Source organism: Schistocerca cancellata, chromosome 7 (assembly GCF_023864275.1).
Source record: "Schistocerca cancellata isolate TAMUIC-IGC-003103 chromosome 7, iqSchCanc2.1, whole genome shotgun sequence".
Classification (NCBI taxonomy): domain Eukaryota; kingdom Metazoa; phylum Arthropoda; class Insecta; order Orthoptera; family Acrididae; genus Schistocerca; species Schistocerca cancellata.
Genome location: NC_064632.1, coordinates 388,271,673 through 388,343,761, shown reverse-complemented (window position 1 = coordinate 388,343,761; position 72,089 = coordinate 388,271,673). Strand labels below are relative to the sequence as shown.

At 39.4% G+C, this 72,089-nt stretch overlaps 1 protein-coding gene across 1 annotated transcript; it reads left to right on the top strand.

Annotated features, from left to right (window-relative positions):
• Window positions 1-32,064: 32,064 nt before the first annotated feature.
• Window positions 32,065-62,177, top strand: LOC126092494 (eukaryotic translation initiation factor 3 subunit K). Its single transcript, XM_049908111.1, has 4 exons — window positions 32,065-32,219; window positions 32,769-32,988; window positions 55,253-55,472; window positions 61,966-62,177. The coding sequence occupies exons 1-4, from the start codon at window positions 32,167-32,169 to the stop codon at window positions 62,121-62,123; spliced, it is 651 nt and encodes a 216-aa protein (XP_049764068.1). The 5' UTR covers window positions 32,065-32,166; the 3' UTR covers window positions 62,124-62,177.
• The last annotated feature ends 9,912 nt before the right edge of the window (window positions 62,178-72,089 follow it).

The following is a 72,089-nucleotide window of genomic DNA, read 5'->3' as shown; positions in this document are numbered from 1 at the left end:
CTTCTAGATTTGTTACCGGTAGGTTAAAACAACATGTAAGTGTTACAGGGATGCTTCGGGAACTCAAATGGGAAAGCCTAGTGGGAAGGTGACGTTATTTTCGAGAAACATTCTTGAAAAAATTTAGAAAACCGGTATTTCAAGCTGACCACCAAACAATTCTACTGCAGCCAGCATACACTGCGCGTAAGGACCGTGAAAATAAGATACGAGAATATAGGGCTCATGAGGAAGCATACAGAGAGTTGTTTTTCCCTCTCTCTATTTGCGAGTGGAACATGAAAGGAAATGATTAGTAGTGGTACAAGGTGCCCTCAGCCACGCACTGAATGGTGACTTGTGGAGTATCTATGAAGATGAAAATGTAAATTCTGTCGTAATCAGCGCTCGTCGCTCGTAACAGAAACTGCAACGTCTAACGTCACCACGCAATTTTGACACTACAGCTGCTAGGTCCTGACGTTTGCAGAAATTAGAAACAGGTAAGTCGACATAAGTATTCCGGACAAATTCGATATGTGACGAAATCTTACGACGGACACACTGGACACCTTTTTTGTGCCACTTACAAGCAGTTACCACTGTTAGCAAAGCACTTATCGCCAAGTGTAAACGTGCATCGTTATCCCTTCAGTTCTTGCTCTATGGGGGATAAGCAGGCTCCTAGTTTGTTGATGTACAGAATATCTAATAATAAATCGATACGTAAATATACAGCTCTAAAACCACATTATATTTCCAATGTGAAGCCAGAACGTCGATATTTTTTCCGTCAGTATAGCGGTACATCGATAATTTCTTTTGACATATGAAGGGCGGATAATGATACTTTTTAAATTTTCGATGTATCAGATTCTCAATATTTTTAAAAATATTAAGTTCTAGTTCTGGACATTCTACTGCATATGGCCCCAAGATGTTGATGACTGAACAACACAATTATTCTCAACCCGAAAAGGTGACTTTGGCCACTGTGTACACAGTCCAGAATTTCTATATTTTCCTGACGGGTAACAAATTTCATCTCATTACTGATCATAAATCACCTGTGGCACCCTTCAGCCCTCGTTTGTTCCTTCCAAACAGGACTGCACTCCGACTCTAGCGTTTCACTTTGTTTTTAGGTGCAGATCACTATGGGATTCACTACAGATCGATAGAGCAGCGTGCAGGTGTGGCATGTTGTCGCACTTGCTCATGGAATCCGACTTGGCTTTCGACAAAGCTGAAATTGTCTGTTTTCAGATCGATGATCGTTTGCAGCAAGCAATAGATCCACTTCCAGTAACGGCTCATCCCACAGCCCAGGCTACACGTAAGGAACCTTCACTCCATCGGGTGGTCAAGTTCGTGTGCAATAGTTGACCAGAGGGTTTGCCTGGTAAATGTCTGGTCCTCTCCACAACTATTTCCTCCTCCATCATCAGCTAATAGTCGGTGGCAGTCAGTTAATAGTCATCGGCGGCGCACTCTTCCCTAGTACAAATACCAACAACCCACACGTCGTTGTCCCTCCGATTCTGCAAGCTCTTGTACACCATGGCCACTGGGGCATGACACACATGAAGATCCTTGCAGAGCAGCTTGTTTACTGACTTGGCAATGGCATAATAGTTGAGAAGATCATCTATGAATGCAAATAGTGCACCAAGCAGCATGCGGCACCACCATGGACTTACACTCCAGGGGCCATGCCCAGTGTGCCATCAGACAATGTCCAAATCGACAATGTCAAATGGTTCAAATAGCTCTGAGCACTATGGGATTAAACTTCTGAGGTCATCAGTCCCCTAGAATTTAGAACTACTTAAACCTAACTAACCTAAGGACACCACAAACATCCATGCCCGAGGCAGGATTGGAACCTGCGATCGTAGCGGTCGCGCGGTTCCAAACTGACGCGCCTAGAACCACTTGGCCACACCGGCCAGCTCGACAATGTGCACATCGACTTTGTCGGCGTGTTCTGTAATTCCATGTGGTTGATAGTAGCTGATGCACTGCTCAACAATCTGTATGTTACGCACATATGCTCCACCAAGGTGGCTGCATGGATGCCACCCTCCCACAGGAGCCCTGGGTGGCTCCTTTCCACCATCACAGTCTCTGCCTGTCACTATTGGTGGCACATCGTCGTTGTATGCAAGTTCATTACTATGCCCAGCTTGCCAATATCCACACCATTTCTACCCACACACTCTTCTAGGCCACAGACATATGACCATGTAGCCTCTTGATGACGACGCCACTTGGGTGCAGATGCATAGATGGTGACTATCACCATCTATCTCCAGCTGCTGTTGACACACAGTCATGGCCGTTGGGCAGCTGGACAGACCCCGTGCCCTCCTCGGTCATGCCAGCCCATTGCTGGTGGCCTGGGACAGTCAGTTCTCTGCCTTCTTTCACCAACATCTACCATGCCGGCCCCATGGAGGAGGGGGGATGTGGCAACGCTGTCACTTACGCAGCCACTACGACCACAACAATCGTAATTGACACTGTCCATGAGTAGCCAATACAGGAGCACCTGCTTCACTCGATAGCAGTACCACTGCCACATAAGTGTTTTCGATGACATGCTACCAGTGCAGCCTCGTTCTCTTGTGCATCAACTGTGTTAAATAATGTTCTTCCATTCCTGAGTAATTCTGGTGCTCGGCTCAGCACCATTGTACGTTTTATGTTGTTCTTGTCAATAAAGAACTGTAGGTAGAGCAAATACGGAGACTTACAAGCAGTCGTTCTTCCCACGCACAATTCGTGAATGGAACAGGGAAGGGGGGATCAGATAGTGGTACAATAAGTACCCTCCGCCACACACCGTAAGGTGGCTCGCGGAGTATAGATGTAGATGTAGATGTAGGTACTACAACCGACCGATGTGGCCGAGCGGTTCTAGGCGCTTCAGTCCGGAACCGCGCTACTGCTACGGTCGCAGGTTCGACTCCTGCCTCGCGTATAGATGTGTGTGATATCCTTAGGTTAGTTAGATTTAAGTAGTTCTAAGTTCTAGGAGACTGATGACCTCAGATGTTAAGTCCAATAGTGCTCAGAGCCATTTGAACCATTTTTTGTAGGTACTCACTCTTTAAAGTGTCAGTGAAGAATTCCATTAATTTTATTTCTGTTTCTTCATCGTATAATAGTAACATAATATGTCTTAATATTTTATATGTAATTTATCTTCCACTACTTGAAGTGTGCACCACACTGATCAGTTGGCAGCCATGAAGATGCATCATAGCACCTGTGTCTATGTCACACTAAAGGAAACAAAAGTTTTGTATCCCACCTGGATAGGCGGTGCGTGAGTCTGCTCCTGTGAACTGTTTCTGTAATATAGGCCGAGAGTAAAGGAAGCGAGTAGGAGCAGGAGAGGTGAAGCACTTCGGTACTGCATGAAACTAACGCTTTTTTAGTAGAGTCAAAAAACACAAGTAACTAACAAAGGCTTACATAAATTTGGCTAGGATGATCGCATAGGTGTCAAGCAGTAGTCCATGTCGGATCAAAGTTTCAATAGCAAGCTAGCCCACTCGATAGTCGAAGTGATGTTTGCAGGTCGTCTGCTCTTGATGAAATGGGCAGAAATCAAGACGGCACACGCTGAGTTCCACAGGGTCCTCCAGAGAGCGCTGTGGTCGGCGTAGTTACTCTCCCGTAGTGCCAACTTCCGAGAGCGTGCACCTACGTTCTGGCATCTTAACTATCAACACCACACCCTTACCTCCATGAAACGGAGCACCGTCGTGGAATTGGGCTTGCAACGACTGGGAGAGGGGCCCAGGGGCGGGGCCATTCAGGGGGCGGACAGCTGCACTGCTGGGACATGCTGCCCACGGGCGTCCCCAGATTGCTCGCGAGGGGTCGAGGAAAACGCCCCTTGCAAAACCTGCCCGGGACGCTCACCGCCGCTGGGTATGCTCAGACGCAGAGCAACAACCTCCATGGGCCACGGCGGCGGCGTGACGTCAGCCTCAGCGTCCAGCGGCTTCAGCACCAGAGGAACACGACTGCGACGGCAGCCGGAGGTTGGACCGTGGCGGCGACGCCGGGCGCCCGCCGGCGCAGCAGACCGGACTGGCGGCGCAGGCGCGAGAGGCGGAGGTGCCGTCGGCGGAAACCGCGAAGCCTCCAATTCTGCCAGAAAAGAACCAGCGGCAGAAAACCGTGGACGGCACGAACGGATCTGGTTCCGGTGTTGCTTGACAGTGCCGGAGGGACCAGAAATTACAAAAAAGTCGCGGCCAAGCTGGCGAAGAATGTGTCCCTCTTCACAGCGCTGCCTGCCAGAGAAAACACGATAGAAAACCAACTCATGCGGCGCCAAGCCAGAACGAGACGAAGCAGCGGGAGCGCGCAGCAGTGGGCGCAAGAGCTGCAATAGCGACCGATGTGCGCGGCGATGTAGCAGTTCCACTGGGGAAAAGGCGCCACGCGGCTGGGAGCGATATGAAGCAAGGAAAGTCCATAGCACGCGCTTGCAAGAGTGCATGGTGTGCAACTTGTTCATCTGCGACTTAAACGTATGCACAAAGCGTTCAGCCTCGCCGTTCGACTGGGGGTGGAATGAGGCTGAGTTCAGATGGCGAATGCCATTAGCAGCACAGAATGCTTCAGACTCTGAGGACACAAACTGGAGACCATTGTCTGAGACAATGACTACAGGAAGGCCCTCAATGCACAAAATAGACGTCAAGGTCCGAATAGTACTGGCAGATGTGGTAGAAGACATAGGAACAACAAAAGGAAAGTTTCTGTAAGTATCAATGACTATCAACCAGCGGGTGTCCCAGAAAGGACCCACAAAAATCAATATGAACGCGCTGTCAAGGCACAGTAGGAGTCGGCCACACAAAGAAGCGCTGGCGGGGAGCAGATTGGTGCCCCGAGCAAGAGCGACAATTAGCAAGCAAATTCTCAATTTGGTTATCAAATCGACCAAAGTGCAGTGACGCCGCGTTAATTTCTTCGTCCACACTATACCCCAATGACCAGCGCGCCGTAAGAGGAGGATTTTCGACTGCAATGAACGAGGTACAACCACGTGAGGCTGATAATTGTCAGTTCATAACCAAATAGCACCGTAGTGTACAGACAAGTTGTGACGTTGTGCTAAGTAACGTCGAACAAGGGGATCACTATATAATGAGCGTAGCAGACGGAGGCCATTGAGTACGAATATACTGCAAAACAATCTGCAAAGAAACATCGGCGGCTGTCGAGGAAGCAATGTGACGAAAATCCACTGGAAAACCATCAGCGAAATCCTTATCTTGCGAATCAATGAACATGCATGTCAATTCGGAAGAATCAATCACTTCGTCAGGACCGATAGGTAGACGAGACAAAGCATTGGCATTGCCTTGCTGGGCCATAGGCCGAAACAATATTTCATAGTTATAATAAGACAAAAACAAAGACCGATGTTGCAACTTTTGTGCAGTACGGGCTGGAACTGGCTTAGACGGGTGAAAGAACGACTTCAAAGGCTTATGGTCGTTGACCAAATAGAACTAGCGACCATACAAAAAAATCATGAAACTTAGTCACTCCATATACAATAGCAAAAGCCTCTTTCTCGATTTGAGAATAGTTTTGGTGGGCAGAATTGAGCAATTTAGACGCAGAAGCGATCGGGCGATCGACAGAAGTAATACGATGCGAGAGAACCGCTCCGATGCCGTGAGAAGAAGCATCGACAGACAAAACTGGTCCGGAGGGATCGAACAGAATCGAAAATCGATCACTCAACAAAGCAAATTTGAGCTTGTCGAAAGCAGCATCACATTCCGAAGACCAAACAAAAGGAACGTTCTTACGCCGAAGGCGATGCAAAGGCACTGCAATGTGCACTGCGTCTGGTATAAACCGAACATAATATGTAATTTTGCCTAACACAGACTGAAGTTCTTTCAAGTTCCTGGGTGCTGGCAAGTCTCTAATCGCACGGAGATGTGACGGTGAGGGGTACACACATCATAGGCGAAGCCCATTGCGAAGCAGAAACAGATTCAATGACACGACTGTCTTGCAAATTCTGAAGTTCAGCAGCCACGGCGTCGTGCTGTGCATGCGGTACCAGGTGTGCGCGCCGGAAAATAGGCATGGCATTGTCTTTAACTACAACATGCGCTGCAGAGTCTGTGACACAGCCAAGGCCCTCAGAAAAGAGTTCAGCAAAATCACATAGTGCGGCCACACTGTCTGCATTGTCACAAGCTTTGACGCGAAGTACATCGTCCTGATTTGCGAGGCCAAAGAGTTCAAATGCGTCCATGCCAAAAATGTTTGGAGCATTACTAGAGTGGAGCACATGAAAAAGACACAGTTTTCGTCGTTCCACTATACATGGCTTGCAAACTAAACACGCCTAGCATTGAGATTTCCTGTCCAGTAAATGCAGTCAGCGTGGAATGTGAACGACGAAGCGGGGGCGAACCAAGCAAGTCACACGTTTATCTGTTGAGTAAAGAAACAGACGCACCAGTGTCCAGCTGCAAGTGAAAAGAACGTCCACAAATGTTCAAAGTCACAAAAAGTTTATTCGCATCACGCTGAATGCGAAAGGAAGCGTCTGGCAAAACTTGTTCATGCACACTACGAGCTGTAGAAGCACGTGAAGCAGAAGGCTTTGAAAAAATGGCATTAATGGGCATAGGCTGATGATTGGAACTATGATCACGACGATTTCCGTTACGGTGACGTCTCCGCGATTCACGTGAACGTGAAACAGTCTGAGAATTAGTGTATCTCTTACTACACACAGCTTGCACATGTCCTTTCTTATTGCAAAAATAGCACTGTGCTTGACGGGATGGGCAACTGTCCCGTCTGTGGGTACAAAAGCAGTTTGGATAAGATTTCATTTTCTTAGTGGGTGCCTGGTTGGAAAATTGTTTACGTGCGCGCGAGCGGCGCGGCGTGGCTCCCCGTTCCGGGACAGGTCGGGAGGGCATGTGTTGTGCCTCGCTAACAGTACACACACCAGAGGTAACGTCGAACATGGACGTAGCCATATCTAACGTATCTTGTCTGTCTAGCAAGTCTACTACTTCCTGCAAAGACGGGTTTTTAAATCTTAGGATTTGCTCGCGGATGCAGTGATCTGCCACATTCTGCGCTATAGCGTCCAGAAGCATGATATCCGCATAGGAGAGTCCACAGGAGCAATTAAAAATGCAATCAGATGTTAGTACCTGAAGGTCAGGTAACTATGATTTATGTGACTGAGTAAGACCACGCAGGAGATGGAAAAATTTGTAGCGTGCAGCTACCACATTTACACTATCTCTGAAGTGGGAGTTTAAAGCTTCTATCACTTCGGCGTAAGTTTTAGTTTCGGGGGGGGGGGGGGGACAATTTTAGAAGCAAACGATATAACACCGGCGTTGGCGATGAAAAAGGCGAGCCGCTCTGTACCTGGTATGTTGTATGCGGGGAGGTGGGCCTCGAGCTGGGCGATGTATGCTGGCCAGCGTTCAGAGTCCAGATTGAAGGCACGGAATAGCGGCGACGTAGGCATCGTCTGCGGAACAGGCAGGGGCGTTGTAGGCGCCAAGGCAGCTGCAGTTTGTAGTGTGACAAGCGCAATCACAGCAGCAAGCAGCTGCTTCATTTGCTGAGCCTGAAACCATACAATATCAGACAGCAAAACCTGTTCCTGTTGCGAAGCCATCACTGACACAAAATGATTTCTTAGAGCGAAGGGTGGGAGCGCACATTCACTCAGTCACACAGGGACAGAACAAAAAAGATAAAGCAGTACCGAGAAAAAAAAAACATAGGTAAGAGGAGAAAAAAAATCATTCCATCTTCATCGCCACTTCTTTGAATCCTGCCTTGATAGGCGGGGTGTGGGTCTGCTCCTGTGAACTGCTTCTGTAATATAGGCCGAGAGTGAAGGGAGCGAGTAGGAGCAGGAGACGTGAAGCACTTCGGTACTGCAGGTAACTAACACTTTTTTACTAGAGTCAAAAAACACAAGTAAATAACAAAGGCTTAAGTAACTTTGGTTAGGAATAGCATTTAGGTGTTAAGCTGTAGTCCATGTCAGATCAAAGTCTCAATAGCTAGCTGGCCCACTCAATAGTCGAAGTGATGTTTCCAGGCCGTCTGCTCTTGATGAAATGGGCAGAAATCGAGACGGCACTCGCTGAGCTCCACAGCGTCCGCCAGAGGGCGCTGTGATCGGTGTAGTTAATCTTCTCTCCTAGTGTCAACTTATGAGAGCGTGCACCTACATTGTGGCATCGTAACTATCGAGGCCACTCTAACAGTATGGAAATACATACGAATATGTAATCAAAATATGTATAAATTCTTATAAACATGGATTAAATGCTCTGTGCTTACAAATAAAGTACATACTCATCAGAACTAATGTGTATTTTGAGAAAGTATGTTTTCAGAGTTATTTTTTTAATTCACTAGAACATTTTGCTATTAAAAAACACACTGAAGCATCACTGAAAAATCCTTCAAATTCTCCAGTTAGTGCTAATTTTGGGTTACTGAATTCTGTGTTACCAATTAAATGACAATGAGCACTGAATATTTTCTTAGTGGCATAGTTTCAGTACTTTCAGCTTGTGCATCATTGCACTACGGTACCAGTACCATCATTAATGTTATTCCACATCATTAATGTTATTCCACAATTGTATTTGTATGTCTAGATCTTGCAATTCATTTCATGCCTGTATATTTTAATCCACTCTCTCTTCATGTGTATTCACTTACAATTTCAAAATATTTATTTTCATCTAAGAAGGAGCCTTCCAGACTAGAGGTGAATATGAAGTCATTTTAATATATTCCATGCCTAACCACAATAAAATTCAAAAGTGATAAATATGTGTCCTGAAAATGAATAAAAATATAGTTTGTAAGGGAACAGATGTCAACATTAACTTTAACATGTTTAATTTGAATTCTTTTGCTATTTGGAAACTAATTTTCTTCTATAATTATTTGAAATCCTGCTAGTTACAACACACAAAATTCAGTTTAGTGTCTACTGCTTCCAGAACTGAATGTGCTGTTGTTCTTATTTTCTTTCCAAAGGTAAAGGAAACACAATTTACCAGAAAAACGGATATGTGCTTTTACTCATATGAAGCATTCTTTATATTGTATACAGGCCACACATATAACTTATGAAACCATAAAAGGTAGAACACTTGGTTTTATTACATATTTTTCATGATTTAGAAACACAAAACCCTCACAAAATCTCAAATAATACTGACTGTAACAGTTGTATCATTTTGACCATGTAAAATTTAATAAGATATATGTTAATGACTTCCACAGCAGAGTACCTTCATGAAATTCAAACAGTGATATTATGACAGTGGATTATTGTGTCATTATTTTCAAAAATAATTTTAGATGTGCTTCCTACAATGAAACAACAATAACAACTATAATAATAATAGTTTTGTTTTCATTAGGCTATTACAGAAACAGGCACAACACTCTCAGTACAAAACAACTGATAATTCAAAAGAGACAAAAGGCTTCTAATTAACAATACAATATTGTACACAGTTGATAAATTCCTTTATACTGTTGAATGGGTGGGTGACAAACTAGTCATGCAATGTTTGTTTGAATATTTGTTTGGGTAATTTTTGTACATATTGTGGTAGCTTATTAAATAATTTGTGCCCCATTTTTGCATAGCTGTTAACAAATTTTTAAAATCTGTCATATGGAGTATTAATGCTTCTCTTCCTTCTTGAGTTGTAACAACGTACATTTCCTCTGGATTTTGCTTCTGGTAACTTATTCCTTGTATAAACTGAACAATAGTATTTATGTAAGTTTATGACAGTCATGATTATTTGTTCACCAAACAATAGTTTATAGCATACCTTATGTGAAGAATCAGTAAGTAACATAACAGCTTTCTTCTGCAGTACTGAGATGTCATGCTCACAAGTAGAGTGTGGCAGTAAGACAATATCACATGTTATTATGCTCTGGAAGAACGAAAACTAGAGTGTTCTGACATATATTTCTGTTATGTAATCCACAGGTGGCCTTAACAAAGGAATTACTCTTGACAATGTGCAATTAATATATTGTATATGTTGACTTCAAGATAATTTATCATTTAAATATACCATGGAAAACTTAACTTGGCATCTCATGGAGGATTGATTTTTAGAGTAAAAACCACCTGCAGAATTTTGTTTCCATACGGCAAGAATCCATTTGCTTTAAGACAATAAGATTCTTCATTTATTGTCTTCACAACACAAGTTTTAAGGCAACTGGAATCATTACTACTATGAAGAAAAATTGTATCACCCTTTATAGTACTGTACTGTACTGAAAAAACGATGGCAGATCATTCATCATTATGAGGAACAAAATGGACCCAGTACAGAACCTTGTGGAACACCTACCTTAAGTTGTTCAGTACTCGACATTTCTTTGTCAATGCAGTCAACTTGCTTACAATTCTATAGATATGATTTTAATAGGTTCTCTAATGCCAGAGAATTCCATTTTTTATGGAAGTTGTGTATGCCCTACACAGTCAAATGTTTTGCACAGATCACTAAAATAATGTCGTGATCTACTAATTATTCCTATATTTTCAACATAAACAGGTAACTGTTGGCAAATTAGACACTCCAGTACTTTAGAAAATGCTGGGACTATGGAAATTGACAGCAACTTGAAGGTGAGTTTATATCTCCCTTTTTATATGCTGCCCACTTTGTCACCAAACAAATATCCCTGTCATGTCACATGATTCTTCTGTAGCTTTAAAACTGAAAAATATGTTATCAAGACATGCTCAGTCTCCTGTGGACCTATTTCACTATCTTAGAAGATTTTTGAACTCAGTGACACTACATTATGTGTGGTTACATCAAAATTTTCATTCAGATCTCCATCTGTTAGAATGTAATAATGCAACCATGTAACCTCTCTAAATACATCTAACAGCACGTCCAATTTTTTTTATAAGAATGTTAATGGTACTTTTAGGTAATCTATACAAGGTAGTTGTTGAAACTTACTGGCAGATTAAAACTGTGCACAGATACTTGTTTGTACAATATGTTTAGGTGTCCACAATACAATCTATCACTTTCTTTAGTATCTTGCAAGATAAATCATATATATCCATACTGTTTGATGAGTTCAACAGTTTAACTATTCATAGGATGAAACTTCATGAGCCCTCAGAAATGATAAACATACTTGTATTTGTTGATTTTTTTGAAAGTAGTTCTCAGGAGCTGATATCAGGTTTGATTGTAGCATTTCCTACTTCAACTGATAAAGTTTTTTAAAATCGTTGAATTTTTGTGTCTTGCATCTTCACCAACACTGCCAAATTACTAAGGCTTTTGTAGCCACTTGCTGACAAACTGCCTGTTAGTTTCTGTCTTGAGTTCTTTGACTGACGTATGTTTGATGATTACTATGACATTTTGCAGGCACAGGTGACTGACATTGTCAAAGTTTCACCCTCCATTGCTGGTGCAGGTTGAAGCTATGACAATGCGAGTCACTCGTTCTGGTGCAATGTCAGAAAAATCATCTAACAAATGTTGGCTGACGAACCAGAGGCAGAAGCCAACAGGCAAATTTTTTATCAACATTATTTATTAGTTACCATACAGTTTTGTCCTTATTGGCGAAATTCTGAATACTACCGAAATTTTGTGATTTTTGGCTTCTTGAGACTCATTCCTACATTTAACATATTTAATCCGCTACAGTCAGTCTTCAGACAATTACGTATATTACACAATTATATTCTGTCAAAACTGCTTTATATTATCTATTATCTTTGCTGACAAATCATTACTTAAAGGATAATGTGCATCACTGTAACATTGGTCAAACCAGTCTCTGTAAGCAAGGTACTTACAAAATTTGATAATTTTATCATCAGTGACAGGTTTGATGATCACACGTTTTGGAAAAGGCCTAGTTATAGTGCTCTTATCAGGACAGAAACTATTTATATTATTTAAAGGTACTGAAATATGATCTGAAAATGGGAATACTGTCATGTCACATGATCCTTATGTAGTTTTGAAACTGAAAAATATGTTATCAAGACATGCTCCGTCTCCTGTGGACCTATTTCACTATCTTAGAATATTTTTCAACTCAGTGACACTACATTATGTGTGGTTACATCAAAAGTTTCGTTCAGATCTCCATCTGTTAGAATGTAATAATGCAACCATGTAACCTCTCTAAATACATCTAACAGCATGTCCAATTTTTTATAAGAATGTTAATGGTACTTTCAGGTAATCTATACAAGGTAGTTGTTGAAACTTCCTGGCAGATTAAAACTGTGCATTGGACCGAGACTCGAACTCTGGACCTTTGGCTTATGCGGGCAAATACTCTACCATCTGAGCTACCCAAGCATGACTCACAACCCATCCTCACAGCTTCAGTTCTGCCAGTACCACGTCTCCTACCTCCCAAACTTCACAGAAGCTCTTCTGTGAACCAGTTTTAATCTGCCAGGAAGTTTCATGTCAGTGCACACTCTGCTGCAGAGTGAAAATCTCATTTTGCAAACATCCCCCAGGCTGTGGCTAAGTAATGTCCCCGCAATATCCTTTCTTCCAGGAGTGCTAGTTCTGCAAGGTTCGCAGAAGAGCTTCTATGAAACTTTAGACACAGTAGTGTATTGTTCCGTTAAATTTCTGAATGTAATTGATTTGAACTGTATAGTGTCTGAAAAAGCCATAAAAACTCCTTTCGTAGAAAGAAAACAGAAATCTGTTTTGCATACAGAGAAAAAACTCGATTCTCTTGACCATGAAGATTGTAAGTCCAAAGGAAAAGTAACAACAAGAAAAATTTGTGATTGGGAAGGTAGGTATAAACCTTAAACGAAAATGCATGAAAAATAAAATTGGACATATAAACATGGATCGAAGAAAAACCATAAAATACATATTGTTGCAGACAGCCATGGAAGAGGAACCACCTAAATTTTATATAATACTCGTAAAAGATCTGACAAACTCTTTACACTTGGAAAGGATGTATACAGTAATACATTTACTGTAATGAAAGTGGGTTGACAATGAGGTTTTCAAAAGATAAACTTCAAAGTAACCGACATATTAACTTTTTTGTTGCGGCTACTGATAGAAAAGTCTTGTGTTAACATGGAAATCCCAAACACTAATAAGAAACTACAAAAAAACTGCAAACCATTTCCTAACACAGCATTCATACCTGTTGACAGCTCTGTAAAGGAGCACTTTACAACATATAATCCACACAGGAATAAAATGTGTAAAGAAACCATGTGTGTCGAAATAATAAAAGCTGTTCCATGAATATCTAAAGAAAACATCCAAAATCCCCTGTCAACAATGACAGGTATAGAGGCTCGAACAATACCTGAGAAAACAGAAGGAGAACCCATAGAAACAATACCACGAACTTCAGGTGCAGCTACAAAATTCTAATGGCCAAGAATAAGGTTTATGACGGGACCAGCAGAAAAATGACATAGATGGTGGGAAATACAAAATCTGGGTATGTAATATCAGGTTTTACTATACATTATCTATTGGCTTATTTATGTTTATTACATTGATCCAGTACAAAAAGTGCACTGTAGAACCCGCTAGGAGAAAATGATAAGCAGGTAACAATCACCTAAAAATTACTAAATCACATGTATGGAAAGAGTGTTATCCCCCTACTACAGACAAAAACCTGCTGCCATCCCTGTATTAATTATAAATGTTTCTGTCTCTATTGAACTTAGGCTCACTGCACTCAATAAAAAATTATCAGCATCATTTTTGCTCACAAATGTACATTAGTATCCATCTTTCCTCAATAAATAACATTTGTGTCCATTCCAACATTTTATTTAATTTAGATTTACCATGTAGCGACTGATAATCGTATTGCTTAGTGTTTTATTTCTTTTGGATCCTCGAATTATTTGCAGGTAACTAAATATTAAAATAGTTATACTATTTTACATTTTTATATAACCTTGTAATACCTTGCACATATTTCCAACTTCTGTTATGTGCAGACTTGCGAACTACACACCTTGAGAATTTTGGTATCATTTAAGCATTACTGCATTCTTATGGCAGGTAGAAATATTACTTTGTAAGTTAACTCTCTGTTGCCACTATCTCAAAGCTTATCAGTTTTGGAAACTACTTTGCTGAATTAATATCATACAGTTTGCCTATTTTTACCTATAGAACTCTCTTGCATCAATAGAGAATTGTCTTAGGTTGGTGCCCTGTATAACACTGGAGCACATAAAAAAATAAATACTATATAACTTCATCTCTTCCACAAGTAACGACTAGACACAACATCTGCAGATCATGGTCTAGTGGCTAGCATTGCTGCCACTGGATCAAAAAAGGGTCCCGGGTTCGATTCCTGGCCAGGTTAGGGACTTTCTCTGGCTGGGGACTGGGTGTTTATGTTGCCCTCATCATTTCATTATCATCTTCATCATTATTTGTGACTGTCGCTAGTTTGGACTGTGTACAAAAATTGAACTATAAAAATTGGGACTTCGTATGGGCACTGATGACTGTGCAGTTGAGTGCCCCACAAACCAAACATCATCATCATTAGACATAACATACATTACTCTTCACTTGTAGATATATACTAAAAACAACTTCATATATTCCTAATTACAATTCCTACAGATTTGTAAATTTATTATTCACATCTTCAGAGATGATGCCAGTCTAGTGCATTCACCTCCAAAATCAAATGCTTATCTTCTAAACAGGTATTGGTCATCCTATCTTGGTGCAACTACCCTTCACATTCTGTCTTTTCAGTATGTGCATAAATATGTATACCATTGCCTCTTGGAAACAAATAACCTCTACCTTTTAGCAACTTACAAGTATTACTGCAGCCATCCATCCTCTTCTTCTTTCTCCAGCTGTAACTGAAAATTTTGGGTATGTTTTTTTGTACATGCTCCAGTTTACATCCAACGTGCTTTATCATTGACGTTTACATTTACCTACCCCAAAACTGAACGTACTTTATACGTTTATTAACTTAACAGATACCTGCAGAGGAAGCAGGTCTACTTTATATAACAGTTAATAGCTCTTTGTTGAGTGATTGCAAGTATTGTTTATGTAGGTGATATATGTTGCTAAATAAACAGCTGAATGTTGTTCCTCCTGTTATTTGCTTTTGTGTTTTCTAGGTATAACATTATTTAAACCTGTTACTAATAAACTGCAATCCGTTGTCAGTCCAGAGTTGATGTGCTTTCACTCTACACTTAAAATAATCTTATAGTCAATTTGTTATAGGAAACAAACCACATGTCCATCACCAAGAAAGGTCACATGAAAGAAAGCAAGTCTCTTAATATTTCTACAAGACCTGACGTCACCTCCACAAGGTACAGTGTGAAGAGGAACGTACAAATATTCTGCAAAAGTTATGGTAAAGGTATCTCAAACATCTTTTGGAGCATCATGGACTTCAAATTTATGTTTTAAAAGAAGTAAAACGTATAACAGTGAACTCTATGAAAACGATATGTTGTTATTATTGATGTTTCATATGATATTTACTACAGTGAATCACGCAACATGCTTTGTCAGCTGGATGTAAAACTCCAATGGTTAAGAAAGTCAAATGCAATAGTGTTGAAATTCCCAAAAAGATATAACCTCCCTGACTGGTCATCTGTAAACATGTAGACTGGAAACGTTAATACAAGGTTGTACAACCTTTGTAGGGAGTACAATAAGAATAGCTGTTATGACAGAGGTTTCTTCACCGTTCACAGTCTGCATACGAACAGAAAGAGTGAACAGAAATTTACTAACGACATTATATATTTCCTAAGCTCTAAATCAGATGCAAACATTGAAACCACTGTAACACTTCCATAGTCAGATCTGGGGAAACATGTAAAGGCCCCAAAAGAACCCATACAATTTTTGCAGAGGCAACCAGCTAATTTACAAAGTAATGACTCTACTACAAGATGTGAAATAAAATATCCAAATGCTGATCAACATAACTGTGAATGCGAACATCTCGAGAAGGTACTGTATAATGCAAAATCTAAATTCAGTTTGTCAGAGATGAATACTGAATATCTTTGTTCATTCCATATAAATATACATTCAATACGTAACACACTGGCTGAACTGGAGCATTTTTAGAAGAATCTCACAGTGACGGTCTATGTCTCAAGGAGCACTGGTTCACAAAAAATGAAAGGCAGTTGTACATTCCTGATGTTTACAAAGTAGCATTCGGTCACTTAAGATGCAGTATGAGGAAAGGAGTTTGTACACTTGTCAAAGCGTGGTAAACCTTAAGATGAGTGTAATAGATATTAAGCATCAAGAAGGGGAATTTCAAGCGGCTGCTGTTCAGTTCCCTTGAGAGGAACCCGCATGCCTTGCTCATACTGTGGCATCAAGCAGTCAGGCCTGCAAGATGAGTGGTCTGCCAAGCGAGTGGATTTATTCTTATTTATCGCAAAACATCAATGACTGATTATGAGCTCTAGTACTCACAATTAAGCTACAAATTATTGTCATGTTTGAACATTACGCCACGGAAACGGATAACGTACATCTGACTATTAAAAATTTACACAACTCTGATTGTTTGCTACGCACTGGCAATACCACATTTTCTTTCTCACCCAACGGCTTTGATCAACACGTAGCCATCGCACTGAATATGAATGGCGCACACGTTATAAGTTCTGGATATCATGACTACACACTATTTGAAGAACAAGGCCACCAATCTTTTTCTATTCACTATTTTTTTAAATCAGATTATTTCTATTATGAATCACAGATAACCTAAACACACCATTACATTTTATACTACAATTACACATGAGAAACTCCGCCCAGTGGGCATGGCTTTACATTGGCGATTATCTTATGGTCTCGTAATGATCTAACGCTATAGTGCACTTTCTGGATAGGATGGTGGATCTTTCACTATACCTCACAGTTCGACTCTCACACCCATCATCACGAAAATTTCCTCCAGACCGAGCGGTACAAAAAGGAACATGCATAACCCACTGCCTCTGAACCTATCTTACTACTCTCCCATGCAAACCACACATACTTAAATTACATGAAATACATCACACTGGCAACATACAATACACCACAAGGAATAGTCACAACGTTAGAATCACTTCACTTTCAGCTTTCCCACTTCAATTAGTATTCATCCCAGTTTCACACGACACTGCCCCACTTCGTGACTTTTCTTTCCTACTACGAACTCTGGAGGATATATGGACGTCTTCCTGTGCAATGCAAGCCAAGTGGCGTTGCTGGATAGACGGCTGACTCACCTTGCTTCACTCTCAGAGTATTAGAGTTTGAATCTAGCGTCACTTGGAAACATAACACACAAAGTAATATTTATATTATTCGTCACACACGCGAGCCCTCAACTGATACCATGGACAAGTACTTTTCTTTATCCTTTGTCTCATACACAGATTGAGACTCACACAGAATTCACCACGTGGAAGTACTCGTCTCTAATTTCAAGTCCTGCACACGCCATTTCTTAAGTATTTCCAACTTATAGTACACACCCCAGTAATTCAGCTTAATTTTAGCACTCGGAAGTATTTCAAGTTAGTACTAGCACTCACAAGTATTCCAACTTAGTACTAGCACTCGCAAGTATTTCAACTTATTGCTACATGTGGTTTCACTGTGACCGTTGGTCACTTCCGAAGATTACTACAATCCCCTTAATATTACCTGCCTGTCATTTAACTCTCCCCTCAAAAGTTCCTGAAATAGAGAAATAGTTATTCCAAACTACTCTTAAGTATTTCACATGTATACCATTTTCTCCACTCTTTTGTCTTTACAGAACACACCTAAGACAGGTCTTACCAACCCAAGATCCAGCGCCAGAGTGCTGAAACATTGCCGTTTGTCAGGACATCTCGCACCTCTGCTGAAGTGGGGGAGCACCTTGCTACCATAATGGTCAGCCACATTTTAGGCGCTCGAAGCTCAGGTAAATTTTATCTCTTCGGTTCCACCAAAGGTGACCAAAGGACCGTCTCAAAGATGATCATATATTGCACATTCACTATCTGCGGTTAGCAGACGACCATACATTCATTCATTTCACAGATCTCACCAAATTGGGTGTACGGATTTATTTTGAGGGAGTGCACATGTGATCAATTAAATAAATAAATTGTCATTCTTTCCTACACTGGTATCTGGCTTCAGTGTATTAAGTGAAATTGAGTTATTATTACAAAAAATATGTTGTTCTGACAAGAATAACGAAGAATGTTGTACCTACTTTCAATGTCGGGCAGTACTGTACCCTTTCACTCTGAATGTCTCATTATTGTGGTTTCCATATACTGCATGCCCAATCCTGACTCAAAAGTTACAATGGACCATATAAAGAAACTGTTATTATTTTTACTGACATATAAGACAAATTCTTATTTTTCGTGATTTTAATATGGATGTGAATATGTATAGATCTGAAACTAACATTCTGGTAGATATTTTGAGATTACATAATTTCTTCTATCTCAACAATAAATCTGTAAGACACAATGCACACCTGTCTCCTCAAAGAATGTTGCCTTGAATGTTGTGAAACTCATGCTATCTGACCGCAACAGCATATATCTAAATCTAACTAGACTCAGTAAAGTTCTTGGGCAAACAGAAGAAGCAGGGCAGTGAGACAGCTAAATAATGTAAATATAGCAAAATGACATATAGAGTTATAAATATAGATTGGAAGTCCTGTGTGCTGCAAACTGACTAACTTTGGCATATATATGACTGCTTCCTACATATTATCGTAAATACTTTTAAACAGTGTTGCCCACTCAAAACAAAATCGAATTGTTTGCTTACCAACAAACAGAAGAAAATTCCATCAGTTGGATACACCATATCTCCACAGCTTAAGGATCCTACTAGGTGTATATTATAAAAATCCTGCACAGATATTCACTTACGGCAAACTAATAAAGATACACAGAAAAGAGCTAATTGCTGCTAAGGGAAAGACCAAATTCTTAACACCAGCAATAAATGCTAAGCAGCTTTGAATGCAATTAAACAGAAACTAGGACCACTACAGGAAAGTTACTCTTTCCCTTAAGTGCAGATGAGCTAAATAGTTACTTAATAAGCAGTTGGGACATTTTCTACGATAGATGAAATGAAGACAAGTAATATTCACAGAAATGCAGACAGACTGCTTGTTACTTAGAAAAGTTTCAGTGGAAAACTGTCTTTCCTAAGGATGTAATAGATATAGCCCTTGATTCCCTTATAAGTCTGATTTCAAAAAAAGTATATTTTCAGATAGCTTGAAGTGAACCAACATCTTGCCTCTGTATAAAAACAATACAGGAACTCACTGGTGAAAAATAAGTCTATTGCAACAGTGTAAACAATATAAATAATTATTGAAACCATAGTAAAAAATCCTCTTTAACAAGGCCCAATATAGATTTCGAAATGGACCGTCTACAGTTGTGTTATGTACCTTACACAGCTTTGAAAATAGACTACACACCTATGCCACTCTAGTGGCTCTTATCAAGACATTTGACACTGCTTTACATAATATTTTAATAGACAAAAAGAACATTATAGAACAAAAGGCAATAAAACCTTCTGAGATCATATTTAACTAACAGAAGACAAATGGTTATCATATCTCCAAGCAAATAATCTGATTTTCTGAATGTAAGATATGGGGTTCCACAGGGGTCTGTGCTATGACCTTTACTATTATATATGTGTATGAATGGTTAGGCACGGCTTGTGCCATGTAAAACTGTGATGTAAGCATATGTCACCACTTGCATAGCATTTTGTACACATGAAAAAGTCAAGATACAAATGGATGACCTATTGATGAAAGAGGCAACTCAGTGGTTCAAGCATAATAGAGTAGAGCTAAATGATTAGAAAACAAAACACGCACTTTCTCATCCGAAATCTTGATACTGACCTGTAAAATCTCAAGGAAAAGTCAGTGAAATTGTTAGGCATCCATCATGACAATAATACCTAGACAAAAAAAGACCAATATTCTGTGACCACAGAATATGGGAGACTCCTCTTCTATTCTTTGGGCCTGGTCCAAGCACTTCATGCACTCCCAGATCATTTATCACTTTGGGTATTACTGGAAACATTTTTTAATGGGGTGGCATGACTCACAAAAATATATTACCTCTTTAACTGATCCATATTTGAATAAGTAGAACTTCAGATTCCAAAATGGCTACCACTATGTCCTTTATGTAAATAGTATGTAAGATCACTAAGGGAAAGAATTAAACTGTAAACTCAGCCAATTTTCTCCATTTTTGTCAGCTCTTCTGAGTATGATTGTATCTTTTAATAACTATTTAAATTTTTTTCTCTGTGGCATTAACCCATTTCCTTGTGACATAATCATGGAGATAAAATGTCTTTTCTTAGATCCTCCTTAATTGTTCTGTTCAACCCTCAAACTCTATTGTTATGATGGCTGACTTACATAACATTTACTTCAGATTCTGCAGTTTTACGTTTGTGCATTAGTCCTCAGGATAGCTGTCAGAGTGCATCAGTGCTTGTTTTTGCGATATCTCGATGCATGTAATTCCTTTCTGGATTTCCTGAAAAAATAGGCCTCTTCACGTAAGTTTACTATATAATAATCTGTGTTGCATTAGGAATACTAATGCCTGTTGGTCAGTGTTGTGGGATGATTTAATATCTGTGTCTTTACTGAAGGCGTTCTGATATTCTGAAGTTTTCAGACAGAAAATCATCCAATACTCACTTTGCCTTTTGTTTTAGTAAGCTAAGCAGTCGATTATCATTCATAGCCTGAACTCTTGTAAATATGCTGCACATATAAAACGTAGTAAATTCTTTTTTGATCTATTATTGTTCATATTGTAAGTTTTAGTCCCATAGCATTCTGCAGATGAAACTTCAGTGTGCTTGAAGGACGTTCATAAATCTGATGTGGCTTTGTACAGTGACTACCGGGAAAGAAAAATTCGATATTTTTGTTGTCTCATGTGCTTGAACTGTTACAGAGCACAAGGGGGCTCTGTTTGCTATCTGTAGCATGAAACCTTTTATGTTATGAGTAATATGTATCAAGATGAGCACTTATGAATGATCTACATAACAAAGACAAATTTAAGTGCAAAACATACTGAATCAGTCATGCTTCTTGTACAAATAAAGCACTCCATCATCAGGCCACGATTAGCCTACCGGGACCATCCGACCGCTGTGTCATCCTCGGTGGAGGATGCGGGTAGGAGGGGCATGGGGTCAGCACACCACTCTCCCGGTCGTACGATGGTATTCTTGACTGAAGCCGCTACTATTCGGTCGAGTAGCTCCTCAATTGGCATCACGAGGCTGAGTGCACCCCGAAAAATGGCAACAGCGCATGGCGGCCTGGATGGTCACCCATCCAAGTGCCGACCACGACCAGAGCTTACCTTCGGTGATCTCACGGGAACCAGTGTATCCACTGTGGCAAGGCCATTGCCCTTCTTGTACAAATACTAGACCAAAATTCCAGTTCAGCATCTTAGAAATATTTGTGAAAATAATTTAATAAGTGTGTATTTTTTGTGATAAATTACATTCAACATTCTGATGAATAATATATAAAAGTATGTAAATAATAATTTTTATTATTATATCACAGCGTTAAGGAACATTTTAAAACGTAAGGTGTTGCAGTTCTTAGAAACTGTTATGCTAGTTTAATGCCATTTATATATTAATGAGCATGATTTTCCTTTAAAAATGACGGTAGATTTAAATAACTGCAAGATTGGGAAATATTATCAGTAGGTATATCAAACAACTTTGTGGCTGTTGCATGTACAGCAGTATGAGATATCGAAAAGTTTATCGTGAAGGATTGTAGTAATTTCGACAAAATTAGAATAAAACATATTACTAACACAAATCAGCTTCTCGAAGTTATCATGTTATTTTTTGGAATCATATACCATATACAAAAGGCACCGATTACAAATTTGAATAGCTGTTACACAGTCTGTACTTGCAGAAATCTGGTCAGTCCAATGACGTCACAAGTTTTCATTTATTGTCACTTTTGGCCTAAAGGCCAAACAGCTATCTCTCAAGGTTTTGGAGTTTTAAGGCCTGTCCACAGGCAACGATCTGTTTGCTTATGCCTGCCATAGATCGCTGTAACTCTAAAGTTTCGTTCAAGTGAAGTTATCATAACCAAATGTAGCCATGTTCAAACTGTCTCTCATGCACATGCATGACTTTGTGACAGCTTCAACCATCAGAACCCATTGGGTTTACTCGAACGCATATTTCATATTTTTCGTTGTTCAGCCACTTTCAACGCTACTTGACACCTTTGATCTCTCCGCAGATGTGCTTAGGTGGGTACTTCCCTCTTGTGCTTAGCCCTTCTTGTGGTGTGTTCACACAACAATCTACTTCTCACCCGCCGTCGGTCGGCATAGAAAAGAAATTTCCCTGGCAAGTGAATGCACTGTCAGACAGTAACTTTAAAGTTTATTTCATTTATTCAGTAATGGAGGAAATTTTAGAATGGTTTGTGTTCACAACTTGTGTTGTGAGAAGTAGAAAGCCAGATCAAAATGATCCACACAGTGCCTGCCTAAGCGAAGATGTTTTCGCACATAAATTTGCATTATGAGTTACATGGCGAACTTGATGATTGGGAAATTTTTTGAGGATCGATTTAGAAAAGTGCGTTATATTTAGACAATCATAATTCCTGGTATATAAAACTTGTTTGAGGAGAGCGACTTCGCTGCATAACCAGCTGATGGTGAGATTAAGATTTCTGGAAACAGAAGCTGCAAGGTCCTAGAGTCTGCTACTCCAGTTTCAAAACAAGCATTGAGTCAAACAATACCCATCACGTGTGATGCTATTTTCGTTGTCCTGAAGGACGGTTTCATGAAGGCAAGTGAAGTACTGCATCTCAACTACGCCAAGTTACAGATAATATCTTTTTCAGTTTTAGACATGTTATAGAAACAGTATATTCTTATAAGTTATATACATGGTCAATGAGCTACAGTTCAGTTTGTCGAGATTTCCAATTCCCTGTCTGAAGTCTACCAGCAAATTTTGCACCAGAATATAAAATTCTATTCTGTGTAACTGGAAAGTTTTGCTTCTCTTATTCTGGTAGTAAATTCTGTAGTTCAACTATAAATCATTCTTGTTATGAACCACATATTATATTAGGAAGTAAAACAAGTTTAATAACAACTATGTTCCTGAAGGTATGGCTCCAAGATCTTCCAACATCAGCTTAACACAATAATCTGACTGTACTCTTCTTTAGAACAAATAGGACCTACTTTTTGCTACTCTCTCACAACTCACATTGAATTATGGCATAGGACACTACTGGACGAGAGTACACTAGTAGTCTCCTTGGCACTAGATCGCAAAATTCATTGCTTTGCTAAGTTTTTGTGGTAAACAGTCAGCACTGATTTTTTTTTTTTTTTTTTTTTTTGCTTTGTGCTGTTTCCCTGTTTGCTGCTGGGTCAACGTTTCATAATTTTTCTGTTAAAGAATTATAAAGAATTGTCATCTTATCCATATCGTTGTAGTCCCAGCTTTTTATTTTCCATTAACATGTATACCTCACATACACTTCGATAAATTCAGCAATGAACTCTCTAGAACATTGAGGATGGAGGAGTTGCCACATTCTTCAGAATAGCCATAAATTTAATGATATAGACATTCAGAACTTTTCCCTAGAGCAGCATATGGAAGCATGCGCAACGAAAGAGGAATTTCATAATAAATCATTCATTATAGTAGGTGTATACCGAGTACCATTAGATAATTTTAATCTGTTCATAAATCATTTTGAAGCTTTCTTGGTATATTTAATAACAAAAAAGAAAGAATTAGTAGTTGCTCGCAATCTTAATGTAAATTTTCTTGAAAAGTCTTCTGCTATGAACTTATTGCAGTCAGTAGCATCGTCTTTCACCTTAATTTGTACCGTTAACTTTCAAATTAGAATAGCTAAGGGCTCAAAGATGGCCATTGATATCTTTATACAAATGTCTATGGAACAAAATTATATTACAAAACCATTAAGAAGCATGCAGTTCCTTTTGCTAAATGTTAGTACTGATTAGGAGATAAAATCTACCAAATCTGAGTTCCAGAGGGTAGTCAGTGAGCCAAAAATTGGTTCTTTTAGGAAACTCTTCAAAAACATGAACCGCAGAGGTGTTCACTACTAATAGCACGAATGAGAAATATAACATATTTATTAACAATATCCTTCACTTATTTGAAAACTGTTTCCCCCAAAATTAATGTAGATTAAACCAAAGTCTATAACAAAGCTATGGATTACTCAAGGAATAAAGCTATCCTGTAAGACAAAAAGGAAACACTATGTAGTCAGAATAGCTCTGATGTTAATGTTAATTTGTTAGCATAAAGCATAAATGATACATGGGTAACAGATGTGTGCAGTGTTGCTGATCTTTTCACTAAGTACTTCATAAGTGTTATTGAAAAGATGGGATTGTCAAGTTTTTTAGATGATATCAAGGAATATCTCAGACCATTCACTACAAATAACTACAATAATATGAGTATCAACTCACAACATCAATAGAAGTAATGTTCACCATAAAATCCTTAAAATCAGAAAATTCTAGTGGCTATGATAACATACCAACAAAGTTGATTAAACAGTGTGCCTCTGAGTTTAGTGATTATTTGTGTAACCAGTCTTTTATCAGTGGAAAACTTCCTGAATGGTTGAAATTGGCTGAAGTTAAGCCTTTGTATAAGAAAGGAGATAAAGACATACCACCCAACTTCTGTTCAATTTCATTTTTGTCTATATTCTCAAAATTTTTAGAAAATATAGTATACAGTCGTCTTCTTAAAAATCTGATCAAAAAAAATATTATCCAAGCCACAATTCTGATTTATAAGGGTTCAGATTCTGAGAAGGTTATCTACATATACAGTGAGAATGTATTTCATCAGAAAATAAATTATAGGCTACTGATATATTTTGTGATCTGTCAAAGGCGTTTGACTCTGTGAATCACAATATCCTTTCAAGGAAATAACAATATTATGGTGTAACAGAAAATGCTACAAAATTGTTCAAGTCCTATATTTCTGACAGACAGCAAAGGGTATCAATATGAAAGAGAAATGCATTAAGCTATCAGGCATTATCCAACTGGGGAAGAATAAAAATATTCCATTTTAGGGCCCTCACTTTTTCTTGTACATATGAGTGACCTTTCATCAGTAACATTACCAGATGCCAAGTTTGTTTTGTTTGAAGATGATATAAACATTTCAATAAATAGTAAATGAAGTTTAGCCTTAGAAAGGTATGCTGATTAAATTTTCATGGACTTTAGTAAATGCTTCATAGCCAGTTGTCTGTCACTACACTTGACCAATGGTATCATAGGCTACCCATAGATATTATGTGTTTACTTTCAAGCCATAGATAATAAATGGGTTGTCTGTTGTGGATGAGTGCCATCATTGCACATTGAAAATATGAATGTGGTTTTAAATTTTGTTGTGTGCATTGATTTAAATAATTGGTTGTTTGCAATTCATTTGGTAATTAGTTTCATTCCTAGTGAGTATGAGTAATTTGGACAAATAGTTTTTTATTTTAGGAGAATTTTTAGTTTTTCATTTTCCTTTATCTGTTGCAATGACTTAAAGGAGGCTATGGGCATAGACATGATGGCGACTATTCGATTTTTACAAATATCTGATCTTGTTGCCGATTACATTCGATGTCATGAGTGCGGCGAACATATGCTCCTGCTAAGTGTGTCTGCTCGTCATACTCACAGCTTATTTGTATGGAGCAGGGATCGGTTATGGCGCTCAATTAGACGAGGAGCATGGTTTGAGAAATCTAAGCTCGCCTTGAAGGATATTATAAAAATTACATACTGCTGGTGTTTGAGGTATAATGTTTGGCTGTGTGCATGAATGTCGTGTGAGTGAGCGTACCATAGTAGACTGGTACTCTTTTTTTAGGGACGTTTGTGGGGAATATATAAAATACAATGGCCGAGGGTGGGAGGGGGGGGGGGGTGCGCGTGTTATAGTCGATCGATGAGTCGCATTTTAGCAAAAGGAAGTACAACAGGGGGGGCACCTGCAGTAGAATTATGGGTTTCGTGGACTGTAATTCCAAATCCAGAATATGACGATGTAGTTTTTAAAGTAGTTCCAAATAAAATGAAGTAAGTTTTGGTGAAATTAATTGAAGATCATATTACTGAGGGTGCCTTAGTTATTTTCGATGGTTTTTCTTCATATAGGGATTTGGAGAATAGGGGTTTTCAGCATCTTGTTGTTAATCATAATGTCGAATTCAGATCTTCATCAACTGGGGCTTGTACCAGTAGTATTGAAGGTCATTGGTCAGCCATAAAATCTGTTGTAGTGAGGGGAAACGACGGATTTTGACACTAAAGAGTCACTTAGATGTATCTTTATGGAGGCGTAGTGTATCCGATATATATTACCCTTTTACATGTTTCCTTAAACGTTTGGGCAAATGTATCATCCAAAATTTGTTAGTTAATTACAGATTGGGAGGGGGGTGAGGGTGACTGACAATTATTGAGAAGTGTGAGGTTGGTCGAGACGGTTAAAATATTGATTTGGATTTCTTGATGTTCAACTGTCATTCTTCATTTTCTTGTGTTACGTAATTTTCTTCTGTGGATTTTTTTAACTTCATTTCGTTGATATAAATGTGTATGTTTGTGTATGTGTGTTTTTTGTAATGTTGTGTGTCTTGTGTATGTGGGTATGTGATTTTTGTTGATGTCTTTCTAGGGGAGCTTCGGTTTTTTGCGGAGGAGTTTGCATGTAGTACATTTATTTTTTTATTTTTTTGTTGTACTGAATTCGTCTATTTTGATGTATTCCAATGTTCTATTACATTGTTTTGTTTTACGTATCGGTTCGTCAGCTGCAATATGTAACACAAATTTTGTAGCTGTTGCTCTTTTTCCCTTTCGCAGCACTAGTATCACTACGATTTTTTCGAGTCTATAGTAGCACTACTAAAAGCGAAAAGACCGACACACGTAAAATTTGTATCCCATACTTCAGTTGATGTATACAGGTCAACTGAAGTACGTGATACTGGTGGTAGCTGGACGAAAAGACCGATATACATAACATTGGTGTGATTTATCTATATAGGTCAACTGAAGGGCAGGATACAATTGTTCTGTATGGCCCTATTTTTCACGTTCGGAAGCACTAGTATTCTATTCTTCAGTTGACGTATACAGGTCAATTCAAGTACAACATACACACATTATAAATATTTTTATTTCTCATTGGTAGCACTAGTATTCTATTCTTCAGTTGACCTCTATAGCTCAATTAAAGACTGGGAAACAATTTTCACTGTTGTTGGTTTTCTTGACGTAGCTAGCAAGACTATCATAACTTTCAGTCAAAGCTATTAGCATCTAAGGCAAAAAAAAAGAGTATCCCATACATCAGTTGACCAAATTTTGTGTGTATTATGTTCTTCTGCCTTTGCATAGTTGAAGTGAGGTACAGGTTGCCAATGTAACGTACATCGATTTTCTCGTTTTCTTTAGCAATAGAATCCTATTCTTCAGTTGATCTATATAGGTCAACTTGTAACGGAACATATTAAAGGCTTTACTGTATCGAAGTATGCGATACCCTCCAAATTCAACCAGTTTAACGAGTATTTATGATTATAGAAAAGTTATTGTGTATGTTAACAATGATTGCATAACATGTCTGCATAAACAGTCAACCCATTAAATTATACTGAATAACTGACCCACGCAAAAGTTTATATCACTTGATCACTGATACAGCAAATGTCATCATGTAAAAACACTAAGTTCATCTTAAATAATTAATATGAAGTACGAAAAATAGTGGCCAACTTAGGTATTTTGGATCTCCTTAAATAAAAATCACCCAGTGAAACCTATTTGTTCACTAGGAGCGTTTTCACTCAGTATTCACGAAATCAATCCTATTTTAGACGAAAACCAATGTAATTCTTAATAATTCATGTTATTTACTTATTTATGCAAATTAGAGAAGTCAATTGACAAACTTCTAAAAAACGGCCTTTTTGTAACAAAGAATTATTCTGTCAAGTCAACAAATCTGTCTGTCATTTTAATAACATGTTAAATTATGTCACTCGGTGCAAATTAATAACTTTTCTGCACAAATTATGATAACAGATGTACATGTGACTTATAAACTATATCTCTTTTTAGTAGTTCTTTGACAATGTTATAAATACGAGCAGCAAGAAGGGTCGAGAAGCAGTCGGAATGTCACTTTGGTACAGTGTGTTTGTGTGTTATTGTTTAAGGTGGATAAACAATGCAAAGAACATGTAAAGGAAGTTCTGTTGTGTCATGTTCTTTGATGGACAGAGGAATTAAGATGGCCACCAGATTAATAAATATTTGAAGTTTACATATTTGTTGGTTTCGTTCGTTCTTTATCATCAAAAGCACATAAAAAACACGGGACCTCATGTTTTTAACCCTAGACAACCAGATGTAGAGCCAGCATCAGCATCGAGAGACAGCAGCGATCCAGCAAGTAGCAGCGATTACCACAATACAATGCATTTTAATGGCGCCAACCTAACATCAAGTGCTAACAAGCTCCATAAATGGGAGTGAAATAGTGCGATTATAGCAATTAGCAATATCTACGACCAGGCGACCATTACAAACTGCAGCATGGGATACAAATATCATGTATCTTTCCGCCTTCAGTAGTAATATTATCTACATAAGATCAGACTATTAGAGGTAGCGCAGGCAAAAGAAACAACACCTGTAAAATTTGTATCCCATACTTCAGTTGACCTATGTAGTTCAACTGAACAATAGAATACTAATGCTAACGAAAAGGAAGAAATCAGTGTGTGTTACATTTTTATCCCATACTGCAGTTAACCTATACAGCTCGACTGAGGTTCGAGATACAATTCATATATATGTCAAGTGATGTATTTGATGTTACCGCTATTTCTATCCCTTTTCTCCTTTCTTTTTTACAGAAGTACTAGGACTCAAACAAGTGATATCCTTAACTTTACGGTCGAAATATTACCACAGTCTAACATAACAGTCGCGACACTCACTGCTGTAAAAGTTGTTGCCGCTTGACAGATGGAGCGACACTAGCGCTCCAAGCGGCAGGTAAGGTGAACGTCAGACACGTTGTAAGCATAATGTTTGTTTACATCCATTTCCTACGTAATTTCCGAATTATTCGAGTTATTTTCTTGCCTCCAAGAGTTTGTTTAGTATCGGAAGGCATATATGTTTCTATTAAAGATTCTAAAATAAGCGCAAGTATGGACAAAAACCATGAATAGAGTGGCAAGCTACAACACATTCGGGAAGAAACACTTGTGACATTGGACAGAATTGCAGCTTACCACGTTGATATCAAAAGAATATAAACACACAGATTCACATGTAAGAAGCACAGACATGTACCTCTACATGCAAAAGCGATCGACAGCTCGTTTATCGTTCTGTAGGCCTACTGTGTGTGTCATTGTTACCTGTTGCCACAAGTACGACCTTAATCTTTATATTATTCAAAGTGGGTAAAGCAACTGCCAAACAGTGGCAGAAATATGCTGAAAACATTATAATAAGCTGATTACATTACATTTCACGAAAAAACAAATATTTGAATAATTTTCAAACAATCTGTCTGTAGGCACTTTCCTTGTCCCGTAATAGTTTCACTCGATCTGCACATTCTGACACTTCACACGCTTTTGTAAGACATGAACAGCTGCACTTAATCTAACCACTTTATCGTCAAAGCACGTCTGTGGTGACGATTTGCATGAATCTGGCACTAATACATGGAGAGCTGAACTGGCTGCTTCTGTGTCATACGACTGTTATACAGCTTTAGATTGAATGTCGAATCTTTGTGGCAGTTTCCTCTTCATCGTCAGTTGAGGTGGCTTATTTATGATGTCAAACAGTGTGGGTACTGCATTCCACACGAGTTTGTTATTGTCTGCGTTCATGAACTGGTTTTCTTCGAAATGTAGCGGACAAAACCTAATATTATTATACAGGTAAACTGGGTCTTTCTTCATAAGGTCTTCTCGTCTGCTATTAACAAGCCATTTTCTGCTCCTAAAACGATACATTCATCATTTATACACATATAGTTTGCAAGTGAACACTGACGATACAGTTTAGTAACATGATAGTATATACCTCTCAGGATCCTTAGGAAACCTAAAAAGAGACAGCTGTGGTGTCTTCTTCCTGTTGTTGCTGCAATTTATTGCGCTACAAACGCTCCCGATGGTAAAAACCATTGTATAAATCAAAATAATCAATCACTATTTGCTTTCACGATCGCGCCGAACTCACAGTTCAACCTACCAGCCGCTTGGGGCGCTGCTGGCGCTGTAGGCAACAAAATCGAGGTGAAGTGTCGCGACTGTTATGTTAGACTGTGATATTACTGGCCGTGATATATCTCTGACATCTGTTTTCTCTCCTGCATTCCTTTGTTTACGAACACTCGTCTTTGCTGTTAAATCTGTCCAACAAATGATCTCTGACAAATTCTGACCTCATTGGTCTAAGCTGACGGGTTGTATCCTGTTCTTCAGTAGCCCCAAAAAGCTAGTGTACTATGCTTACTTTCAATCCACAAGTCAACTTATTTTCTGGGATAATTTACTAAGCCGAGCTAAAGTTTTCCGAGCCCAAAAACCTGTAGTACTAATTATTTGTGGTGTGAACTCAAGGACGTCCTGCCAAGGGCTTTTTAAGGAATTAGGGATGCTAACTACTGCTTCCCAATATATTTATTCCTTAATGAAATGTATCATTAAAAATATATCTTTTTTCTTAAACAGACGGCTCAGTGCACGGCCTCAATACAAGAAATAAGACTAACTTTCTGAAAGATTTAAACCACTTACTTTTGTTCAGAAACGTCTCCGCTCTTCATCAGTACACATTTTCAATAACATGCCAACACCCACAAAAAGTAAAACTAATAGAGTGCTGTTTGAAAAGACTCCAAGTGATTTATTGGTGACCAGTTCCTTCTACTCCATTGATGAATTTCTTAGCAGAACTGACTGATGTATGTATGTCATTGATAATATCACATGAAATGAATACGCCATACAATGTGAGTTCTCTACAAATTTTGTGCGGACATGCGATCGTTGTGTATAAGTGCTATAAAATGTTTTGTATTATTTTTAATTTGATGACATGTGGTTACATCAGCCTAAGCATTATCATATGCACCTAGGTCTATGGAATATTTAATGTTTGGTGACAAATTCTGTATCTTTTGAAATGTAAACAAGCTTAAGATTTTTGTTTTTATCGATTCCACATTCACAACGGCAACTTCATTCGGGATATGTGGAAGGTAATTTAGCATATCTGTTGTTATTTTGTAAATATTTATTGTGGATTCTTGATTTCTGACGTGTCTCACATCCCAGAGGATCTACTCACTATGGATCACTTGGCATGAAACATACATCTTATCTACGCCCATCTGACGTGTATCTGTAATTTTAAAATTTGCTATGCACACACAGAAATGAAAAACCTGACTGAACAAACAACTGACTCAAACACGTTCTAGCGCCAAATTTGCGGCGATTTCCTGTCCACACGCCCGAACTTGTCCCCGCAGTTGTGATTTGAACCCACAGCTTACAGTAATTTCACTCAAACCACCAACTTCAACTTCCAGGTTTGGGTACATTTCATATTTACGCAAATCTGATCACATGCAACGTTCTGTCTGCGCAAAAGTGATGTTTGCAAAACTGATTGTTGCGTGTTGGACAAGGATGACTTCGGCAGCGATTCCGCCACAGTTCTGCTCCCAACAACATATCTGTGGAAGCTCTAGGTTGTTGTTGCTCCTCTTCACGACTGTATGTTTTGGTTTTTGTGATCAGCGCAGACTGCTGAGCGCGTGTATCGAAATATTGTAGGAGTTTTGACAGAATTGAAAAATGGCAGAGGCTATGAGGCAAACGGTGGGAGATATGTTAAAGGGTGTTGACAGGTAAGCAATTTTTTTTATTGATGTAATTTTAATGATTTATAAATTTCCTTTACAGAATCTTTGTTTGCTTTCGATATAGACCATATTGAATGCAAAGTTTGGAATCTGTGTATTCGATAGCATATTTTAGTGCATTGTGTTGGGAGTGCGAGGATATTCATTTCTTTACCTGTGTTGTGTGTTCGAAGTCATGTAGATATGAGTGCAGGTAAAATTAGCCGCACTATTCCAGTAGTCACGTTTTTTTTTTTTCTTAATACAGACAATTGCTTAAAACTTCGTATGTGTTGAAGCTGCTCAACACACCCACCTACCAAATCCAGAAGTTTTAGTTATCTGTGAACGGGATTTTTTCCGACACTCTTAACGGAGACAGGATGCTGATATTGTACGATGAATGTTTAAGGTGGTTTATGCATGAAACCACTACCATCATCAAACTATTTTGTAAACTCCCTTCACCTTCTGTACTCTATCCTATTTGGGGAAACTGGTTTTTAACAAAGACACTGTGTGTCAGACATGTTACATATAGTAACTTCTTTTCAGGTACAACCCAGAAAATCTTCCTACTCTGGAGAGATACGTAGAAATTCAGTCTCGTGAAAATGCCTACGACCTGGAGGCGAATCTGGCAGTCTTGAAATTGTATCAGCTGAATCCATTTATGTACAATCCAGATATCACCTGCCAAATTCTATTGAAGGCACTAACTAATTTCCCTCATACAGATTTTATCCTTTGCAAGTGCCTCCTCAATAGTAAACAGGTAAGAGTTGTGTGGTTAGTGAGACTTAAGTTACACATTTTCAGGAAGCACACAAGCAAACACACACACACACACACACACACACACACACACACACACACAAAACAGTTTGTCAGAGTTAAAGGAAGATATCTAGTTCTACATACGTACAATGGCCAGCGCATCTTTGTGATTTTATATGGCATTTATAGAAGAATCTCTTAGATAAGGATTTTGTATACTTGCATCTAGGAACTCCATCACACTGTAACAATAGCTGAGACCATGTGGCATCTTAAATGTTGTTTTACTGTCAAGTGCTTTTAAATTCTGCATGGAAGTTTGTTACAAAATGTACATCTGGATAAATATTTCAGAATCTTTGTCAGGTAATTGTATTTGTATACATGTGGTAGTTACCTTTGCACCTAGTGCTGTAATTGTGTGAATTTTTTGTCCATCAAAGCTGTGCAGTTTATTTTTAAGAGCATAATTGTTTCAGATATGTACAGAGCAGGCACTATCAATGTTTGGAATTTTCTAACTTAATTTCTGTAGAACAGCCTCAGTGGTAGGTTTCCAATGTATTTAATAACCTTCTTTTGCAGTTTAAATGGTGTGTGTGTGTGTGTGTGTGTGTGTGTGTGTGTGTGTGTGTGTGTGTGTGGAGGGGGGCAGGAATTAACTGTGTGAGTGAAATACTAATTCTCTGACCTATTCCTTTGGTCAGCTGGACAATATAAATGATCCTAGTAGTAATATGTACACTAAACCACTATTAAACCACTATCTTCACCACTCCTGATATGGGGAAGGCATTAAATGCTACATCGGGTTTGCTAAGTGATAAATGCTGGCGAGAGTTGCATTGGCAACTGAGCATCACTAATATTGCTGAAAATTGTGTACTTTGGGCATCCACAGTTGTAGTGTATCATAAATGGTAAAGGATGCTTCAGCTGAATTATAAATATTTGCTTTTGAACCAACTAATTACATGGTGTTAAGCCAGATATTCAGTGAGGTATCTGTATATAAAAATCTTGTTTCAGTTAAAATGTAGTTGAATTGTAGACAAAACTATATAACAAAATTATATTTTCACATTTATTTCATAACTTTAAGCTATAGCCAGTGACAACTCAACATTCTTTGTCCAGTTGTATTAAAAATGTTCATCTGTCAAGAGGCCAGTAGTCAAGTTAATGTACAGCAGAATGCAGGAAACATTGCAGTGAAGAAAATCAAAGGTATAAAATAGTTATGACATGAGACACAGACTGCCAATGCTGCAACTGAGCTGAATCGGGGACTGTGCCGATTGGTGTTAGTAACTTGCTTCCACTCTGGACAGCAGTTTTGTTAGTTTAAATGTAACTGAATAGCTTAAATATCACTTTGGATCAGTGTCAAGTGCTCCACAAATCCATATGCATACCTCAAAATGTGCTGTGCACCTGTGTTCCTATAGAGAACACACTGATAGATATTCACACAGTTTATTGCATATGTCTACCATAAGCAACTGGATGACAACAGTAAGACTAATTACACCAGTTACTCATTGTGGCGTAATGAAAATATATGAATCCCTGATGAAAAACACACAAATAATTGCTTCTAAAAGGAAAAGAGGGTATTAATAACAACATTAAACAGCATAGTGAGGTATTCTGATTGGGCTGCTGGCTATGAAATTAATTTTGAGCTATGCTCTTGTCTTGAACACTCATTATGTAAAAATGAGTTGTCTGCCTCCATTGCTATCAAATATTTAATGTAAATCATAGACTTTTTGTGGAGCATCACTCAACAACAGTAAGGAGCATTTTATAGTTACTCTCCAAAACAATATTCACTTAAACATACTAGAGGCACAGAAAGCGCATTAGGAATGTAATTATACATTCTTCAATTGCCATCATGTAGCTACAAACATGGTCTGTTATTTTAAGTGAGTGGTTTTACTGATGTGACAAGCCCTGGATTCAAGGGCCCTTAATTTTTACACGACTAACAAACCGTTGCTGTTAGTCCTTTGGAAAGTTTTTACTGAATGAATTGCTAATGTAAAGTTTGTTTGTCCTTCTGAAGAAGATAGGTTTAAACAAGTTGAAACTGTGGTCAAGATTATTTGAAAACCACAATTTTTTGTAACTAGTTGCTTGTCTTTTGTTCCTGCAGATGAAATATTCCTACAGAGGTGTCGGCCGGAGATAATACACAATCCAAGTAGTCTGGATTTTGTGCCAAAGCTGTGTCAAACCTATTCACTATGCTCTGTCCAGTATCATCTCTAACATCAGTCGGATTGCAGTTTACTTTCTCAACAATTTTAACAATTTCTGTAAAGGCGACCTGGTACTCTTAATTCCACAATGCCGCTGAGAAGGAAGCCACAGTTAATGTGGATACATGCCAGAACATTGCCGATTTTATAATTCACTGAAAGCATTTTCTGTTATCATAATGAAACTGAAGATTCTCTTGGAAATAAATTAATCATAGATTTCATGGCTGGAAAAAACTTCATTATAAAAATCAACATCTTCAGTCCATTTATACCACCTCATTAGGACTGGCTCATGTGGCAGTGCTATGTTCAGCAGCAGTTCTCTGTAGAGCAACACAATTCAGCACTTCCCTGATGTATGAAATTATTTTATTAATTTTGAGTAGGTGCTGTGCAGTTCTTTGGTGATATGTTTTAGTGCATGGATAGAAAGGTGAAGCGAATTACATGTGGGTGCAATACACACAGGGCACTTGCCGCCTTCAAAATGTAGGCTGCAACATTCGAATACATGATGCGAACTTTTATACATAAAAAACAAAGGTGCTATAACTTACCAAACGGGGAAAGCGTTGGTATGTCGATAGAGACAATAAAAAACACACGTACAAATTTCAAGCTTTCGCAACCCAAGGTTGCTTCATCAGGAAAGAGGGAAGGAGAGGGAAAGACGAAAGGATGTGGGTTTTAAGGAATAGTGTAAGGAGTCATTCCAATCCCGGGAGTGGAAAGGCTTACCTTAGTGGGGGAGGGGGGGGGGGGGGGGGGGAAGGACAGGTATACACTCGTGCACACACGTACACATATCCATCCGCACATATACCAACACAGGCAGACATGTAAATGCAAAGAGGTTGGACAGAGATGTCAGTCGAGGCAGAAGTACAGAGGCAAAGATGTTGTTGAAAGACTGGTGAGGTACGAGTGGCGGCAACTTGAAATTAGTAGAGGTTGAGGCCTGGTGGGTAACAGGAAGAGAGAATATATTGAAGGGCAAGTTCCCATCTCCGGAGTTCTGATAGGATGGTGTCAGTGGGAAGTATCCAGATAACCCGGACGATGTAACACTGTGCCAAGATGTGCTGGCCGTGCACCAAGGCATGTTTAGCCACAGGGTGATCCTCATTACCAACAAACACTGTCTGCCTGTGTCCGGTCATGTGAATGGACAGTTTGTTGCTGGTCATTCCCACATAGAAGGCTTCACAGTGTAGGCATGTCAGTTGGTAAATCACGCGGGTGCTTTCACACATGGGTTTGCCTTTGATCGTGTACACCTTCCGGGTTACAGGACTGGAGTAGGTGGTAGTGGGAGGGTGCATGGGACAGGTCTTACACCGGGCGCGTTACAAGGGTAGGAGCCAGAGGGTAGGGAAGGTGGTTTGGGGATTTCATAGGGATGAACCAAGAAGTTACGAAGGTTAGGTGGATGGTGGAAAGGCACTCTTGGTGGAGTGGGGAGGATTTCATGAAGGATGGATCTCATTTCAGGGCATGATTTGAGGAAGTCGTATCCTTGCTGGAGAGCCACATTCAGAGTCTGATCCAGTCCCGGAAAGTATCCTGTCACAAGTGGGGAACTTTTGGGGTTGTTCTGTGGGAGGTTCGGGGTTTGAGGGGATGAGGAAGTGGCTCTAGCTATTTGCTTCTGTACCAGGTCGGGAGGGTAGTTGCGGGATGCAAAAGCTGTTTTCAGGTTATTGGTGTAATGGTTCAGGGATTCAGGGCTGGAGCAGATTTGTTTGCCAGGAAGACCTAAGCTGTAGGGAAGGGACCGTTTGATATGGAATGGGTGGCAGCTGTCATAATGGAGGTACTGTTGCTTGTTAGTGGATTTGATGTGGACGGATGTGTGAAGCTGGCCATTGGACAGATGGAGGTCAACGTCGAGGAAAGTGGCATGGGATATGGAGTAGGACCAGGTGAATCTGACAGAACGAAAGGAGTTGAGGTTGGAGAGGAAATTCTGGAGTTGTTCTTCGCTGTGAGTCCAGATCATGAAGATCTCATCAATAAATCTGTACCAAACTTTGGGTTGGCAGGCTTGGGTAACCAAGAAGGCTTCCTCTAAGCTACCCATAAATAGGTTGGTGTATGAGGGGCCATCCTGGTACCCATGGCTGTTCCCTTTAATTGTTGGTATGTCTGGCCTTCAAAAGTGAAGAAGTTGTGGGTTAGGATGAAGCTGGCTGAGGTAATGAGGAAAGAGGTTTTAGGTAGGGTAGCAGGTGATCGGCGTGAAAGGAAGTGCTCCATCGCAGCGAGGGCCTGGACAAGCGGGATATTTGTGTATAAGGAAGTGGCATCAATGGTTACAAGGATAGTTTCCGGGGGTAACGGATTGGGAAAGGACTCCAGGCATTCGAGAAAGTGGTTGGTGTCTTTGATGAAGGATAGGAGACTGCATGTAATGGATTAAAGGTGTTGATCTACGTAGGCAGAGATACGATCTGTGGGGGCTTGGTAACCAGCTACAATGGGGCGGCTGGGATGTTTGGGTTTGTGAATTTTAGGACGTAGGTAGAAGGTGGGGGTGTGGGGTGTTGGTGGGGTCAGGAGGTTGATGGAGTCAGGTGAAAGGTTTTGTAGGGGGCCTGTGGTTCTGAGGCTTAGTTGAATTCCCTCAGTCACAGCGCATTAAAACTGCCATTCACAAAAGAGGTACTGTTGAATGATTTGTGAGGAAATCCGTAATAGCTTGTGAGGGTTGTTCTCTGTCAAGTATGCCAACTGTGGAACTGCCAGTGAAACATCCTCATACATCTGTCATTTCATTATCTGCTATCCTTATGATGGCTATTTAATAGCATTGCACATTTTTGAGTGTGTCCTGGTTGGAAAAATATTTTTTTCTCAATGCTGACTCATCAGGAGTCTGTTGCCCATAGTATTTTAATAGGAACATGTGATGTTCAGCACTGGAAGTATGTATTGTGGGATTTTTACAGCTACCATAGCGGATCACATATCATGAAAAAAGTCATTTGTGAAGTTTGGAGTTTTTTTTTGCGTTTGATTCAATAACATTTACTACTTGGATACTTGCACTGTTTTGTTCTTTTTGCGTTCATCACTAAATCGAATTTGCTGAAGTTCGGGGGTTTCCCATAAGTAATGAAAGAACCGTTCATCATAACCCTAGATCTTAATTTAGGTATTAATTTTGATGCATCAGAATGCATCGTGAAGGAAACAATCGAGAATTCTTAAGAAGTGACAAGGAAATAACAATGGCACTCAAAGTGAAAGGGGGAAACGCACCAGAGCCTGCTGGAATTCATTCCATATAAACGGTTGTAAATGCACCAAAAAAGGGTAGCAGAGTTCTTTATTGATATTGTGATGATAGCTAAAATCCCCATCACTAGCCCGAGCCAGGAAAACCAAGCAAAAAGCTGAAAAAGCTACTGCCCAATAGCCCCTCTAGGCTCAATATACATGCTTTTTGGAAGTGTTGTCTACAAAATAATCATGGCTATAATACATGAGAAAATTGCAAATGAACAAGCTGGTTTTGACTCAGAAAGATGCCGTACATGCCAGATAATGTTACTCATGACCTACATACAAGCAGGCTTTCAAAAGAATTTAAAAATGTCAACTGAATATAGATCTCTCAGCAGCTTATGACGTAGTATGGAGACATGGTACTCTTTTGAAGAAACTGAAACATCTTAACATATTATCTGGCAATGGTGGGAACATATTTTCGAAGATGGAGACTGATGCCAAACACCACTAGGACAGTCAGTTTGCTTTCATTTGTGCAACAGACTAGTAAATAGACAGCTCCAGGTCTATTTTGGAGACAGACTATTTCACCACATTCAGCACCGAAAATATCTAGTGGTTACATTGGACCATACACTATCCTATAACAAGCATTTGGAAAACAATGCTGTGAAGATAGGAACTAGGAACAACAACCTGGGGCTCTGCTGCTGAAACTCTGTGCACTTAAGCATTTGGACCAGTCTACTCTGCTGCGGAAAATAGTGCATGCATGCACAGGTGCCCCCTCCCACCCACCACCCACCCACACACATAGACACAAACTCTCTGTGTACAACTGAACAATACAGAGAATTGTCAGTTGTACACTAAGATGAACCTCCATCAAATGGCTGTCCATATTGAGCCACATTCTGCCCCGTGGACTTCAGCAAGAAGCTTCTTCACTCCGTGAGTTTTAACACATATAAGGCAACCTGCGACTACCTATCCATCAAGACGCAGTTTTCCTTTAAAGAAAGTGGCTGAGAGAAATCTGCATCAATAAAGGAAACCATCCATGTAAACAACCATGGAACGGCATGTCTCAGCTCAACTATGGACTCATGGGAACGAGACTGGACAGTGGCTTGCCCTCCACATTGCTAGAACTTGCTCTGTATGGGGAAGAAACCCGCTGTCTTTTACCATTCGCAAAGCACATGGACAATATTTAACAGGATATGCACCAATGTTGACAGAAGCAAGGCCCCTCTTCATAGATTAGGTAAGGCTCTATCTCCAAAATGCAGTTGTGGAGCAGCCAGGCAAACTGTTCATCACATAGTTACAGCATATCCCAGCAGGGGCTACTGTAATACTTTCAACGGTTTGCTGATGGCACCGAATGACCTAATTGATTATATCAAAAATTTAGATACCTGTTTGTAAACTGTATGTTTTGTTTGTATGATATTTAATATTGTGCTCAGTTTAGCTTTTCAGCAATCAGAATGAACCACATACTGATTAAGAAAACATTTTGCACATACTGCATTTGATTTGCATGAAACAGTGAATGTTTTTTTGAAGTGTCATATGTTGTAGACAATGTATGGAAGTGCAGTTAGCAGGGAAGTCATGGTCTGAGTATAAGGGAGACTTTGGATAGTCCTGAAGAATCGCACTGTTGGCACTAATGGTCGCAGATGCTCTTCATCCCACCTGAAACAGTACTGGGTCTGAAATTGCCCAGTGAGTTGGTTTACAATGTTGCCCATACGAGTGATGTGTAGTTGATGAGTGGGCAAAGAAATATTGCATTTGTGTAGTGAATCCCAGCTGCTAGACGTGTTGCTGAGTTTGGATATTGTGTGAAGGTGACATCGATTGCTATTTTCAGTCTGTGATGCAGGAAATGTGGTAAACTCATCCTTTTGTTCATGAAGATGATGCAGTTAAAGCCGGAAATCGAGGGAGGTTTGAGCAAATTGTGGTTATTGATGAGATCTTATTCTTTGTAGAGTATTTGTCTTTTCAAAATGCAGTGTCCTCCAGGAGTGGCAATTACTGGTGTAAGATATCAGCAACAATATAAAATACTGACTCATCGGAGTTGAACGTCATTCTAACTGACGATAGACCTCTGGTGTCTGAAAAGTACAAGCAAGTGAAGTATTTAGTGTGTCTGATTTGTATTTAGGAGTGGGATTCAAATCCCTGTTCTGCTATCCAGATTTAGGATTTTTTACAATTTCCGTAGATTTCTAAGGCACATATTAGCATGGTTCCAGGAGGTAATACTAACTGTATCCATGGAATTAGGTAAGACACGCATACCTCGTGGGTAGTGCCAAATAGTGAGAGATGTCATGCGAGATAGCGTCAAACTCACAAAGAAGCTCACCTTTCATTTACTGGGTACAAGTTTTGCAAACCCAGGTTTCTTGAGCTGGAGACTGCCACCGATCCTAGGTAATTGCAAGCTCTGAGGATTCCTTAGAGACCACCACATGGTACAGCAGTGGAGTGTTGTGTGCCATGGGGATTGGGGATTTTTCCTGAACTACCTGGATTGAAAGGGTGGTACATTTCCAACAGAATGGATGGCTATTCAGGTGAAGAAGTTGTCAGTGAGCAATGCCTGGGGAACCTTCCACACCTCAGTTGCATAAGCTTTACTCAAGCAAGTGTGTGTCTGTCTGTTTGGACTTTCATCTCCCTAGCTACTTATGGAAATGCCTTGATGAATTCTTCATAAAATCATTTTCATCAGAATTGGTGTGCCATATGGGAGTAAGAACACCCACTCAACAAAAAGGCCTGTAGATTGCCCTCCATGAGCTTCAGCTAAAGAAAGAATGTGTATTAGTAACAGAACACTTAATGTGTCTTAAAGCATATTTGTTGTTATCAAAAGAGACAAGGGCAGCCGTGAAAAGGTCACTCACCTGTGTAAATAAGGGTTACAATGTATAGCAGACACACTATAATATATCAGGCATCTCAGGAGTGGCATGCTACTAGTGGAATTGCCACATCACATCAAATAGAACAAGTACAGAATACCGACAACCTTGGGAAATACCTAATTGCGACTAAACTCAACAACACTTCTTAATTCTGGCAAGGGTGTGGTAATATCCAGGGGCCTAATGCGTATAAATGTAGATGAAGTTAAGGAAGCATGAGATGAAATTAAGGAAGTATGCGAGGACATAAGTGTGACAGATGTTAAAAACCAATTATTGTGTGAACCATAAACTAGAAAAGTTGCCTACATTTTTTCTAATCTTTAATTCTCCGGTGCTGCCATAGCGTATTACAGCCCAATTCATCTGCCCGAAAGTGAGACCATGTGTCACCAAAGTGCTGTTTAAAGTGTTAGCACTATGGTCACAGCAAGCAGTGGGCAGACAACTTATGGAAAATGTGGCCAAGCTGCACACAAAGATGGGAAATCTTGTACAGTCCTCAGTTCTGTGTCAATTGAAAGGCAACCAAGCAGCTTGGAGTTGAGTTGGCCAAGATTTTCTGGGTGAGAAAAAAATTCAAGAAATCAAAATTGCAATGACACTCCTCCATTTAGAAGCCTTACAGATGTATGCTGGTCAGAAACCACTGATGTTTGTTACATCATTTGCGGCAGTGGCCAAAAGTTTCAGAAAAAGGACTCCTCTACACATATCCCAACTGAAACTGCCACAAACACCAGCACATGCAAGTGCACTTGTAGCAGTGTTGCAAAAGCAGTTGTGCTTGTCACTCAGCAACCTAAGCTATAGGCAAACTTACCCTATGCCACAAATACATACTTACATTCAGGCAGACCAAAGATCACTAGTATTCCTGTAATTGACACCACCATTTCCAGTGAAGGGAAAAGATGTGTTGAAGAGGTTGAATATGAAAATAAACCGGGGGCCATCATACAATACTGCACTAGCCTAGTTAGATGAATCTGATGGAAGTACAGACACTGCAGACATAGGGACCGTCTAGGCCCTCCATCAATCCCCAACCTAACACTACATACCTAGCCTTACAGATCGATAGGGTTAAAGAGAACACAATACCTAGCCAGTAAGTGGCTCTCATTTTACAGTGAAATGTTAATGGGCTCATAACATGTGGAGGAAACCAGGCTTTCATCTCGAGGCAGACTTTTGTGTTCGTGTTTACAGGAAATGCATATTCAAGTATCAGATGCCGAGTATCAGATTATAGCCTCCATAGAAACTATACCCAAAGTGGGCAGAGAGTAAAAGAGAACTAGCAATTTTTGCAAATGATGCATATTGCTCTTCTACTCTCCCTTACACATCAGCCTGCAAGTAATTGCTGCAACAGTGCACATGTCATCTATGATGACTATATGCTCTCAGTAACTGGTGACTAACAAAGCTCTAGAGAACCAGGCTCTCGGTAACCTCATCACATCCTTGGCAGAGGCTTCAAAGGCACACCATGAGGTATGGTTCTCCACCAACATGCTTCGTCAGTTCAAGCTGTTGAGAACAACTTGCTGTTAGAAATCATCTGATCCTCACTGAGGAAAAGCATGCACTTCAGCACTGCCCAGGCTTTGTTCTCTGCCTCATCATCTCCTTGTGTACCCTCGCACAAACGATTCAGTGGAGACGTGACAGTGACCTGTACTCAAAGTGACCACTTTCTGATCTGGATTCACCTTCCAGAGAGAGCAGTGCCAAAAAGAGTGCCAACTGGATGGATGCTCAGTGAAACAAAATGACACTAGAGTGAACTGCCTGTGTTTGAGTGTAGAGGCAGTCTAGGATTTGATTGGATCATATTGCCAAAATGATCCACCACGCGTCCATGCCAAAATTTTCAAGACGACCACGAAAACTGCCAGTTCCGTAGTGGAGAGATGAATATCACTTTATAGTCAGGTACAGGCATATGGCCTTGAGGAGGTTCAAATACTAGCTATCTAATGAGAACCTTGCAGCCTTTTCAGAGGTGAGGGCAAAAAGCCATCATACATTTAGTAAAAAGAGCTTATGGTGACAGTTTCACAGGGATAAAATATAGGAATAATGTTATGTACGACTTGTCCAGAAATCAGTCTCCATTTGTAAGAGTAAGGACATAAAGGGAAGTAGTAATTGAGAAATGAATGAGAAAGGATTGTAATCTTTCCATGATGATATTCAGTTTGTACATTGAGCAAACAGTAAAGGAAACAAAAGAGAAATTTGGAAAGGGAAGAAGTAAAAACTTGATGCAGCTCTCCACACTAATCTATTCTGTGCAACCCTCTACATCTCGAAATAACTACTGCAGCTTAAGATCTGTTTGAACCTGCTTACTATATTCATCCCTTGGTCTTCCTCTACAATTTTTAACTGCCATACTTCCCTACAATCCCAAATTGACGATTCCTTGATGCCTCAGGATGTATCCAGTGAACTGATCCCTTCTTTTAATCAAATTGTGCTTTTTTTTTCATTGCCAGTTTGATTCAGAACAACTTGATTAGCTACACAATCTACTCTTCTAATCATTTAACATACTCTGTATTTGTACCATCATCAGTTATTTTGCTGCTCTAATGGCAAAACTCATCAGTTAATTTTAGTGTCTCATTTCCTAATCTAATTCCCACAGCATTGCCTTATTTAACTCAACTACATTCTATTGCCCGTGTTCTTCTTTTGTTGTTATTCATCTTTTAATCTCCTTTCAAGACACTGTCCATTCAATTCAACTGTTCTTCAAAGTCTTTGCCGTCCCTCACAGAATTGCAATATCGTGAACAAAGGTGAAAGGTGTTCATTCTTCCCCATGGATGTAAATTCCCTTTCCAAATTTCTCCTTAGTTTCCTTTAATGTTTGGTCACTGTGCAGATTGAACAATGTCAGGAGAGGCTACAACCCGGTTTCACTCCATTGTCATCTACTTCTTTTCCATGTGCTTCAAGACTTATAACTGTTAAAGTTGTAAGTAACCTTTTGCTCCTTGTATTTCATTTCTACTGCCTTTAAATTTTCAAAGAGTATAGTGCAGTTCACAGTGTGAAAAGCGGTCATCAAATCTAGAAATGCTATAAACATAGGTTTGCCTTTCTTCAACCTGTCATTTAAAATATGACGCAGGGTGCCTTGCATGTTTGTACATTTCTCTGGAACTTAAGCTCATCTTCTCCAAAGTCAGCTTCTACAAGTTTTTCCGTTCTTCTGTAAATAATTCATGTCAGTATTTTGTCACCATAACTTATTAAATGGGTAGTTCAGTGGTAATCACACCTGTCAGCACCTGCTTCTTTGGAATTATTCTTCTTGAAATTTGAGGGTATTTTGCCTCTCTCTTGGATCTTGCACAAAAGACAATGTAGTTCTGTCAGTGCTCCATCATATTCATCTTCTAGTATGATATCTCCCATATCTTCTTCACTTACTTTCTCTTTTCTTACTATAACATTGCCTTAAAGTTCGTTTCTCCTGTACAGCACCTTCCTCCCCCCCCCCCCCCCCCTCTCTCCTTTTCTTTTCTTTTCTTTTTTTTCTCTTAAAAAAAAAAAAAAAGCTTAACACTGGCTTGCCATCTGAATACAATTCATACAATGGTTCCTATTTCATTTTTCTGTAAGTAGCATCAGTATTTCCATAGTTTTGCAAGCAATTACAGCCTTGGATATGTCCTCTGGCTATTCCTGCTTATACATTTTTAACTTTCTACGAATTTCATTTGTAGAGGTTTGCATCCCCTTTCACTGGCTACATTTACTGCATTTTTATATCTGTTCCTTTTGTTAATTAAGTTCAGTATCTCCTCTGTTGTCCAAGGATTTCTCTTTAACCTCATCTTTTCACCTAATTGATCCTCTGCTGCTGCCACTATTTAATCTCTTGAAGCTACCCATTTTTCTTTTACTGTACTTCTTTCCCCATTTATCAATGTTTGGCGAACACTCCCTCTGAACTGTTTAACCACCTCTGGTTCTTTCAGCTTATCGAGGTCCCATCTCCTTTATTTCCTGACTTATTTTCTGTTCTTCCTGATGGGTCATAGGGCAACATTAAACACCTTCCATCTGGTGCTGTAGGCAGCCAAACCTTTTGCTTCACTCAATTTATAAACAGCTTTCAGAAACTATTCTCCCACCATTCTTTTGCAGGTCTTTTTCAGACAGCCACATCTATTATGTGTTTCTCATAGTTTCCAAGCAAGTGCTGTCTTTTCAACAGCTCCATGCTATTTGCATATTGTGTGTCTAATCCACCTCTTTTTTTCTATATTTACTTATGGATTGGGCACTGGTTTCTCCCCCGCATATGACCAGGTCACATTTATAATTTACCAAGGACACTGGTTAATTGAATTTGGTTTACAAGTGTGTTTATCTTCCATGCATCGCAACTATACAGGAGGATTGACTTTACATTGCTATTGAACAGTTGCTGCTTGATTTGTGTTGAGATGTTCTTATTACACCAGACTGGGTATAGTTGGACCAAGACTCCATTTGCCTACCATAACGGAATCTTTACATCCTCCTCTGCCCCTCAGTCTTTACAGACAGTACTTCCTGGATATACAAAGGAGTCTACTTGTTCCAATGCATCTCCATGCACTGTTAGCTTCGCTAATTTTTCAGATCGAATTCTCATTTTCTTAGTTTTATGTAAGTTTACTTTTGTCCTGGAATTTTTGCTTCCTCTCGCAGTCTTGCCAGCTTTTCTTCCACGCCATGACGTCTTTGCAAGAGTAGCCAGATATCATCAGCAAAATCATGGTCTTCAAGGCCTTCTTGCATTTCCCATTGAATATGTCCTCTGATGTCACCAACTCCCTTCATTACACTATCCAGCACCAACAAGAACAAGGTAGGTGACAGGATACATTCCTGCCTCACTGCGCCATTTATTTGGATAGGTTCAGTAAGTTTGCTATTGTGTAGTGCCCTACGTTAATACCTCTGATGTGTTGCTTTAGTAATATTAATAATCTTTGATGGTATTCCATATTCTTCCAAGGTATGGCACATAACTCTCATATTAAAAAAAGTCAAGTGCCTTCTCAAAAATCAATAAACGGAAGATAGTGTGTGTTCTGCCATTCTGCACCCTTTTCAAGTATTATACATAGGTACTGATGAGATTGGCGCAGTTTCAGTGTTCTCTGAACCCAGCTTGCTCTTTTCTTGGCCATTCCTCCACTGAATGCTTAATATGATTTAGCCTTAATCTACAGAGTACTTACTTGCTACAGACAGTACAGAGATGCCTACTAACTGTAATAACGGGTGAGGCTTATTAATCCTACCTTTTTGCAATTTGTAGAGTTTTAACCTGCAGTTCATTACCAATAATTGTCAGAGTCTGCATCAGTTCCTGGAAATATATACAGTTTAAAATATGGTTTTGAAATCAATGTCGTACCATTATGTAATAAATCTGAAACCTTCCAGTGCCTCCAGGTCTCTTTCGCCTTTACAACCTTCTTACTTGATTTATAAACCGAATGTTAACAGTCATCGCAGTGGTGATGTACACTGTCACTATCCATGAAGAAGTATTTAAAAAATAAGCAGATTTTTTTCATGATTACTTTGTGGAAGACATGCTGTCAAAAAGATAAAGGGCACAAAAATGTTGACCTGTAAAAATTAATCTTCACTAGCAAAGTAATTTTCAGTCAGCAGTCAAAAAAATGCACGTATTAAGAGTTCTTAGACTGAAATAAACGGCCCTGAATTTTCTATGATATTTTAACATAAATAAATTTGACCCACAGAAAATGACACATAGGTGTCGAAATGTATCTGGATAAATAAAAAAATACACTGTATTTTGCATAAGCTGGAGTTAAAAAACATGGAAAAAAATCTTGACAGGAGCATCCAACCCAAGCAAGATGATACCATTTATAGCCCTCTACTCGTGTGACCATAAGTCCTCTTCTTCCTGCTACCACAGTTTACTGATTTCCACTGTATATAATGTCATCCATCCATTTTCATTTTTAAATTCCTTAACCACTATGACCAACTAAGGGATCTAACATTCTGCTCTCTGACATGTAGTGTGTCGTTTTGTTTTTCCAGACGATTACACCCTCCAATCCTCCAGAGCAGTCTCTCTGCCCAGGTATCTAAATGGGGGACTATTTCACCTCTGGAATGTTTTACCCATGATGGTGCCATCATTTAAGTGTGCAGTAGAGCTGCAGACCCTCAGGAAAAATAATGGCTGTAGTTTCCCCTTGCTTTCTGCTGGTTGCTAATGTTACTAGATAAGAGCAATCACCCACACTGTTGCCCCTGCAAGAAGCAGAAATTCTGCTGTGCGCTTCAGTAACAGCTTGTTTGTCTGGCATCTTCACATATACAACTCTCCTTATATGTATCATTTGCAAGGCCCGTGGTTCAGGTGGGGGTGGTGGAGAATGAGAGGGTATTGAATCGAATTTGGAGAAAAAAAATGAAATTTATGGTACAACTTGATTAAAAGAATGGATCCGGGTAGATATTATGAAGCACCAAGGAATATTCGATTTGGCAATGGAGAAAATTATATGTTCGTGTATTTGGGGGGGAGGGGGGGGGAGATTTACCAATACATGGAAGGAAGCTATTTTCTATTTTAATTTCACTTCTTAAAGCTCACTTTGTAAGAGCCTATGGCACTACTTGGGGGCTTACTGTCCTCAGACCAGTAGACGCATGGGGTTTCAACAGAAGTAGTCCTGTTAGTATACGGTCTGTACTCTCCACCTGCTATTTTAGATGTTTCATCAAATTGTTTTGCACAGGAAAATAGTGTCCCCTCAAGGTAGTGTTTTACGTGTGACCCTTTTTTTGTAGCTATAGATAGCATTATTTTTTACAGTAGTAGTCCTGCTAAGTGACCTGTGAATGACTTCCCAGTGTCTAGTTTTAAGTTTTCAACAGAAATGTGTGTGTTGTTGTTGTTAATCCTTGTCGCTGTCTTTTTAACTACCAGAACTTAAACTTCCAGACACCATTTTAAAGAATGGGTTTGGTATCGTGAATGTCCATTTTGATTAAAAGTTTACATGGCTGCCACTTCTGAGGGACTTGAAAATTCGGTCCAGAGGCAGCAACATTTAAAATTTTGTATCACATTGGGTGTGAGGAGGAGACAGAGTGTTTGCTCCAGTTTTATAGAGCTTTTGTTCAGTCCCAGGTGTTATGGATGTATGTTGTATGAGCCTGCTAGACATGAGTCTGCTAGACCTGTTATTGTGAAGGCATTAGGTTGGACAGAGGTGCATTCAGATCGAGATCCATTTCCAGCTTCAAAGCTGGCGAGCCACCACTACCCAATCAGATAGCACTACTCACGATGTGACAATTATACAAAATGTGTTCTGTACCCTAGAAACATGCACACCATAATGTTGCTTCATCATGCATGGAGCAATTTTTCAGTAGTTTTCTGTGAGCGATGAGGCCATTTGGGATTCGAGCAGAGGGGAACCTTTTAGATATAAGTGTGGTAAATGTTAACTTTTCACACCATCAATGGAGTACATCACCACCTTGGCTTCTTTCTTTTACAATGAAGTTTTGGATGAGCATCACAGTTTTAAGATTGATTGTATACACGGATAACTCAGAACAGTGACAATTCCTTGGTTGCTCTATATTTTCCTCAATTGTCTCTTCATAATCTGTCTACCAGGTATGTTTACCATCTATCATACTCATCAGTACATAATTCTGAAGGCACTGGAACATGATCATGAACAAGGGGTCAAGTTTCTTACATTATCAGTGCTTTACAGACCCTTAGTTGAGTTAGTTACATGTTCTGTATGTCATTTGAATGATTCTTTTATTGAGATGTTGTGGGATGAGCCAGTTTATAGGATACATTTAAGAGATTAGTGTTAACATTAAAGAATACTTTTTTAAAGTCTCTCTCATGCAACTACACTTCAAAAGTAATTGTTTTTTATTATTTATTTATCTATTTTTTAAAAGTGCTACACATTTTAAACAAAAATTCGTCACTGGAATAGAAACTGTTGTTCTGGAGAAATGGTTTTAAGTTCGATTTAAGACTTGTTTTGCTATCTGTCTGACATTTTATGTAACTTGGAAGTGATCAGAAGCTTCTGTTGCTGCCTGTTGAACTCTTTTTTGAGCTGCTGACAGGTTTAATGATGCTTAATAAAGGTAATTTTTTTCCCCTTCTAGTGGCATAGGTATGGATGTCATTGTTATTCTCAAATAGTGATGGATTATTTACAGCAAATTTCGTTAGCATACAGGATGTTCGGAAATTCCCATTACAAACTTATAGGACTTGTAGGGGGAGTGAGTAGATAATATTTTGAATTGGAACACATGTCCAGAAATGTACCATTTCCGTGCTGCAGCTGTTTGCAAACATGTTTGTTTGGTAGGTATGCAGCAGGGGCATGCTTATGTCGGATCGGCTGACATCATTTAGTGTCTATCCTATCTCTCTGGCCTGCTTCAAGTCTCATTCACCTGTCTGTGAGTGTTAGAGCAATATAATTGGGTACACGTTTGCAGAACACAGAGACATGGTGAAGCTCACTGTACTCGAAGAGCTGCTCATCACCTTTATCAAGATCATTATCCACAACATCTGACTCCATTGCATACCCTTTTCACCACAATTATACAACAGGTTTGAGAAAGGACACCATCACCAACAGCAGGTGTGACTTTGGTGCTCCAAGATGATGTCACTGTAAACAGCAATATTTGTGAAAACTTATCAAGTTCACTTTTTGTTTCTTTGGTTATTAATGAGCGGAATTGTAAAACAAGTGATGTAGTGGGTCTCGCCTAATCAATTCCTTGTAAAAGTGATCGCATTACCAACATGTTTTCGTCCGCAGCTCGTGGTCGTGTGGTAGCGTTCTCACTTCCCGCGCCCTGGTTCCCGTGTTCGATTCCGGGCGGGGTCAGGGATTTTCCCTGCCTCGTGATGACTGGGTGCTGTGTGATGTCCTTAGGTTAGTTAGGTTTAAGTAGTTCTAAGTTCTAGGGGACTGATGACCATAGATGTTAAGTCCCATAGTGCTCAGAGCCAGCCAACATGTTTTCATATAGTTGTAGCATGGAAAGTGTAAATTTCCAGGCATGGGTTCCTATTCCAAATATCATGTGTTCACTCCTCTGTACAAGTGTCCTAGAAAATTGTAACAGGAATTTCTGAACACCCTGTATATTTGTATTGTGATGGTGCAGTTAAAATGCCTAGCTCCTTGAAGAGGTACTCCATTGCATATCTGGGTGAACACCACATATCTTTCTTACTGTTCACTTTTGTACAATCAATACTTTCTTCCTAAGTGACGGGCTACTCAAAAAATTATTCCATAAAGCGTTACTGAGTGGGAATATGCAAAATATGTCAGGAGGTTAACTTGTTTGTTTCAAAGATTAGAAATTATACAAAGTGTTCTGGACTGACAAGACAGCCAGTCCACAGTGACGGGTAACCGAAAGGCACGCGTACACACATGCCGACTGGCGTGAAGTCTGGAACAGGATACGTTATTAATGCACTAAAGAAAAGTACGTAGCGTCTGTTTACTTAACTTTAATTCATCCTTGTGGTACATCGCTCGTGACTATACAAGTGAGACTCTCTCCAGATATGGTTAATGGCGCCTTGCTAGGTCGTAGTCATGGACTTAGCTGAAGGCTATTCTAACTGTCTCTCGGCAAATGAGAGAAAGGCTTCGTCAGTGTAGTCGCTAGCAAAGTCGTCGTACAACTGGGGACGAGTGCTAGTACGTCTCTCTAGACCTGCCGTGTGGTGGCGCTCGGTCTGCGATTACTGACAGTGGCGACACGCGGGTCCGACATGTACTAATGGACCGCGGCCGATTTAAAGCTACCACCTAGCAAGTGTGGTGTCTGGTGGTGACACCACACAAAGAGCAAAAGTAACTGAACTTAATTGTTTGAGAAGCACCAAAATTTAGGGAGAGTCAACTTTCTGAAGACCACGTTAGAACTCTTTGAAAAATATCATTGCAAATAATTATTTGGAAAAATATCATTTACAATGTCTTCCATTGCTTTCTCTCTAGTGGGATTTATTACAACACTAGTATTGTCTGCAAAAAATACCAATTCTACTTGTTGAATATTAAGTGGGAGGTCATTCACACATATGAGAAATAGAACTGGACCCCAAACTGAACCCTGTGTGACTCCCTTTGTGATTTCTCGTCAGTCACTAAAATTTTCTAGCCCTTCAGTATTGTTTGAATTATTCAGCATGACTTTTTGTATTCTGTTTGTTAAGTTTGATTCGAACCAGATGTGCACAAAACTGTCAGTTCCTTAAAAGTTAAAGCTTTCTAATAGAATGATGTGATCTATGCAATCATACACCTTGGAAAGATCACTAAAATACAAACTTGCAATATTTTATTATTTAAGGCTTGTACTATTAGATGAGTGAATGTATAAGTAGCCTTTTCAATCGAGCAACTCTTCCGGGACACAAACTGTGATATGCTAAGTAAATTGTTTATACTTAAGTGTGATACTACTCTTGTGTACATTACTTTTCTGAATATTTTGGAAAAAGATCTCAGTAAGGATATTGGACAGTAAGTCTTTAAGTCTGTCTTGACATCTGTCAAGAGGTTTAACAATTGAAAATCTTATCTGTATGGAAAAATTCCTTGTGCCAGTGATACATTGCCTACATCACTAAGGACATTACTTAATAAGAATTATGTTTGAAATTCTACCAACACCACATGAGCTTCTGTTTTTTAGAAATTTTATATTTCTGTTAATGTCAGCAACAGATGCTGGTGCTACTTCTAGTTGGTGAAAGTTATGTGGTATGACTTTTTAATATATTCTCTTGCTTCTTTGACTGAACCATTTAATCCTATTTTTGCTACTACATTTATTAAGTGACCCACAACTTGTGATTTATCAGTGACAACATTGTCATTTGATTGATGAATTGTTATGAATCTTGTACACTGCCTGGCTGTCCGTCCCCTGTTTAACATTATCCCATGAAGTTTTAATCTTCTTAAATATTAACATTTTTTTCTATAATGAGGTGCATACTTCTGGACATTTTAATGACTTTCCTTAAACTATTACAATTTTTATGGATATTCTGAACGAGTTTTTAGGAAAGCTACTATTACACACATGCAGCTACTCTGACAGTAAACAAAAAAGAACTATGACACACTTAAACTGTAGCAAAATAATAATTAGTAAACACTTATCTTTCACAGAGTTGTGCAAATGACTTCCAGGCATCAGGTGGGCTTAGAATAACACAACAGATGTTTGCTGAATGAAAGCTTTAGGTAGTAGAACACACAAAGTGAATTAAAACTAAAAAATATGATATGTTCTTACAACAATCTTAAACTGATGCTATCAGGAAATTATGTAAAGCACTGTAATGAAGCCCAAACAACACATAACAATTAGATGGTGAGGTGATGTTCACAATAGCTTGTAAACATTCCACTTATATTCACTGAATGTAAGTTTTAAACCACAGAAGACATGGAATGGATGATAACTCGAAAAAGCACAGTATTTATAACAACAGTATTAAACAGCCACTATCCAAAAATTATAGAAAGTACTGCAGTGTATCCATAACAATGTGTAGTGCTCTGCAGCTGCTGGTGTGTATGCTAGAGTGCTTGAGTGTGACTGTCCACCATGTCTGCAACTGCTAATCCTTCACCAAATGTCCCCAGCAAAAAAAGATTATGCATGATATACAAGATCCTCTACTTCCGCTGTAACAACATGGGAAAGTGGTGGTACTCTGCTGGGTTGCTGAGCATGAGGACATGGAGAGAAATGAGTAAGCCGATAAAACAATAAAGGAGAGATGTAGGGTGACAGGGTTGAACAGTATGCTATGCCCTTTCAGACTGTGAACTCACTATTTAGGTAGAACATTACTCATCAGTGGGAGGAAGAGTGGCTGGAAGTGAGATATACCATCCTGTAGACTGTGAAATCCATTACACATCTGTGGCGTTCCTCCTTTCCACACAGGTGGAACGAAGTTCTCGCTCATCTCTGCATAAGACATAGCCCCCTTACGCATGGGTTTTTTGCCTTGTTTGTGATGCGTGCATCATAAATATTATAACACATCATGTTTTAACGGAGTGCATATTGTATTCTGGTGATAGGGCAATACTACAATTAAGTGGGGATCTGCCCACCATTTTGGTAGATGACAAATGTGGTACATGTTTTAAAATTTTGTGAATTGTCCAGGTTCTACCCTAAATTCTTAGCTTAAAGCTTTTAGTGTGTTGTAGAGTGGCACTGGCTTGTCTGTTATTCTTCTAGTGATCAGCCTATCACAATTTCAGCTGTATTATTTTACATCTTTCATTCAGTCTTTTCTCTTTTAATGGGTTGTTTTAGAATTGGCCATAGCATTGACTTTGTGTGTGTGTGTGTGTGTGTGTGTGTGTGTGTGTGTGTGTGTGTGTGTTGATAGAGAGAGAGAGAGAGAGAAATCTTGACTTTTTAAGCAAGTAGTTTGTCCTGATTTGTCTCAAGACTTTTATTTCAACTACACCCATCTTGAAAATCTTTGTAAAGGTGCTAAAGATCCTAATGTCATGCATTCAGCAACTTATATTATCATTAGAATTGTTCTTTGAAAAGGGCATTGTCATTATCCTGTCCCATTCTTCTCAAATCAGAGGTTGTGATCTCTTTCAAATTCATCACTGACCAGATATTCAAGCTTAATCTCACTTCTTTCCTGAGCAGTACAGGATACATACTGTGCGTGATCTAGCCTATTCTGCTGCCATGCCAGCTAGGTCTAGTTTTCAGAAAGAATAGCGCTTGAGGACGCTCTTCAGAAGTTACTCATAGTGCTCTTAAAGTTTGATTACTTCCCTAACAGTCGTCAATCTGTTGCACTATGTGGGTGTTTGGAACATCATACGGTGGTGACTCTTGTCTGTGTTATTGGGAACATCTTTTGTTCGTCTGTGACAACAAGAGGGATTAGTGTGAAACAATATTTCAGGTTGACATTCAACATCTTTGTGATTGCATGTAGTTCATTGCATTGGAAAGTATATATATGATATTGAAAGTGGAATCGTTGACAGAATTCCCTTATACACAGAGAAGGAAGAGCCAAGAAGGAAGCTTGGCTGGTAAGCATTAATTTTCTGTGTGTCTGCCTGCTGTGTAATTTCTCCTCCTCCTAAGGTTTCAATTACTGGTTCAACCATTAATTTACCTTCCAAAGGTAAAATTTCAATTTCTTCCAACACACTCATTTGAAAGTATAAAAATATATACCTCTCATTTGGAACAGACAGTTCCTTTCTCAATGAGAAGAGAGAGGAGGTTTGAAAGAAGGCAGGTCACACAATGCCCAAATGGGGAGGATTCCACTGCTTTTTCAACTTTTTAAATGCCGTGTTTGTTGGCAGTACTTGAAATTTTGTCTCCTAAATGTCATTACTTCATGGGCATTATGTCTTGTTGTAATACTACAGTTTTCTCAAGTGAATTTTTGCTTTGATATCATTGTCCATTAATTTTAATAACATAAGTATACAACATAAGCCTATATGGGGATTTGTTTTTGATTTTCCAGTAGTGTATCAGTGGGTGCACTAATGGATTTTGTATGCTGCAGTGGGTACGAAGTATGCTCACTGTTCTGATGCTAACCGTACATTTTACCACATTACATTGTTGTGCATTCATGCACACTTTTATTTTGCTGTCGTTCAAATAATGTAGCATAAAAATATTTCAGCTTATGCAGAGTCCACTGAGTGAGATAATGCGTCTAGCAGACATACTGGAATGCTGTGACTTTCAGCGCTTCTGGCATCAAGTCTTGAATGAGCCAGAAATTACATCTAGAATTACAGGATTTAATGACTCCATAAGAAAATTTGTTTGCCATGTTGTTGGAATTACATTTCAAACAATTGACAAGAAAATGCTTTCTCAACTTCTTGGTGGTGTTGATGGTAAGTGAAAGCATTATTTTTTTCCTTTAGTTAAGTTTTGTTAAATCAATACATTTGTTTGCATGGCTATCTTCTGTAGAAGGTGTTAAAATCGATTATTGTTGGTTTTCCGTCTTGAGCTTACTGCAGTTCAGTTAAAGAGAATCACACAAGATGTGTTTCACTTTCATTTATAAAGCATCATCTGTGATTATTCTGAAAATTGGATACATATGTTTGTACATCTTTGGTTGTTTTAGATTAAAAACAATGTTTCATTTATAACGTTGGAATGCATGTTACTTACGGTGTTTCTTTACATATTTCCAAACCACTGCTTCTTCCCTCCTTGTTACTAATGGCTGCTGTCGAAAGGAGTATAAATAACCCAAATGCAGCACAAGAAATACTGCAGAATAGCAAAAATTGCCAATTGCATATGTGGGATTAAGTATTTCGATACAAACCACTGCTAACAAGGAGGTAAGAAGCAGTACCTCAGAGTTTGGGTTGGCACCATTCTCAGCTCTCCGCAGTCCCAGGAGAATGGCATTCCATGGGGCTCCATATTAAGTGTCCTTATTCGCATCCCTATTAATGCACTTGTGGCCTCTGCCAGACCATCAGTCACCCCTGCTAAGTACATAGATAATTTCTATATGTGGGCTAGATCCCTCCCTGTAGCATTTGTGGAATGACAGCTCCAGGGTGTTACCCGGTGTGCTTCCACGTGGACACCTGCCCCCTCTCCCCCCTTTCTCTGTGACACATCCATGGGCAGATTTGCAGCTTTACATCAAGTACCTATTTGCTCAATCGTGGGCTGACTCTAGGGAGGCTAACCCCGAGTATAATAAACTTTGCATTATCAGGGAAACTCCCATCATATGGCGTTCTTCCCTCTGCTTCTCCCAGCAGGAATTTACCATCCTCTGCCATGTTCATATCAGCCATACTAGTTTGGCCCATGGTTTTTTACCCCACAGTGAGCCAACCTCCCTTTGTAGTTGCAGGCCCCTGCTTGTGGTGGTCTGTATTTTGCTATACTACTCCTGCCTTTTGGCCCTTTGCACTAAATACGTCCTCCCATCTTCCTTGTCCCACATGTTTGCAGATGACCCTTGCATGGTTACGTCCGCCCTCTGTTTTCTTCGTGGAAGTGGTTTGTCTTCCCAGCTTTAAGTCCTTGAATTTGCCTCAGGAATTGGTGTCCCTCAGTTAGCATTGGCTTTGCCTCCACAGCAGCTGGGTTCTCCCTCCCCTTTTTTGTTGCATTTTTCCTGGATTTTTGTGCCATTTTGTTTCCTCTTTTCTTGTGTCGTCTTCCTCTAACGTTGCACCTTTTGTGTCATGGCCATGTTATGGTATGGGGATCAGGAAGGGTCGGTGGCAGTGCTGGTGCCCCAATGAGCATAGCATTTCATGGGTGCCCCTGCTCTCGCCATTTGCTTAACCCCTCCTGTTCTTTCCTCTTCCTACTGTTCCAACATCCGTTTTACCTCCATGTTTACCCATTTTTCTTTCCCCTTGACTGAGTTGTTTCTGCCACCTTAGATCATGTGGAATGATGACCTCACTGTTCGGTCCCCCATCCCATCCAATTAACCAACCAACAGATTTCAGTTGGCAAGAGCTGATTGTAGGGTTAGAATGTAGTGCAGAACACATGAAGCCTTGGACCTAAGTTGTCACAAAGGCATTGTGCAAGCTGGTGGTGGCTCCATAATAGCCTGAGATGTGTTTGCTTGGAATGAATGGGTCCTCAGGTCCAACTGAATTGTCCTTTGACTGGAGGCAGTTATGTTAGACTATTTGCCGTTTATGCAGCCATTTATGGACTTTATGTTCCCAAACAATGATGTAATTTTTAAGGGTGGCAGAATTCCGTGTCACTGGGTGATAGTGTACTATGTCACTAGGCTGCAGCTGTTCACAATTGGTTTGAAGAACATTCTGGACATTTCAAACAAATGATTTGGCAACCCAGATTGCCAGGCATGAATCCTATCAAATATTTATGGGACATAATTGAGAGTTCAGTTCGTGCACGAAATCCTACACCAGCAACATGTTCACAATTATAAATGGCTATAGAGGCAGCATGGCTCAATATTTCTACAGCAGACTTCAAATGTGTTTGAGTACATGCCACATAGAGTTGCTACACTATGCCGGGTAAAGGTCTGACACAATATGAGGAGGTATCCCGTGACTTTTGTCACCTCGGTGTAAAATCAGCTTTTATGTTCTGCTCAGGGACAAACCTCAAAGGAAACTAAAATATAGCTTTTGCTATAAACATGATGATTAAAAAAGGATACAGATATTGAGGGAATCATTGTTATCATGCAATCATTCAGATGAGATGATGGCAGACCTTTAAAAAGAATTACAGAAGCTGATAAAAGATAGTACATCTCACTGCAAGATGTGAAAAGGAAATTTTAATGTGAATGTAGGACAAAAACTAAATAACACTCCAGTGGGGAAATTTGACTTTCATACCAGGACTGACAAAGGTCTTGCATTAGTAGATTTCACTATTAGCAGCAATGTTTGTTCTTCATGTGTTCTTCTAGAAGAAAACTGATGGGCTAGGCAAGTATGAAAATGGAACTAAAAGCTGGCTGATCGTATTTTATCAAACAGTGATGAAATTGTACCTGTCACAATCCTAAACCACTAGAGAATATCAGTTGGTGAGAGTCTGTTGATATGTGTATAAAAAAAAAGATTGCATCAGAGTCATCAAGCAGTAAGTAAGAAATATGCATTGACTATTTATTTCAGAATAGGAAGGTAAAGCAGATTAAATTAAAAGGGCTGCTGCGTAACATATTTGTAAAAATAGCAAAGCGTGTCGATGCTAGGTTGACAGCGAAAGAAAATTTTTAAGAAGCAAGGTAATTGTAAGAGTCTCTATCAAACAATAATGCAGATTGGCCAGAATTTCTGAATTAAACTAAATTATTTAAGAATATATTCCAGACGATGAGATATACAATGAAAATATGGTAAGACAAACAATTGATGATAATAGTATCAAGAAGACAAAACAGGAATATAACGCTGAGTAAACGACACATTTCATCAGTTAATATGTGATAGATGACACAGTAACTAACAACATAGGGGAAAATCCAGCATTGAAAGACTTGTGTACATGTTAAGAGAATCTAAGAGGTGAATTAGAAACATAGTTGATAATGAAAGTAATGACATTAAAGATGTAAGGCCAGATGAAGTGTGTAAAAAAAATTGAGTTGTGATGAAAATTGTCTGAAAATGGTGATTCAGCCAAAACAGTAGTCTGAGGCATAGTAATGCATAAGAAAACTGTAAAATCGTTGAAAAGCATTGGGTCATTGCTGTGACTATGAAGCATTAATTCAACATATAATAGTGTACTGAAAAGTATATGCGTCTATCACACTTCATCATGATAGGTAAAAGGGAAGTCAGGAAAGGAGATTACATGTATTATATTCAGTAGTCCTAAAAGAAGTTTGTAGATCTCTTAACAGAGAAAATTATTTTTGGAACATTCTTCAACCACCTTCATTTTTATTATTTGGTTTCATTTGCTTCTAGTGCAGATAAAGCAAGATAGTAGAAATAACGTGGAGTACTTTCAGTAAATGAAATGTTTTCAAAGTTAAATGTAATTTGTATGAAAAGGAAAACTTGCAGTCAGTGTGTATAATTTTAACTTATAGTGATGAAACATGGTTTTTTTTATTATGAAAACCATAGCATATGGAGCAGTGGACAGGAATCATTCTTCTTCCATGCCTTATTTCTTCTGTCTTTTGGGATTGGCCCTCTAGTCTTTTTATGCCATTTTGAACATATTTTCATGATTTCAGGGTGCAATCTCGTCATTTTCAGGTTGTTCTTTGGGGTCCTAATCCATGTCTTTGGTGAGTGTCAGACGCTCTTTTTGTTTCCTTTATATCAAGTACTGTTCTCGTCATGTGGTTAGGTTCACAATGCTTGACTTGGCCATACCAAAGTAGGCATTTTTTATGAAGCTTTTCTACTATATTTACTTCCTTAAATGAGTCTTGCATGTCGTTTTTTTCTTGCTGTCTTTTACAGTCACTCCTCCAGGCCCTTGTAGCATCCTTGACTCTTTAACCAGGAGCTTCCGTAAATATGATTTGCACATTGTCCAGCATTTTGAATCATCGTTAGAGATGGTTGTATCATTCATTTTTATATATTTCCTTTGATGACAGAAGTGGAAGATGTAATTATGACTAATGAAAATCAGAGGTGGATGAGACATGTAGCCATGCAAATGGACAGTAGATCAGCCATAGGTTTGAAAAGATAAGAAAAGAGAATGATGGTCTGTTGGCTAATTGATGGGTGACATTAGAAAGCAGGGAGAAGCAACTTGGATACATATGATAATTAAAGATCATAATGCATATCACAATCTGAGTCCTTTTATCCAGCAGTGGATTTCAAATGACACACACATGCTCTTCACAATGTTAATTGTATACAGTTAAAACCCTCAGGGGAACAGTACTCTGGAGTGGAATGAAAGGATTTTTAAGTGGCTTCTTCGCTTTATGGGTTCAACATTCTAATAGTTTTTACAAATTTACCAGGTACCTACAGTCCTGATAATTAGATCTCTGTAGTTGTTCAGTGATGATTATCTCTTGAAAGTAGCATTTCAGCAATTTGTTGTCCTGATGGTGATTCTGTTTTTTATATCTTGTGATTTAATAAAAATAAAAAAAAGACTGTAAAATATATGATGTGTTAATTCACTTGTGAATTTAGCATAGCATTGAGTCAGCTGACATTCTGAACAAAATTTTTATATAAAAATTTTCCTACATTAAAATTTATTTTTTATAGTGGCAGTTCTCATACAAATCTATGACCAGAAGGTATGCCAGACTTTTGGTTCTGATTAAATCCTTCGATGGTGACACACAATTTTGTTTGCAGTGAAGTTGCTTGCCTGGTCTTGTAAAGCACATAGTTATTTAAGTAACTATTTGAATGTGAACAAGAGGTGTTAAATAGGAATACTGTAGAGAGTGATACTTCAGTCTCATTTTTAGATGTTACATGAATGCTTTAAGGGTAGATGTTGCTGTTGAAATGAATTTAATTTGTAATTAAAGCACCTACAGTCCATGTTGAGTCAGACTTTGTTGCAGGAAATTATCAGATGTAGCTCATATGTATTCAAGAACAGTAGATAAACATTCTGTAGTTTGTGTGAATGTGTTGACATCAGAAGGTAGAATTCTAGCACCAACAGTAAATGTATTGAAAGTTGAAAAGTGTATCGACATCTACGCGATTATTCTGTTATTCACAATAAAGTGCCTGGCAGAGCTTTGGGGCTGTAGGTTCCCTCCTGAGGAATACTTCTATTGTTTGTGTTATGACTTAGTAAACCTACTATTTACACATCACTAATTTCTAAAATTTTCGAAGCCCGGCACATCTGTTTCTGGTGGGGGTATCTCGCTGTTTAACATCAACAGTGCCCAGACACTATCATCAGTCGCTTGTGTGAGAGTGGAGAGTCATCATTTGGGATTTGTAAGGAGCATTCGCTTGCAGCCATTGATACATGTGGATTATCTGGAGAATTTGTTAGAGAGTTTGAAAGGATAAATGTAATTCACAATGTAGTTTTATTTGTGGTAAGGAGCACAGAATTATTTGTGGAATTAGATGACGTAGCATCATGGTTGTTGATCAGTAATGTCAGTTGGCAGAACATATTGCTGTTTAAATATAAATGAAAGGTTTCTGTGAAAAGTGATAACCTGATAAAATTAATGTGGAAAGGTGATGCAGCAATGGCTATTTCAACTTGAAAGTGAAATAAATTCAACTGTTAATATATGTGTGTGTATGAACCTAGGCATTGTTAGGCTGTGTTAAGTGTATAAAGGACAATAAAATGAAGTATTATTATTATTATTATTATTATTATTATTATTATTATTATTATTATTATTTGTACTTCTGTTATTTCAAAGTGACATTTTTTTCCAGTTGAGAAACTTTGATATTGTTAAGTAAAGGATACATGTTTTCATGTTAAGCAACATTATCAGTTAGTCAGTAACAAACCATGTTCTCTCTGTAAAGCTTCCAAACTAGAGTTTGATAGCTGCCAAACTATTAAAAGAAATATGTTGGGAGCTTCCGCACTCCCTCATTCTCACATTAGGTGGATCTGCCTCTCATCCTGGAGTCTTAGTAACTTGTTCTTTCTCCATAACTCTTCCAAGAACTATTCTTCTTTCCTCCTCAACAAAGGAACTATCTGTATGGAGGCTAGGTGTAGATTTTTTTATTTTATTTTATTTTTTTTTTTTCTTACTATATTGCCAGCCATTTAATTTCACCTCCTGGAGGAAAGTGGGGACCAACCATACTGTCGAGCTGTAATTTTACAGTTTTCTTAAATGAATTTGCCTTCTGATATTTTTTATGCATTGTTATAACCAGTACCTTTAAATGTTTTCAGAGACAACATTGATGCAGTGGGTTAAGAAATATGGCTGGAAAGAAGAAGATAAAGACACAATTTTTATAGCTAATCAAGATGAAAACATTAAAACCAAAAATATCACTGAGAAGATTGATTTTGAGAGTGCTGCTGCCATAATGGCTGCATCTAGATAGTGTAATATATTATAATTTGTTTTGTATGTTTCAAATATATTTGTCTCTAATTTTGCTCTGTATTTATCTAATTATAGAAATTTAAAGAAAGCCTTTTAAGAGTTTAACCCACATTCGTTCATTTCCTAATCTTGAAAGTAGTAGTTACGTGCTGTTATTTTAAGTAAACCAAATCACATTTTACAGCAAGGTTTAAAAATTGTTCTAGGACAGTTGTAGATACAAAGGAAATCACCAGAATCTGCCTAATGTTTGTAGTATTTAGCAAATACAAGTGTCTGATAGAATATTTCAGTGTCATACTTCAATCAACAGGTGCCTCCAGGTAAGTTTTGCTACAAACCTTACAAGTCTCAACTGGTCTACTGATGTATCTGCAGTACTCTCTGTGTAAATGAACTCGAGTCATAAACTTTCTATGCAATATCATGGAGCCACATCACTGCAGTTAGCATTCTGTATTAGGTTTGCATCCATCTGTAGTAGAATCACTTTAATAACCCGCACCATTTGCAGTTTGCAAATATGCCGAAGCAGTGCTTGTGTTTCCAAAATAGAAGTAATGAATATCATCAAGGATGCAATTGAGATCAAGTTGGGTGAAAACTTGGTCACCAAGGGTGCTAGCCACCATAGCAAGGTTTGGGATTCTCCCATATATTAACTGTATACAAAGACATATTTATAATTTCGTAATAAAAAAATATGCAGTGTATATGTCGCTGCCCACCAAAGATCTTCAGAAAACATGCTGTTTTTTGCTGGGTTTTGTATCTTAAAGCTCTACACTGATGTATAAAACCTTTACCATTCAAAGGATAGATAAGTCTTTACAGCTCCGAGGGAAAGTATTTTGTCACTTAACACAGAAAAAAAAATGTAATTTTACCTGGAGGATAGAGCACTTTATCCTGGGAAGAAGTGTACTTTTAACTGGGAAACCAGGATTTTTTTTTCTTGTCTGTGGACACATGCTTTAATACATTTAAAGGGACTGTTTCCTGATAGTGGTAGTAATAATTGCCTTGCAGTTATATTTGTGGTTAGTTAAACTGCTAATGTTTCTGGATGAATAACATTTATAATTGTATTAATAATGACCACGAATAATGATGCAGATGGTGTGATTAATTCATACAATTAATACAAATCTTAATCATACAGGTAAGGCAAGTGCAAATTCTAAATAATACAACAAATGAAACTAAGGTAAACATTGTACCATTAAATGATTTTGGTCCTAATTGGGTTTTGAATTCATTATGTAAGGTTAGAAACAAACATTGGAGAATCCTGGATGGAATGTAGCAATATTATAAAAACACACACACACACACACACACACACACACACACATACACACACATACAGTCTCTCTCTCTCTGCAGTCTCAGGCAACTGAAGCCACACTGCGAGTAACAGCAACAGTGCGTGATGAGTGACAACTGGGTGGGGGTAAGGAGGAGGCTGGGATGGGGAGGGGTAGGGATAGCTGAGTAGGGTCGGTGGACAGTGAATTGCTGCTGGGGAGCCCGCAGGGATGAGATGGAGAGAGGGTAGGGCAGCTAGGTGCAGTTGGGATTTTAAGACTGAGGGCAGGGTAGAGGTCGGGGGGAGTGGTTGCGGAAAAGGAGAATAGTGAAAAGACTGGATGCGATATAAAAGATACCAACCATTTCCTCCACTGACTCCACAGTTCCTGTCCCTTCACCACTCTGTGCCCTGCTCATCACTATTGATGTCACCTCCCTTTACACTAACAGCCATAATACCCATCACCTTACCGCTGTTGAATACTACCTTTCCCAGTGGCAAAAAGATTCCAAACCAACGACCTCCTTCCTAGTCACCATGATGAACTATATCCTCACCCACAATGACGTCTCACTTTTGGTTCAGGTTCACTCATGACATCTTTGCTATCTGGATTGAGGATGAGGACACCCTATCCACATTCCTCCAGAACCTCAACAGCTTTTCCCCCATTTGCTTCACCTTCTCCTACTCAACCCAACAAGCCACCTTCCTAAATGTTGACCTTTGCCTCAAAGATGGCTACATCAGTGCCTCTGTCCATATCAAACCTACTAACCTCACGCAATACCTCTACTTCGACGGCTGCCACCCATCCATATGGGCCACCCATGGCAGTCGCATCTGCAGTTGCAAGTAGTCCCTTTCAAAATATACTGAGGGTCTCACAGAAGCCTCCAAAGACTGCAATTATCCTCCCAGCCTTGTACAAAAACAAATCTCCTGCGTCTTATCTTTCCAGTCCACCACCCAAAGTCTCACGGTCCAGCCACAGAGGAGCATTTCCCTCGTAACTCAGTGCCACCCAGGACTGGAGCAGCTGAATTAAATGGATAGGCATAATCTGAATTAAATTCTCTGCCAGAGTTTTGACTACCTCTCGTTGTGCCCTGAAACGAGAAATGTCCTGCCCCCTATCCTTCCCACCCCTCCCACAGTGGTATTCCACCGTCCACCGAATCTACACAATATATTCGTCTATCGCTACACAGCCCCTGCTCCCAACCCCTCACCTTATGTCTCGTATCCCTGTAATAGACCTAGATGCAAGACCTGTCCCATACATCCTACCCCCACCACCACCTTCTCCAGTCTGGTTGCAAACATCACCTATCCCATTAAAGACAGGGCTACCTATGAAACCGTTCATGTGATCTACAAGCCCAGCTGCAACCACTGTGCTGCATTCTGTGGTGGGCATGATAACCAACAAGCTGTCTGTCAGCATGAATGGCCACTGACAAACTGTGACCAAGAAACAAGTGGACTATCCCTTTTCTGAGCATGCTGCCAAACATGACAACCATCATTTCAATGACTGCTTCACAGCCTGTGCCATATGGATCCTTCCCATCAACACCAGCTTTTCCGAATTGTGCAGGTGGGAACTTTCCCTGCAATATATCCTACATTTCGATAATGCTCCTGGTCTCAACCTTCATTAGTCATTGTCCTCACCCATCCAGCCCCTTCCCTGCTCCTGTTCCCATTCCCATTCCAGCACCACACAGCCCTCATTCCAACATCGTGCCCAGTCTTCTTACTTCTCTCCTTTTCCGCAACCCCATTCCCCCACCTCTCTCCTGCCCACTGTCTAACCTCCCAATTGTACATAGCTGCCTACCCTCTCTCCACCTCGTCCCTGCATGCTCCCCAGCAGCATTTCACTGTTCCCCACCCCTACTCTGCTACCCCTCCCCACCCAGCCTCCTCCTTACCCCCACCCAGTTGCCACTCCCATCATGCACTGGTGCCACTCCTTGCAGTGTGGCTTCAGTTGCCAGAGACTGCAGTCGTGCATGTGTGCATGCATGTATTTTTTTATGAAGGCCGTACTGTTGAAAGCTTATTTGTGACAGTCTTTTTGTTGTGCCTATCTGCGATTCAGCATCTCTGCTATATGGTGAGTAGCAACTTTCCTTTTTGTAGTATTGTTATGTAAGATTAGGTTTAATTTACTTCAGATATTATTAATCTGTAACGGCGTTAGCAGAATAGTTAGGGACTTATAATAGTTCTAACAATGTTTTAGTTAAGTGTAATCATCTACATCTATACACTGCAAATCAATGTGAGGTGCATGTTAGAGGGTACATCCTATTGTACCAATTATTAGAGTTTCTTCCTGTTCCATTCCCATATGGAGTGTGGGAAGAACGATCATTTGAATGACTTTCTGCGTGCAGTAATTATTGTAATCTTATCTTCACGATCCCTGTGTGAGTAATATGTATGGGGTTGTAGTATATTCCTACAGTAATCATTTAAAGCCAGTTCTTGAAATTTTGTTTACATTTCTAAACATATAAAGGAAGTTGCCAATCTCTACACCACTTTCAAATCTTCTCAAGATCTGACTGAATAGTTATGCAGCTTCTTTCAGATTGTACTTCATTATAGATATCTGCATTATTACTAATATTGTCCGCAAGGTCATTAACATACGGCACAAACAGCAAGAGTCCTTACACATGTCCCTGGAGCAGGCCGGAAGTTACTTCTACATCTGACAATGACTCTCCATCCAAGCTAACATGTTGTGTCCTTCCTACCAAAAAGTCCTCAATCTAGCATGAAATTTCACTTGATACTTCAGATGATCGAACTTTCGACAGTAAGCGCAGGTGTGGTACAGAGAGAAATACTTCTTGGCAATCAAGAAATACTGCATCTTCCTGAATGCCATGATCCAAAGCTTTCAGTACGCAATGTGAGAAAAGTGTGGGTTGGATTTCACATGATCGATGTTGGTTGGCTTTGATGACATTCTGTTAAAGATACCTCATTATGTTTGAGCTCAGAATATGTATTAAGATTCTACAACAAATCGATGTCAAAGATACTGGACAGTAGTTTTGTGGATCACAACTACTGCTACCCTTCTTGTAGATGGATGTTAACTACAGTTGTTGTTGTTTTTTTTTTATTATTCGAGAGTTCTACTATAGGTTATAGTTAGATGAGTTGCTAACTCAGCCGCAAATTCAGTATATAATATGACAGGTATTCCATCGGGACATGGAGCTGCGTTCAGTTTTTAACGATTACAGCTGATGTAAAATAAAAAAAAGTACTGATTAAGTTATTCCAAAATAAAGCATGCTTATGAAATCTAGCACAAAATCTAATTCTGAGCAAGCATAATGTACAGAACAATTTCACATTTTTGCAAGAGTAATAATGTACAGGGTGACACAGGGAAATGGGAAATTTTGAGCACTGTAGTGCTGGTGGTTGTCCAGAACCAATGCGTATAAATTTGAAGAAATTGATTCAGTCCTGGAAAGAGGTCTCCAGATGGTCATCGAAAAATATTCTGCAAAGGAAATTTGCTATTCACCATATAGTAGAAATGCTGCATTGCAGATAGGCACAACAAAAAGACTGTCAGAAAATGAGGTTTCGGCCAATAAGGCCTTTGGCATTTATCTGACTGCAGTCTCTGGCAGCTGAAGCCACCCTGTGAGCAACAGCAGAACATGATGGGAGTGTCAACGGGTGGGGGTAAGGAGGAGGCTGGGGCGAAACTCGGTACAGTGGTGCTTGGGAGCATGCAAGGACAGGTCGAGAGAGGGTAGAGCAGCTAGGTGCAGTCAGGAGGTTAGACAGAAGGCAGGGGAGAGGGGGGTAGTGGGAAAGGAGAGAAGTAAAAAGATAGTGGGCATTGGTGGAATGAGCGCTGTGTAATTATGGAATGGAAACAGGGAAGGGGCTGAATGGTTGAGAAAAATGACTAATGAAGGTTGAGGCCAAGAGGGTTAAGGGAACATAGGATTACATTCCACCAGAATCTCAACAGCTTCTCTCCCTTTTGCTTCACCTGGTCCTACTCAACCCAACAAACCACCTCTAGATGTTAACCTCCATCTCAAAGATGGCTACATCAGTAACTCTGTCTATATCAAACCTACTAACCACATGCAATACTTCCATTTCGACAGCTGCCACCCATTCCATACCTTCCATACAACCTAGCCAACTGTGGTTGTCACATCTTCAGTGACAAGTGGTCCCTCTTGAAATATACAGAGAAGCTCACTGATGCCTTCACAGACTGTAATTATCCTTCCAACCTTGTACAAAAACAAGTCTCTTGTGCCTATCTTTCCAGTCTCCCACAACCTCATAAACTCTCACCATCCGGCAGCAAAGGAGCATTCCCCTGATAACTCAGTACCAGACAGGACTGGAGCAACTGAATTACATTCTAAGCCAGGGTTTCAACTATCTGTTGTCCTGCCCACTATCCTTCCCACCCCTCCCACAGTGGTATTCCGCCATCCACCGAATCTACACAATATATTCGTCTATCACTACACAGCCCCTGCTCCCAACCCCTTACCTTATGTCTCGTATCCCTGTAATAGACCTAGATGCAAGACCTGTCCCATACATCCTCCCACCACCACCTACTCCAGTCTGGTCACAAACATCACCTATCCCATTAAAGACAGGGCTACCTGTGAAACCGTTCATGTTATCTACAAGCCCAGCTGTAACCACTGTGCTGCATTCTATGGTGGGCATGATAACCAACAAGCTGTCTGTCCGCATGAATGGCCACCGACTCACGGCCTGGGCCATATGGATTCTTCCCACATACACCAGCTTTTATGAATTGCTCAGTTGAGAACTTTCCTTGCAATATCTCCTATGTTCCCATAATTCTCCTGGTCTCAACCCGTGTGTGTGTGTGTGTGTGTGTGTGTGTGTGTGTGTGTGTGGTTTGTGGGGGGGGGGGGGGGGGGGGGTGCTCTGTTTTCGACAAAGGCCTTGTTGGCCGAAAACTTATATTGTGACAGTCCTTTTGTTGTGCCTATCTGTGACTCAGCATATCCGCTATATGGTGAGTACCAACTTTCATTTTCATAATACAGGGTGTATACGTGGACAAGGAAAAAAAATTCCTGGATTTCCCGGTTAAAAATACATTTTCTCCCAGGTGAAAATACACTTTTTTCGTGTTAAGTGACAGTATACTTTTCGTGCAAAACTTTTTAATCCTTCGAATGTTTATGGTTTTAAACACCGGTACTTTAGAAAACGAAACTCAGGGGAAAAGACACGTTTTGGAAAGATCTTTGATGTGCAACACCATGTACGTTGCATATTTTCATGTTACGAAGGAATAAATTCGAATTTCACCAAATGCCGCATGCTACTTTCCGAAGCATTGAAATCGAGATTGCGATGCGCTTTTGTAAGCCAGTCGTAGATCATGTCACATGATCTCGCCAGCTGATGACAGCATAGTACACTTGATGAAGTCAACCAATAGCAAAATCACTCTTCAGTAGTGTGAACCCATAAATAAGAAAAGTTAATCGTTGAAATTAATACACATAGTGTTGCTACAAGAAAAGCAAAGCTTGCACATATAATATTAGTCTCAGAGATTAATAAGCTGCAAGAGAAGCTAAGCTTCCACATATAATGTTGATCTTTTTTGCACGTGTTACACTTTAACACGCATTACACAAATGTGTCAGTAAAATTCTTAATAACGACGTAAATGTCTGATCTGGGCTCGAATTTCTTCTAAATGGTCAACCTCAAAGAGTTCATTTTTAAATTGGAGTCAGTCTGTGATTTAAGAGATTCATCGTATATTCTCGCACATAGTTCATCCTGCGTAAAGGATATTTACTGTGAAATTAACGCTTTTCAAACCACCATTCGCAATATTTTCCCGCGACCTGTCAGAAACAGGTTTGTTTCAGCAGTTGCCAGAGAGCGCTAGTTTACTTGCGTCACCTCGCTTGCGCAGCTACGATGACGCAGGAAGCCCGTATGTTCGTACAAGTAAAACATGGAAAGCTCTTATATTACGTCATAAAAGGAAAAAGACATCAGAGGATACTTCAAGAGCATCGGAATTTCGTGAACCATACGAAAATGCATAATTCGGCTGAACATGCAGATTCGGATGTAAATTTTCTTGAAGTACCAGTAATCTATTATCTCATGTTTAGTTCTTTATTATGGCATAATGCCATACGTTCTAGAAGATGGAAAACGTGCACTTGAAATGCAGCGAACAGTTGAAACTAGTCAATAGTGTGAAATTAAACACTTCGTTTCAAGTAAATTGACTGCCGCAGCGGAAAAGATTGATAAAAGCCAAATATATTTAGCAAACCGACAAAAATAACTTCATTGTTCTACAATGTGATTAATGCTTGACTGTCAGAAAGGTGGAAATGAAATCTGAAACTAATAACATATTTTAGCCTTACGTAATTATGCGAACATATTTTAATTCATTTGATAGCTCCAGCCACTGAAATCCGTTTTGTTTTCATTTAATGTGAGAGCAATACACCTCCCCACTACAACTCAGACTGCTCTGTGCATCAGCCCCGGATCTACAATATTTCCGAACCGGGCAATACAAGATAGTGGCGCCCAGCCACACGTCTGGAGCCAGGAGCTGGAGAAGGTACTACTCATACACGGCTCAACTGCGCAAGAGCCCGCTGCAACTGCTCAAACGAATCTATAGTCTGTCAGTAAACTGACGAGCGAGCAAGCGATTCCCCACTCTGCCTACCCAGCTGCGTCTCTCGGTGCTTCTACAGGCTGTTTCACAACGTAGTACCCGCCCTGCCGCAGGACGCGCTTTAAATCTGTGGCGACGCCGTGTACACATACGTCCCAGCAGCGTTTATTTTTAAACAAATGCGTTAAGACCATTATGAATACAAAAGACGATAGCTTCCTCCGAAACACAACATTATACAGTAAACAATATTAAGATCAGAATGGAAGTCATGGTTCTACTACGTGAACAAATATACAACCCAATGCGTGTTCATATGAATATATTTTCCTCTATTGCTATTTGTAAAACGAACCCCATATAATGCAATCAATCTGTAGAATTTAAGACCTGTTCTTTGTGTTTATACTAAACGGTAGAAGTTTGCTTTGAGGGGCTGCATTGAAGTTTCACAATTCTTGCAACATGAAGAGTGTTTAAAAAGTAACCAGAAATTTATAATTTTGCGTGTTGTATTAGTCCTATTTACATTACTTTTTTGTCACTGTCTTCGTAAATATGTCAGAAAAGTATGGGTATGATGTTATGCGTATTGAGTATTTACTCTGTTGACAGCTGTCAAAAAGGTTACATGTGTTTTGGTAGCATTAAAAATTACTTGTTTTGTATAAAAATAGATTAGAGAATCTGTATTAAATTTCGTTATAAGACTGGAATAAACTGTATGAAATTTTTAGAAATGTTAAATATTGCTTTTGGTTAGTCTGTTATAAGTAAACAAAGGGCATACACATGGTATAAACATTTCAAAGCAGGCCTTAAAGGACTGCGGTTTTACAAGCATGGATGAGATCCCGAGGAAACAGTTCCTAAAGTTCCTAAAGTGTTTCGGGAATTGGAAAAGGCACTGGCGTAAGTGTATAGTATGTAATAGGGAATATTTTGAAGAGGACAACATTGCTGTAGATTAACAAATAAAGTTCTTACCAAAAAATAAAAATTAATATGTGAATGCACCTCGTATGTCAAGCTTTTTACCTAGTAGTCCAGAATCGATGTACAGGTTTCGAAGGAAATGTCAGCAGTGTTTGGAATAGCTATTGCGCATATGTTTTAAGCAATATGTCTTAGAATCAGGTGAGTAGTAACAGAGATAGAGATTTAGTGAGAGAATACATTCAAATGCTGCTGTTTGATAAGCATCAAAGGTTTTACATGATTGTGAAACTGTCTATAACAATGGGTTTCCTTCCAAAATTATTAGCTTTCCTTTGTGGCGATTCCAGTTAACCATGCGTCCTATTGTGGTGAGGCTGACGTTTGCATAAACTGCAGCCCTTTGATTGGAACTTGTAATATTAGCCAACAGTTCTTTTTGTGTCGCCTCCTTAACACACGCTGTAATAACATTATAGACGATCGAACGCAAATACCTCCTCCTCTTCGTATTCTGCACATTTTCTTGCAGTGCACGGCGATTATCCATCTCTTTCGGATACCGGAGTATATCAGTGAATATACAGAGTTAACTGACACTGGCAACTAAGATCCCACGAACAGAAACGCCGAATATCACTGCACGCTGATCTACAGCGCTAGACGGGTAACGGGCGACCGATTTTGGGCGCCTCTGTAGGCCGGTGGTAGGGTTCTTCCAGAAGAGGCCACTTCCCCCACCAAAAGTGCTGCTCACTCTCGAGTTTACAGACAACTATAATGTTAACAGTTGTCATGTCACGCTCAATGGAGGCAATTTGTTGTTATGAAGCATTGCATAGTTTTCCTAAAGCCTTTGACACACTTTGTTGTTGGCCTAGAACCGCACGGCCACCACGGCCGGCCATTTATTTTGCAACTTAAGTTTTATTTTCGATTTTTTCTCTAGTTCATGTTTTGTTGCTGCAGTATTATTCAGCAGTAGAGGGTTACAGTAC

What these genes read in the sequence shown, in the direction of transcription:
- LOC126092494 (XM_049908111.1), top strand. Translation starts at nt 32,167, where the DNA reads ATGGCAGAGGCTATGAGGCAAACGGTGGGAGATATGTTAAAGGGTGTT. An exon ending in GCCTCCTCAATAGTAAACAG is followed by an intron (nt 32,989 to 55,252) that starts GTAAGAGTTGTG and finishes AAAATATTTCAG; the next exon opens with CTTATGCAGAGTCCACTGAG. An exon ending in ACTTCTTGGTGGTGTTGATG is followed by an intron (nt 55,473 to 61,965) that starts GTAAGTGAAAGC and finishes AAATGTTTTCAG; the next exon opens with AGACAACATTGATGCAGTGG.